This window comes from Podarcis erhardii (assembly GCF_964252035.2).
Source record: "Podarcis erhardii genome assembly, chromosome: 10".
Lineage (NCBI taxonomy): Eukaryota > Metazoa > Chordata > Lepidosauria > Squamata > Lacertidae > Podarcis > Podarcis erhardii.
In genome coordinates, this window is record NC_138500.1 from 59,026,931 (window position 1) to 59,093,564 (window position 66,634).

Consider the following 66,634-nt stretch of genomic DNA (forward strand, 5'->3'; position numbering starts at 1 on the left):
AGCCTCTGAATCTGATTCCCAGGCCATCACACAGGAGCTGGGACCGAGCAACAGGAGCTCACCCCGTCGTGGGGATTCGAACCGCTGACCTTCTGATCGGCAAGCCCTAGGAATACAAAAAAACTCCAGAAATACTTAAAAAGGTAAAGGGGCCCCTGACCATTAGGTCCAGTCGTGACCGACTCTGGGGTTGCATCACTCATCTTGCTTTATTGGCTGAGAGAGCTTCTGGGTCATGTGGCCAGCATGACTAAGCCGCTTCTGGCGAACCAGAGCAGCGCACGGAAACACGCGCTGTTTACCTTCCCACCAGAGCCATATCTATTTATCTGCTTGCACTTTGACATGCTTTCGAACTGCTAAGTTGGCAGGATGTGCTGGTCCTGGGGGCTAACCAAGAGGCGAGGTCCAAGTCCAGTCTGAGGTCAAGGTATGGAGGCTGTCCGTCACAGCTGTAGCTGGGTCCAAGGCAGAGAGTCGGCTGCGGTCAGGAACTCTGGCAGAAGAGCAGGACAGGGTGCAGGCAGGAACGGGTGAGCAACGACATTGCTCCCGCAACCTGGGACTGGGCTGGCTGGCTTTTATCTGCCCCAAGGCATAGGGCAGCCCCGATCCACAGGTTACTCACCTCTCCTGGCCTGGAGGCGAGCACTCCTCCTGCGAGAACTTAGTTCCCTCCGCCTCTCTGCCCTGAGCCTCTGCAGCTCAGGAGAGGCTGGAGGGTTATCGGACCCAGAGGTAACCTCACCTTCCCCTGATGGGGCTGAGAGTGGAGCACCTGCAGGCAATGGGTCCTCGATCACCTCCAGAGCCAGAGCAGATTCAGCTGGTGTCTGCTCCTGAGGATCCGGCACAGGTGAGGACCCTTCAGGTTCAAGCCCCTGCCCCAGCTCAGCCGGCCCTGGAGGCGGTGAATCCTGTGTAGGCTGGGATTCCTCAGATTCAGCCTCTGAATCTGATTCCCAGGCCATCACACAGGAGCTGGGACCGAGCAACAGGAGCTCACCCTGTCGTGGGGATTCAGACTGCTGACCTTCTGATCGGCAAGCCCTAGGAATACCAAAAAAATCCCAGGAATACTTACCCATGTCTAAAATACATTCAATTCATTTTTAATTTGTATGCCTGCCTCCCTGCAATAATCAAAACAAAATAAAAAAATTCATTCCAGTAGCACCTTAAAGACCAACTAAGTTAGTTCTAGGTATGAGCTTTCGTGTGCACGCACACTTCTTCAGATACACTGAAACAGAAGTCACCAGACCCTTCTATATAGTGAGAAGGTGGGGAGGGGTATTACTCAGAAGGGTGGTGGGAATGGGTGATTGGCAGATAGCTGTGATGAGCCTGTTGACGACTCTTAACGACTGCAATAGGTCTTACAATGTCTTGAACAAAGACATTGGATTCTTATCTCATTATACATGACAAAGCCATTTTTCACGTTCTCACCCCTTGCTTTTTCCTGTAAGACCTATTGCAGTCGTTAAGAGTCGTCAACAGGCTCATCACAGCTATCTGCCAATCTCCCATTCCCACCACCCTTCTGAGTAATACCCCTCCCCACCTTCTCACTATATAGAAGGGTCTGGTGACTTCTGTTTCAGTGTATCTGAAGAAGTGTGCATGCACACGAAAGCTCATACCTAGAACTAACTTAGTTGGTCTTTAAGGTGCTACTGGAAGGAATTTTTTTATTTTGTTTTGACTATGGCAGACCAACACGGCTACCTATCTGTCCCTGCAATAAGTCATGGTTAATTGTGATACCCAAACGCAGCCAGTATCTAATGATTCCTTGCTGTGATTCCTGCATTGCGGGGGTTGGTCTAGATGATCCTAGGGGTCCCTTTCAACTTTAGACTTTTATGATTCAAGCATTGTATGACTAGTAGCAAATGATGATAAAGCTGCAAAGCTGCCCACGGTTACCTGCACCCCCATAACAAATTAACTCTTCTTTCCAAGGCTACAGTGTGCCCTCCAGTCTTCACTAATGGAGCTCTTACCATTGAATCAAATTCCTATAAGCCTCCTAATGTCTCATCTAATTTCTAATTTGTAACTGCAACTATTACAGGCAAGGAAATAACCCCTGTAAATAGCTATTAATAAAGCATCAAATTAGGCTCTGGTACATCTCGCACAAGAACTCCCTGAGCCTAGCAAAGTTCCAGGCACCGCTGACGACAGAAATGGCCTATTTCAAAGACAAGTAGCCTAGGAGAGAAAGGAAGAAAAAATACTGCTTGGCCTTCGTATGTTTGTAATGTAGCCAGCACACACTGTTCTTGGCTGCAAAACTTAATTCCTGTTAACAGATTTGAAAACAGGAACGCTTCTCCTGTCTCTTGTGGGGAGTCCAAGCCTACGCCGGGGTTCACGAACAGTCATCCTCTCTTGGCTCAAATGCGTCCGTAGCCTCAGAAGGCTTGAACAGGCCTGGAGACGGCATTGCCTTTCTCTTGCTGCTTCTAATTGACATTTCCAGGTCATGAATGAGGCATACCAGTGGGGCACTGAGAGGAAAACTGTCGCTCCAGGGGTGCTCCTGCAAAGATAAAAGTGTGTCAGTAAGAGCCAAGGCCCGAAGAAGGGAATTAGAGCACCTAGCGTAAATGAATAGATAAATCCATAGCCTTAAGAGCCCGGAACACTTTCCTGTTTTCCCGGCACTTTAACAACTGCATACAAGTAGAAATTCCATTACATCTCCACACTGTGAAAAGCTGTACAGATTCATCTGCCTAGTGATCTATACTAAGGATATGAAACGTAGAGGATACATTATCCATGTTATCAGCTATTTGTTTCATAATGTTGAACGTTCCTTATAATATAGCAAGGTTTGTAATTTTTCAGTAATGAGGAAAAGCTAAATTAACTGAAAAGTATGTTTTAATCAATAATCATGTGTTCCTGAATCCTGACTTTCGATGAAATGAAGTGAAATGAAAGAGCTTAGCAGTTAATGTTTCATATTAGCAATATATGCTATTGAAAAATAGGCTGTAAGACATGAACACACAAGGAATGTTGTGACAAATCATTTATTTAATCATTTCAAATTACATAGAACAGTATTGTCATATATCTATATCATTTTGATGAAATTAACCCCCAAAGGAAGATATTTAATAAGCAAAGGAAGATGGTCCTCTTAATTGCCATTCCTCAGGAAAAAATGACTTATATTTATGCAACTACAGTAATACTAATGCGGCACTTAAGGATAGCTTTTGTAAGATTGTATCTCATAGTATCCATGCACCAGTGAAGTCGAGTAAAATATTTCTAGATATGAGAAAGCTCATTAATAGAAGATTGGCTTTAAGAAATATGGTAGTCAATGTATGTGTAAAATTACAGCTATTATACATACAGATTTAGGTATAGAAAATATCATTAACACTGAAATCCTGTGCATGTCTGTTAAATATATGCTTAATATGCATAAAATGTAATGTTTGCACTGAAGTGAAAAAAAAGCTTATGTAACAGTTTGCATTTGCGAAGCAGAGAATTTGCATTAAGTGAGAGCTTTCGCTCTAGCTAAATGCGGAAGGCTGGTGTTTTTCCATTTCAGTCTTCAGGTTCATTGATTATGCACACCAGAAACCCATGCTGCAAGTGTCTCACAACAGGAGAGGGAACCTGACCTCACAGCAATTTTTGTCAAGGGATGGCCAGTAGCAGCAGCGTGGTAGTAGCATGTAAGCTCCGCAATGTGAACTCGTTTAGGATCTCTCACTGAGACCAGAGAGGGAAAATTTACTGAACTGCATAATTTCTGGGTAACGGGAAGAAACACCATCATTTTTTGTTATTTTTTGTTTTTGGTCAATGGCTTAACATATTAAGGTTCCTAAACAAATCCTGTAAACATTTTCTAACTGATATACATTTAAAGCACATTCAAAACAAATTCCCTCCTCCTAGAATTCTGGGCACTACAATATAGTTTACCCTTACTGAGTTACAATTTCCAGCAACCCTTAATAAGCTACCATGCCCAGAATTCTATGAGGCGGGAAATTTGCTTTGAAGGTATGGTGTGTATAGCAGTCTGAATTTCTAAACAGTTGTTTCTAAAACTGGGAGGTTTTAAAAAGGGAGGAACACTGGCCCGCAAATTTATGTGTTATTTTGTTCAAGGTAACAATTGTAAAATCAGGTACTCTATACATATTATGTTCCCGTCAGAAATTGCCTTGCACCCTTGCTTCTTGAAAGTCACTTGGCGTGAATTCTGAAAGATGCTTTAATTTAATTCATATTCATTTTCCTTTTTTTTCAGCTGAGGCTGTGCATTCTTCAGAAGGCATAATTCAAGCACGATCAGACACATTGCAAAGCAGCTAGTGAAATAATGGCACACTAATCACGACATTGTTTTCTTCTGCGCAGAAGCCCACCAGCTTTACCGCAATGGGCAAATGCGGCACTGCACTATCAAATGATTATATGCTAACAAGAAGACTAATTTAAGGGTATGCAAACGTCAGAGAACAGCATTTAAAACAGGCTGGGAAGCAGCAAAACCCATCCTGCTGTTTTCATGCTCCTGCTGAACGACTGGCTGTGCCATGGGGTGTGGGCCTGAAGCATACATTTATCCGGTTTAGCTATTTTAAGGTCTCTCGAGTTAACGTTGTGCTCACGTTATTGTTTTAAATGGCTCGGTGCGAAAAGGTACGCTGAAGCTGATCGAGCAGTTATGTTAACATAACAAGGCCAGGGCCGTTTGATGGCACGGTCTCTGAATTCATGTTTGCTGTGACTGTGGGAAAGGCCAGCTTAAAAAATGATAATCTCTGCGAGGCAATTTGGTAGCCTAGGTGATCTCAAAGGCAGGCCTAAGACGGGCTGGAATTAAGCAGATAACATCAACTTTGGTTCGCATCTACACCTCCATTATAACCCATAATTCATTAAACAAGCTGCCAGTCAGCACTGGTACAAAACCATATATCAGGGACAAGTTATTTACTCAGTATAATGAGGCATCTGCTGAGGCGAATGAGACTCTCAGCCTGCCTTCACACTTCGCCACCTTTACCTTGTAGCAAAGCAGTATGAAATGACCCTAACGTAATGCAGACTTTCATGGCAGGTGCGCCCCTGCTATAGCTACGCCAATAAAATTCCCAATTATCTCACTGAGGGCTGAGCTTGAGCGTGGCCTGCAGAAGTGGTTCCTGGGGAAATTTATGTGCTGTGCCCTTAAAATATAGGTTTGTCAGCTCAGCCTACTCGCTTGATGCTTCATAACTCCATTGTGGCACTTTCCGAACTGCTCTTCATGCATGGGATGTTAATAACATGTTCCTAAATGTCTTGGGAGAGAGGGGGTGGGCAGGAGGGATTTTTTCACTCAGTCTACTCACCTACTCCCTTTCCTCTCCTTTCCCTGTGAAAATATAGGCCACTAAGAGAAATTTAAAAGCAAGCAAGTACAAAAAATCATGAAGGTACCGCCGAAATAGAACTCAAAATCAACAACACATGTTCTGCTGCTTATAGCCAAGCAACAAATGTCTTCCCCTTCCCACCCCATCACCCAATCAAGGTGCATATCACCATACAGTGGTACCTCAGGTTAAGTACTTAATTCATTCCAGAGGTCTGTTCTTAACCTGAAACTGTTCTTAACCTGAAGCACCACTTTAGCTAATGGGGCCTCCCGCTGCCACCGCACCGCGGGAGCACGATTTCTGTTCTCATCCTGAAGCAAAGTTCTTAACCTGAAGCACTATTTCTGGGTTAGCAGAGTCTGTAACCTGAAGCATATGTAACCTGAAGCATATGTAACCTGAGGTACCACTGTATCAGAAATAATATCAATTTCCCTCCCTGAATCAGCTGTCTAAGGCAGCCACCTCACTTTGCCTAATGCCATGGTCAGCCCTGTGAAAGTCATGGGGATTTTCCAATGACAGAGCTCCCTCATTGCATCTAGGTTGGCCTTGTTGTGCAGCCATCCAACTGCCTGCTGTGACAGCAACTGAGAATCATTGCTTGCCCATTGTTCTTCCCTAAGATTGTCTCCCTGTATGGGAATGACAGTGATAAAGGATTTTGATAGCACTTCAGAACGTCCAAGGTGCTTCATGTGATATATTATCTCAATAATCCTTATGACGACTCTATAAGGTGAAGAGCTGGTGTAGCATACTGACTCAGGCTGCCATCTTATACACAAGTACGTGAGAGTAAGTCCACTTGAAACACTTCTGTCCTGAGTAGACACACATAAAACTGTGGCTTAAGGACTGAGCTGTGAATCTAGAAATCCCCAGTTCACATCTTGCCTCTGACCTGCGCTCACTGAGTGCTGTTAGGCAAGCCACTTTCTCGCTTAGTTTCCATCATTTCCCATCTTCAAAGTTCAGGGTCAGGGCGGCCAGAGGAAAAGAGCCCCCAGGCTCCTGCAGTTTTAATAGTTGTATAGGAGAGAGGATTTCAGAAGGTCTAGCTCATTGTCCAAGTTACACCTCATGAAATATTCTCTTCCCTTACGGGGGGCAGTGGCGTGGCATGGGTTGCTAGTACCCAGGGCTTCATGGAGAGTGGTGGGTGGGTTGGAGGGAAATGGGTGGAGTAGGCATCCATGTCACCCAGTAAATCTCAGCCACAGAGATAAGAAAACATGAGTCATTCTGTTGTCTGGAGAGGTCACTTCCTGGTTCACATGGAGAAGCTGCTTTCAGTGGAGCCCATCAACAACAGAAGCACATGGCTGTATTGAGGCAGCAATGGGTGTTGAAATTTTGTGCCCCTAACAATTTTGTGCCTGAGGTAACCTCCCCTGGCTCCCCCCAATGCTACACCACTGAATGGGGGATAAGTATTGTATTGTATTGTATTGTATTGTATTGTATTGTATTGTATTGTATTGTATTGTATTGTATTGTATTGTTCTACCAACCTTCCATTCCATAATCTGAAGCATCCAAAAATATATTGTGTATAGTATACTTTAGAGCATAGTAAAGTAACGTATAAATAAATGTTTGCCATGTTGTTATCCTGCTCACTTGGACCTGTGAATCAGTTCTTCCACTTAAAATTGTACTTAATAAATTGTGAAATTGCTTAAAATTTGACTAATGTGAACTGGGGTAAATATATATACCGTATCTATATTTTCAAGTTATATAGATCAGATTCTCAAAAGGGCTCTTTGGTCTCTGGCAGTGACATAAACAGCTTGAGCGAGGTATGTGTGTTTAAACAAAAGAATGCTTTACCAATGTCTCATTGAAGTCTTTGCAAACTTAGGAAGGATTCAGACATAGGTTTAGTGCAGACATCACATAACACTGCCTGTCTCTGAAGAATAGTTTAAGGTATTGGACATGGGTTATGGGATCATGCATTCCTTATCCCCATCTGCAACTTACTGCAGATAAGGTTTCTGCCAATACTGTGATAACCCTTGTTTAATGCTTGCAAGGCAATTTGAAACAGAATAATAAAATACTCTGCAAGAACTATAGTCAAGTGGTTACCATTTGTGAGGGGAGACTGGAGGCATTTTTTTCCTGAAAGGCAAGGCTTTTGGAGAGGAGATGCATGATCCCATGGTTCGTTCGACCATGATTAAAAGATGGGCTGTGTTGTATCCTTAGTCAGTTCTCAAGTTTGTTTTTCCTCAGATGTTTTTCCCTGGAGGCCCTGGTAGAAAGAAGGAGCGAGGAAGAAAGAAGTCAGAAAGAAAGGAGCAGAGGGAAGAGAATGGTGAAAAGGCTATAAAAAAGTGTATGGGATTTCCCACCCCACCCCGCTTGCTTGTGGAGGCACAAAGCCTTTCCTACTCCCAGGAGGGAAGGGGTTGTGAGCGGGAGATGATTCCTGTGTCATGCAGGAGGTGCTCCGCCCCCTGCTTCAACTCCAGGGCTGGCGCCATGCCCCTCCCCAGTTGGGCACCCAATAGGGAAGCTCGACAGGGGCGTGGCTTGCTGCTCAAACGCAACCGCGCCAGCCATCCCCACCATTGCACACACATTTTCTTCGAGTCAGCTAGGAGTCATCGCAGGAAAGAGCTCAGCCACGAGGTTTGGAGTCGGGGGTGTTTGTGTGTGTGGAGGCTGTCTAGTTCCTGGCTTGCCTTTTTAAATTTAGGAGGCTTGCGTGCGCTCATTGCTTTACTGCTTTTAAAAACCTAGACACCCAGGTTTGCCTTGCTGTGTCCTCTTTTCTGTGTAAAAACCTACATTTAACCTTCTATTTCCCCCCAGTCCTGGTGCTGGATTTGTTTGGGCGGTCTAAGTGCGAATTACCTTTCTTAAGCTGCAGCTTGTTCCCTTGCCCAGCACGTGGTCTCTCCACCTCTCCACCCCCAGCGAGGTCTGAGTATGAGTGCCTTCTATCTCCCTTGTCTCCTCACTTTCCTTCCCCTGCCTCTGCCTTGGTGGCTGTGCGTTTTATTTTAATTTTGGCCAGGGTGCTTGTATGTTTTTCCCTCTATTGCCCTTGCCCGTCCGATTGCGTGGCTGGTCTGGGTGACTGAGTAGGTTAGCCTTACATTTTAATTTGTTGGCCAGGGTGCTTGTACGTTTTCCCCCTCCATTGTCCTGGCCTGTTCCTATCTAATTTTAAGTCGTGTGTGTGTGTGTGCTGGCAGCATGTGTTTGTGCCTGCCGTTTGTTGATTTATTACTCTTCTAGCGTGGGTTTAATTTTCCCTGCCATCCCTTCCATTGGTACCACTTAAATCGGGAGCCCCCTGTGAAATTTTAAAGGATGCCGGGGCTTAGAATAGACTGTGTGCTTAAACCTCACCCTCTTACTTTATCTAAGCCACACACACACACCTTCGCTTGGCGTTTGGGGGAAGAAATAAGGCAGGGCTTGGGGCGGACAATTCAGGGTTTCTTGCTTGTGGAGGCACAACGCTGTTTTATATTTTAGTCTCACTAAGGAGGTCATATTAGAAAAGACTTATGTCTTATTGTGCTTTTAATTCTGTTGGGAGCCACCCAGAGTGGCTGGGGAAACCCAGCCCGATGGGTGGGGTATAAATACTACTACTAGTATCATTATTGTTATATTATTATTATTATTGTTATTATTTTCTTCTTCTTCTTCTTCTTCCCAGGAATAAGACAAAGCCATGTTGTGTCCACATCAGCCCACAATATATTTTTCCCTGTACAGAATAGATGTGAAAAGGATTGATGGTGATCTCTACAGGTTTCCTTCCATGGAGAAATAATACATAATTTGGAACCAGTCTTCAGATTCACTCACAACTATGCTGCTTCTGGTCAGATCACTAGAAAGGTTGTAAATTACTGAGGTGACATCATTTCTACCATTTTTAATAAGGAGAAGACTGATCTTAGCAAGGGGAGTGGTTCTACTGGGGGATTCCAATTGTGAATGGTTCTCAGTAGTCTCTCTTAAAACGACTTGTAATTAGTTAAAGCATGGATGAAAAACTGGATGGACCAAGTTTATACTGGCCTTTATTTATCTAGACCTAATTTCTCCACCACAGCTAAGGAGAAGTGTAAATCTCAGATGCAAACCCACCATAGGCAAGAAATTAGAAATTTTGAGGACTGTTGCACACAGTCAAATTTTACACACAGCCCTCCAGAAACTTATCTACCACAGCAGGGGCGTAACTAGAAATTCATTCTCAACGTGGTAAGATTTGTTAGTTCACATCTAGGGGCTGCTCAAAGCCTCCCTATGTGATCTGACTGTCAAATTTCCTTAGAGTCGGAAAGCAAGCCCGGTAGATGCATGATTGCAGAAGAATCTGGCACCAGGGTGTCTCATATTATAATAATTACAATGTGTATTGTATCAGGAACCCCATACTACATTTTATATTGCTTCTGTTTTCCTTCAGCATCACTTCTATTTTCCTGCTCGTGTTCCTATTCTCTTTGACTTTCTCATCTCCCCTCAACAACATTTCTCTTTACAATCGTTCTTGCGAGTCTCCCCTCCCGCTCCACCAATCCCACTTGTGTTAATTCTTAAGTGGAAATCCTACACAGACAGAACAATCCTATCCTGATTCGGTGGAACAACTGCTTATACCTACAGCCCTGCTGACTCCAGAATCAGGGCAGGAAAGCGACTTGGAAGATAATGCAGATAATTTTTTTCTTCCCAATGACTTAAATGAGAGGGAAACAGTTATATCAGGTATGGGGCCAATTTTGTGGACATACTGAGGGAACAAGAGGACTTTGGATCCTGCAGGCCCACGGGTGAGCTTGACATACCTTCCCCCTCAGAACACTCTCTTTTTACCACGGCCACAACCAATGAACCCTCTAGGTAACTGGAGCTTTCCAACAGACCCTCCAAGTGTCCCTATTTTCCAGGAACAGTCCCGGATTTACAGAAGCCATCTCAGTTTCTGGTTTGATCCTGGAAAGTTCCGCTTTTCTTTGGGCATCCCTTTTTTAATTGGAGAAAGGTTGGAGGGCATGGAGTTATGCAACCCAACCCCAAAGTCAAAGAGACAAGTAAGTATATGACCTTTAGAGGACATCTGAAGGCAGCCCTTTATAGGGTAGTTTTTTAATGTTTAATGTTTTATTATGTTTTTATATGTGTTGGAAACCATCCAGAGTGGCTGGGGCAAACCAGGAAGATGGGTGGGATATAAATAATAAAATGATGATGGTGGTGATGATGATGATGATGATGATGGAATAGAACGTCCCTATTTTCATCAGAGAATTGTTGGAGGGTATGGCTTTCCATTGGTATACCAGAGTCTTCTGAGAAGGTAAGTGGCATTTTGACTGTATACTTCACTCTGCAGCCCAGTACAATTGCACTCAGATAACTGGGGCTGCTTCCAGACAACCGGTTTATTAAGCATTCGTCTTGATCTGTTTTCATGGAGGTCAAACAATTAATTCAAAGTATTTAGTGGCACATCTACACGGAGTATGTGTGTGTGTGTGTGTGTGTGTGTGTGTGTGTGTGTGTTGGCTAGTAATACATTTGTTGCAGTCAAAATAGTTTTCTCAGTGAATCCTATAGTCAGTTGTCCAGGTCAATAGATTCTGGTACAGAACATACTGCAAAGGTCTAGCCTTCCTGTAGGTTGGCTATAGCTTGGAAGCTTACAATAATCTCTACTTCTGGTAGACCTTCACCTTGGTATTGGATGTTAGCATCACATTCTCTCATACCCTACTGGAGAGGCGAGCCATTGCAGTAGCTGCCTTGTCAATATGCTTGTCCAGCATCGATGGAGAGGTTGCTGGTAATGGTTGAACCCAAGTAGACAATATCATCTACCACCTCAAGCATGTGGTCACCACTACTGATGCGTGGAGTGCTGGTAATGTCCTAACCCAGGATGCTGGTCTTTGTCAGGCTGATGGTAAGGCCAAACTCCTTGCAGGCTTGTGTAAAATGGTTGGTGAGTCTTTGTTGAACTTCCTCAGAGTGTGCTCTCAAGGCTGCATCATCTGCAAACAACATCTCTCAGATAAGACCTTCCTGTTCCCATTTTCCCTGGAATTCAATCCCTGCAAGTCACATGGCATGTATAGTAATACCTCCATGCTACTTTCTGTTCCCCAGTATCTGCTGCCTGAGGCAACCATATCACTCCATCTAATGCTAGGGCTGGCCTTGCCTCCATCTGAACACATCTCTTAAGAACGAGACTATGTTGCTGTTGCTTTCGCCTAGTTTCTCATGCATTTTCCATTTTTCTCCTTCAGATAGCCTCTGTCTTCCTCGCACTTAATTATTTTAGTCCCCATGGCTGAATAATAGTTTGAATCTAATACTTTCGCAGAGTGCAGGGCTTCAGAAAGCTATCTCGCCCTTCCTTCCCCCTCATTCTTTGTTATTGGGCAGAAAATGTCCACTGCCCTCATCAAGGAGTGTTTTCTGTTCCTCCCACCTAGCAGGTGGGAGATGGTAACTTTGAAAGCAATGGGAATAACTCCAAAAAATGACATTAAACAAAAGATTGTGTTCATAGAAAGGGGATGATTGGGATCAGAGAGAGTCTACTCTGGCGGATGGAAGTGTTGCCAGGGTAACAGAGCAGCTTTCATTCAGACCTTTCCTTCCTCCATCTCTCCAGCTTTAGAACTTTCTACTAGTTATGCTGCATGTTGTGTTGTACTTGTTGCTTCTCTCCTGAAGCACAAAAGTTTTTTTGATTTTTAAGTGGCAAAATATGTGGCTGAAATCAACGGAGACTGCAAAAAAACAACAACAAACAAACAAACTCCCAAAACCATACTGGCAGAGTTTTCTCTGTCTCCAGAATCTGAAACTGGCACAAGAGCCCCTTATAGATATTCTGAGCAATGACAAGGAATGTTTCAAGAGGGTGCACATCGCAGAAATGTGCTCTGCCCTCACCTTAAATGCATTTGAAGGGTTCCCAAACTCCGGTGGAGATCCCAATGTGCCTATTAGCAGTTAGGACCTCTTCCAACATTTAAATGATGCACATAAGTTGGGTGGAGCCTGTTGCCATCATTTCGATGCTCCCTTGTTCACATTTGCTGTATCTAGTTAGAAGAACGTACATAAGGGGCAGAGTTGAGCATAAGGGGAGTCTGTGTCATCATGTGATCTTGTGAAACTATGAACATGTGGTAAATTTCCTAACACTTTTATGACCCGGAAGCTGTACGCCGGCTCCCTCGGCCAATAAAGCGAGGTGAGCGCCGCAACCCCAGAGTCGTCCATGACTGGACCTAATGGTCAGGGGTCCCTTTACCTTTACCTTTAGGGGTGTCCAAGGATTATGCAGAAAATGGAAACAGGAGCAGAAATTTCCAGTGTTCGCTTATTCATCCCCAGAATGGAAAACAGTATTTGATGTTGCTGCTGTATTCAGTCTGCAAATAATACATATTTGACTCCATTACAGGGACCATGTGACGCACCACCATTTTAGGTGAAGCTGAACATAGGACGTGCAGAACCTCCGAGTGTCCCTATTTTCCACGGACAGTCCTGGATTTACAGAAGCAGTCTCGGTTTCCGATTTGATCCCAGGATGTCCTGCTTTTATTTAGGACATCCCTTTTTTCAATGGAGAAATGTTGGAGGGTATGAAGCCACTATACAACCTTTTGAAGACTTCTGAAGGCAGCCCTGTATATGGAAGTTGTTGGTCCCCCCCCCCCCCAAGTTTAATGCTTTGTTATGTTTTTATGTATTTGGAAGCTGCCCAGAGTGGCTGGGGCAACCCAGTCAGATGGGCAGGGTATAAGTAATAAAATTGTTGTTGTTGTTGTTGCTGCTGCTGTTTTCATCGGAGAAATGTTGGAGGGTATGGAAGTGGCACCTGATCTCTTAGAATCAAAATATGGCCTCGGTCCAGTATACGTGAAGGAGCATCCACACCCCCATCATTCTGCCCAGACACTGAGATCCAGCACCAAGGGCCTTCTGGTGGTTCCCTCACTGCGAGAAGCAAAGCTACAGGGAACCAAGCAGAGGGCCTTCTCGGTAGTGGTGCCCGCCCTGTGGAACGCCCTCCCACCAGATGTCAAAGAGAAAAACAACTACCAGACCTTTAGAAGACATCTGAAGTCAGTCCTGTTTAGGGAAGCTTTTAATGTTTAATAGGTTATTGTATTTTAATATTCTGTTGGAAGCCGCCCAGAGTGGCTGGGGAAACCCAGCCAGATGGGCGGGGTATAAATAAATTATTATTATTATTATTATTATTATTATTATTATTATTATTATTAAAATGGATTCTGGGATAGGGGTCCAAAGGTTGCTACTCTTCTGGAAAATGCTGAGGAACGATATTGCTCTGTGGAACTTCCTGCAGCAAGAATTAGTTTTCATTAGAAAACTAAGGGCTTTAAGGTGATGCTGAACATAGGAGATGGCACCTGAGTTGGGACTGTGTTACATTACAATCTGTTCTATTTACAGTGGTACCTCGGGTTACATACGCTTCAGGTTACAGACTCCGCTAACCCAGAAATAGTGCTTCAGGTTAAGAACTTTGCTTCAGGATGAGAACAGAAATCGTGCTCCGGCAGCGTGGCGGCAGCAGGAGGACCCATTAGCTAAAGGGGTGCTTCAGGTTAAGAACAGTTTCAGGTTAAGAATGGACTCCGGAACAAATTAAGTATGTAACCAGAGGTACCACTGTATACTCATTTCAAATGGGCATCTAGCCCATTCACTCTACTTCTAGTAAGAACAGTGAGTGAAGAATTCCACGCTTTAATTGCAACCATTTCTGTCTGTTCTAATGTGACTTTCTCCTTCCAAGGGCAAGAAAGATTGCTGATACGGCTGTCTCATATTTAATGAAACACACAGAGAGATTGTATTTACCTTTTTTTTTTGTCTTCCTTATCCTCATACATTTTTAAAATCGTACAACACCTGAATTTGAATTCTGTGATAATTCTCAATGTGAAAGTGTAGCTTGAAGCGATGGATACATTGACAGGGTCTCCTCCAAACCTCACTACGTGTGAGCAAGCTGACTTTGTAATCTGTTTTATTAAGTTTTCCGGACAGAGGAATCTGTTCCTGGGATGTGGTGATTTGCCAAGGAGGCAGGCTGCTCCTTAAGAACAAATCTGCAACTTTTGTGACGATGGCATGCTATGGACTCTGCGCCACCTATTCTGCACTGTAACCTAATTTGCTTTAATCGAAAACATGGGCAAAAAAAACCCCCCAACACTTTGTATTTCTAAGTACCTTGCAAGATAGGAGCGGTCCAGGCATTCAACCTGCACTTTTCAGGTAATTGATGTTTAAATGAGAATCAAGAGAGGGTAACTGTATGGAAGAAGGGTGCTTCTCTTTATAAATTAGGCAAAACAGGGAAACAATGAACAGTGGCTCTTTTATCTCCTATATTCAAATAGGCAAATTCATTCTCCAGTGTAGATTTGTATGCAGGGAAAGCAACATCACTGGTGAACTAAAGCAGGAGTGGAGAACCTTAGCCTTCCAGTGCTTGCTATGCAGCCCTTGGTCTCGCTCCAGGCCACACTGGTTCTGCTCTACTTCTCCAAGGCAAGTGCTTTTGCCTGGCTGGACTTTGTCCTCAAATATATTGGAAACCATCAGTAGGAGATTTGAGGTGAGATGTCATCCGTGTAGGATGTTACCCAGATATCTCTCTGAATAACATCTGAATGGGACGAGGCTCTACAAGCCCTGGGCTGGTGCCTATCTTCAGTGGTGGGCTGGATGAGAGCCAATCAGCTTACTCTGAATTCTTGCAAAATGGAAGTGCTGTGGGTGGGTGGTTCTTGAATCTGGATAATTGGTCAATTGCCTGCTTTGGATGGGGTCATACTCCCCCTGAAGGGGCGGGTACACGGTATGGGGGTTGCTCCTGGTCCCATCTCCATTCCTAGAGGCCCAGGTGACCTCAGTGGGTTGTTTTTGTTGTTTAGTCGTTTAGTCGTGTCCGACTCTTCATGACCCCATGGACCAGAGCACACCAGGCACTCCTGTCTTCCACTGCCTCCCGCAGTTTGGTCAAACACATGTTAGTAGCTTTGAGAACACTGTCCAACCATCTTGTCCTCTGTCGTCCCCTTCTCCTTGTGCCCTCAATCTTTCCCAACATCAGGGTCTTTTCCAGGGAGTCTTCTCTTCTCATGAGGTGGCCAAAGTAGTACAAGTAGTGGGTACAACTACCTTTTACCAGCTTCAAGCAAACATTACAAACTTCCCAGAACAGGTCTGCTTCCAGATGCCTTCTAAATGTCAGATAGTTGTTTATTTCCTTGACATCTAATGGGAGGGCGTTCCACAGGGCAGGTGCCACTACTGAGAAGAACCTCTGCCTGGTTCCCTGTAACCTCACTTATCGTGGTGAGGGAACCGCCAGAAGGCCCTCAGAGCTGGACCTCAGTATCCGGGCTGAATGATAGGGGTGGAGACGCTCCTTCAGGTATACTGGGCCGAGGCTGTTTAGGGCTTTAAAAGTTAGCACCAACACTTTGAGTTGTGCTCCGGAAATGTCATGACCATCACCTCTATGCAGCCAGCAGAATCTTGCCTCTGAGGGAATGTGGCCCTTGTACAGCCCCTGTATCAAAAAAACACCCCCAAGCTTTCAACAGCCTTGGGGGAATTACAAGGATTGCAGAAGGACCAAACAAACAAAGTCCCTTTAGGAAAGAGCTGTTCTCAAAGCAGCCCAATGACAAGTGGGCATACTGTCAGGAGCTCGTCCTACACACGAGTAGGACCCTGGCAGAGACACATGCCCGACTGGCATGTTCTCTCCCTCCTGGTCGTTCATTCAGGAGCTTCAAAAGCTTTCTTCTGCCCGAACATCATAGCAACTGATGCCAACAGACACCAGCACACTTAGGGATCCACAGAGTGTTTGCAGTTTGCGTAACAGACCTCAGTAACTCAGCATTTCAGCTAATCTACTATATTTACATATAAACACACATGGAGCACTGCAACATGGCTCCCTCTCTCTCTAGCATCAGACAGGAAAGAGAAAGAACAAGGGACAATAGTCCCACTTCATGGAACACAGTAACACAAACATCCTGTCTCTGTCACTTCCCACTCTGTGGAGTCAAAACATACACCGTCATAGACAAAAATCCCATGACTGCAATCATGGAGCAGGAATTCTAACACATACCAGGGCCGTACTGTTGGTATATGTTGCCACAGCTACTTTTAATGCATTGGCCTTCATCTAATTCAATTAGCTTTTAATTCATTCTGCTGAGTTCTGTGGCTGTAAAGTTATGTTTAATTGTACTGATTGATATTTTATTGTTCAATGTAAACCACCCTGGAATATGTGTATGTGTTAAAAGGGCAGAACAGAAGTGGCGAGGAAATAAATGCCTTGGCCTGCTAAACTCCCTCTGAAATCAGGGGGCTCTATCCTACCACCAGCTAGCAACCTCCTGAAGGACAAAATCTGCAATGACATTCTTGAGCTAACTCCTGCTTGTCTTTCCCCCTCTTTGTGTGAAAATGTTATCTTTCCCCGGTTTTCCCACCCTCTTGCTGCCTTTAACAGAGGAAGTCGAGTGAACTCAGCCATTCATACAAAGTGTCACTTTTTCCATGCAAAATGTGCAGATGGAGGGAAAGGAGCATAATGTACCAAGCAGAAAAGAAAAGCCTGCTGTTATCTACCCAGGTTCACAGCTCCCAGGGGCCCTGACCTCGTACAGATCAGAGGAGTAAGCTGGTCATGAAAGTTAGGGCTACCTAAATTGCTTTCATTAATAGTACAAATCACTCTTCTCCTTGTGAAACTTGTAACAAGCTTCAAAGTACATTCAAAGGTATGCTGAGCCCTTGCAAATTCTTGGGTCCCATACTGCTGACAAAAAAAGGTGGAACTCAATGCCTTAGTGACTGTGATTGAGAGGGAACAGGTGGACATCTAGAATTGCCTAGTTGTATCGGCAAGCCCAAGAGACTCAGTGGTCTAGACCACAGCGCCACCCAGTTCCCTATTTTTACCTTATGTAAACATAACTGTATGGTGGCACACCATGCTTATGTCAGAAGGTTGGCGGTTCAAATCCCTGCGATGGGGTGAGCTCCTGTTGCTCTGTCCCAGCTCCTGCCAACCTAGCAGTTCGAAAGCATAGCAGTGCAAGTAGATAAATATGTACTGCTGCAGCGGGAAGGTAAACAGCGTTTCCATGCACTCTGGTTTCCGTAATGGTCTTCCATTGTGCCAGAAGTGGTTTAATCATGCTGGCCACATGACCCAGAAAGCTGTCTGTGGACAAAAGCCAACTTCCTCGGCCTGAAAGCAGGATGAGTGCCACAACCGCATAGTTGCCTTTGACTGGACTTAACCATCGAGTTAACCAACCAACCAACCAACCTTCCAGGAGTCCTTTACCTTTTACCATGTTTAAATATCCACTACATGGTTACAACCAAAGGTGTTGTTGTGGATAGTATGTTGGATGTGAAACAGGGAGGGTTGAGTTGAAATCCTTGCTCCATCAGGAACCTCACTTAGCGAATTTGGACAAGGCCCCAAGTCTCAACATAATGCACAGACTTCCTTTAAGGATACCATCCTTAAAGCCAATGTAGTACCCTCCACATGTCGGCTTCCAACATCTGTTGAGACAATTGAGCATGGCCAATAGTGAGGGATGATGGGTGTTGTCATCTAGCGACATCTAGGCTGCACCACATTGTCTACCTCTGAGCTGACACCATGTTTGCCAACTGAACACCTTAGAGACTGCTTGAGATATAATAGTATTGTGGTAAATATCTGTACCAAGTAAAATTAGTTGTGTGTCATGCCAGGTACACAACCAGTAAAATGTTGTATAGAAAAGTGACTGAGGCAAAACAGTTCAGATGCTTCATCTATAGCCCTCTTCACAGCTTGAGCTGGACTGAGAAGCAAATCTGTGAAAAAGGTTGCATTCAGTCCAACTTTATTGTTTTGACGGATTCATTTGCAATATCACTTTCAAAATCCTTGAGCTTTCTCAACCCTGTCCCCAGAGCCTTCTGCCATTGATTCATATTGAACTTCTTAATATATGTTATTCCTTATTCTTAGAATTAAACAGAGGTTTGAATTGCTCTCCTAACCAATTTCCTGAACAGGTCCATGCAATATTGGATAGTCCCAGATCATTTGCTCGGCCCAGGTGAAAAGCAAACATGATTGAGGTGAACATTTTCTCAGAGAAAAACTGTGATAGCACGCTACATCGAGAAGCAGCCAGTTAGCACAATGCTGGAAAGTGTTTGTTTGTTAATGCGTTCAAGGAACTTGCACCTTGTCATCTTACTAAAGGGAGCTGCTTTCACCAAAGCTCCCATTTGTGACAACCGCTAATTGTGTGAATGGCATCTTGTCTAGTCTGGTCCCGTCTTGGTTCTTGGGCCTGTGAATTTCAGCATGGTAGTTTCAGTCTCAGTCCCTTCAAATTATTTCCTGGCACACTTTAGTGTTCCATCAACTCAACGTCATCGTATTTCACCGTGTTTTAGTCAGCAGTTTATCCAATCTGTTCCATAAAATGCTTGTAAGAAATGCACGAAAATATGAGTTTGCATCGGAATTTGGGTGAAGATGCAAATGAGATCAATCCAACAGATTCACTCTGCTGCAAATCTTCCATGAAGCCGTAAGATGAATAAGGGAAAACGTTCAATCTTTCTGAAACTGCGTCGTGAAGAACTGAAAGAACCCTGCATGAAAGCAGTGGCTTATATTAAATTAGGAGTACCCCTCTCAATCTATTCCTCCTTAACTCCTATTCATTTCTTTTGCCATCTGTCTGACTGGAATCTTGGAGAGCATCCCAGATACTTCTGGACATTCGACACCAGCCAGCTGCCCATGATCACAGCCCAATAGTTAGAACCCACACGTACCACTGAATGTAAAATGGAGGCAAAGAAATATGAGGAAAGTCAAAACGATACAACTGTTCTTTATATTTCTGCTTTTTTAAAAAAAAAATGTAGAGATGAGGAACAATCCATCAGTCCCTACATATTTCTAAGATTTTACAGTCTGCATAACACATTTGCTTCAGGACTAAAAGTCTCCAGTTTTGATGTGATTCCAGTGAAAAGATTTATGAAAATAATGCCTGTAATATGAATGAAATATGATTTATTATCAATAATAACCCCCTCTGAAGTCAGTATTATGACAGTGTTGCAGTCAGTATTATTTGTACAATTGTAGCTGTGTAAAAATATGATACTGAACCTGCTACTACCAAAATGAAGATGATAGCAGCTGAATCTCTCAGTCCTGCAAGTAATATTTATTTTCACCTTGCATTTATCTATTTTAATTCAGCAGTATTATTATTATTATTATTATTATTATTATTATTATTATTATTATTATTTTATTTATATCCCACCCTCCCCAGCTGAAGCCTGGCTCAGGGTGGCTAACAACAATAAAATAATACAACATTCTAAAATCATTTCATTATAAAATTAATTCAAATCAAATTGATGGCAACCATTGGGCTAGAGTTCTGTGAAGATATAATCCTACACATGTCTGCTGTAGAGAAGAGCTATAGGAGAAATAAGATTTTGTTTGCATTTTCACTTTAAAATATTTTAAAAATTTATTTTACTGCTTAATTTGCACATTAAGAATGGGTAGGTGAATAGGCTTATTAGAAAAACATCACACAAAAATGCCAACAAATTTTCGTGGGGATTTTTCCTCCTGCTGCAGAAATGTGAAGAACTGGAGAACTGAATTTAAGATAGGGAAAATGAAAAACTTAGAAACCAAAATGGACAGATTTGTCCAATGCTACTCAGGACTAAGTGAATTTCCATTGAATTTAGTCATTCTTATGCTTAGGAAAGTGGATATTGGCTTGCAGCCTTAATGTGCAACACACACACAAACCACTAAGTAAAACTTTTTCTTTTAGTGATCAAACATTACATTGAAAGTTCAAACAAATGACAAATCTATACCAAGACAACCATAATAAACATGACGATGGGGAAATAAATTAACCAAACAAACTGAGCTCTTTAGACACCAAATTTACATGTTTCAAGAACAGCTTGAAAGGAAAGCCTCTAACCTCATGTTCAAAAAGAGAGACTAAATAATAATTAAAGTAAAGCAGACTCATGTATTAGTAAAATCATTAGCATTTTATTTCAGATTTGATATTCAAGACCATCATCTTTTTAGCTTCTAAATTGATGTATACCATTTGGATTAATGCTCGGGGGTCAAAGAAATCTAAAAGATATTTGCATTAAACGCTTTTACTTTTCTCATTAGGATCATTAAGAGCTCTCTCTTTTTTAACCCCATATAGTATTTTTATCCCTGTCGATAATTCCCAGGCTGTAGTTTTATACCTGCCCACATTAACGTTCCTCTACATTTTTATGCACCTTTACAACAGACACACTTTAAGGTACAGATTGAGATGCTCTTAAACAATTCAGCATGCCTGAGAGGCTTATTAACAAAATCAGGGCTGCCGTATTCTCCACTTCTTCTCCACTTAGGACCTAGCAGCATGGGCAATCAGAGGTAGGAGGTGATTCAAGATGTTTGATAAACGTGGATTGGATTCCTGGTTCCTGTTTGAGCAGAATTGTGCTCACGGAACTGAGCTCATTCACTGCCACCTTCCCACTGCAGAACGCTGTGTCTCCTGTAACTTCACTTCAAAAGGTTCTGGTGAACCTCAGGACAGTGCCGGATTTATGTATAAGCTAAACAAGCTATAGCTTAGGGCCCCACTCTCTTGGGGCCCCAAAAAATATTTAAAGGGGGGGAAACTGTATCTACATTTCCAAAATATAAGATAAAAAACAAATAAAATAAAACCTACATACAGCAACAGTGCTTTGTGTTGTGTAGGCTCCTGTGATGTAAGTAATGGGCCCCGTCTGCTAGCCTGCTACCACTGGTTTGCTCATTTCTATATATAGGGTGCCTACATTCTGCTATTTATAATTATTAGTAGTTTGCATCATATATTTATTATTTATATTTATTTCATGTTATAGTAAGTTTTTAGAGACTACGAGTCTTTGTAAATTGTGTCTCTAAAGGAACTTTTGTTATTGCCAATGTGTTCGCATTATTAATTTAGTTATGAATAAAAAAAACATTTTAAGTTACAGCTTAATAATTATTTCACTATTAATATAGTTCTTAATCGTATTGCAGTTCAACAATTACTTTGACAAAATACATATTTAGTTATGTGCAAATGGCTTTAGATAGCTGTTAGGTGCATAAATTACCATATAGCATATATTCAACACAAAAACAGTGACAAATTGTTGTTGACAAAGGTCAGCTGGACATATAAAGGGCATTGTTACCTTCAGTAGCTTAAATCCGGCCCTGCCTCAGGAACATGGGCGCAGCCAAGGGGGGCAACTAAGGGCCCCCAACATCTGCCCCCCCCTCCAGATCCACAAAAATTATTGAACAGCACAGGAAGTACTCAGTTAATTATTGAACAGCACAGGAAGTACTCAGTTAATTGTGGTTCTGCCCCCTCAGTAGATTCCTTCCCTTTCCCCTACTAAAGCTTGCCTGTGATTTTACCTGTGATTTCCTAAAAAAAATAAAAATCTCAACAACATTGGCTGCCTCCCCCCATTAACAGAAATCCTGGCTACACCCATGAACAGGAACAGTGTGAGATGTTGAAGAGGGACCTCCAGCACAAAGGAGGAATCAGCAAAAATTTCACCAGCTGAACTGCCTCTTTGTACCCCAGTCCTGAGATTCCTCATCCCTCATATAGGGGACATATATACAAATATAGGGGACAATTACAAATACTTGCGCAACCGCTGGAATGGGGTGGGGATATTGGGGAAATGATAAAATGGGGAAAGGGGGGAGTTTCCCTCTTCCTTGTAGCTGCTTAAAACAAAACAAAGCAAAACAAAACAAAAAGATCCTAATCAATGATTCCCAAGTTATCTTTTCCTTGGCCTGCAGTCTTTTTACTCAGATAAGCTCTTAAGCGGCCTCTTCTAAGCAAGGGAGATGGATTGATTACATTGGAAATTGTTGCTGTTGTTTAGTCGTGTCCGACTCTTCGTGACCCCATGGACCAGAGCATGCCAAGCACTTCTGTCTTCCACTGCCTCCTGCAGTTCGATCAAACTCATGTTAGTACCTTCGAGAACACTGTCCAACCATCTCGTCCTCTGTTGTCCCCTTCTCCTTGTGCCCTCCATCTTTCCCAACATCAGGGTCTTTTCCAGGGAGTCTTGTCTTCTCATGAGGTGGCCAAAGAACTGGAACCTCAGCTTCAGGATCTGTCCTTCCAGTGAGCGGTCAGGGCTGATTTCCTTCAGAATGGATAGGTTTGATCTTCTTGCAGTCAGTCCATGGGACTCTCAAGAGTCTCCTCTAGCACTATAATTCAAAAACATCAATTCTTCAGTGAACAGCCTTCTTTATGGTCCAGCTCTCACTTCCATACATCACTACTGGGAAAACCATAGCTTTAACTATACGGACCTTTGTCGGCAAGGTGATGCTGCCTAGGCTTTTTAAGATGCTGCCTAGGTTTGTCATTGCTTTTCTCACGTTTAGTCAAAACTCTCCACTATGACCTGTCCATCTTGGGTGGCCCTGCATGGCATAGCTCATAGCTTCTCTGAGTTATTTAAGCCCCTTTGCCACAACAAGGCAGTGATTCATGAAGGAGATATTGGAAATTATCTATCTGCAATTGCATAGTGTTTCACTGCTGGAAGCAATGTCAAAATCCCCATCATGTATTTATTTTTTGGCTTCCAATTTATTCTGCAATGGACATCTAGAGAAATGTTGGTTAACAAACTTTGATCCTTTTATACACTAGAGACCATCTGTTTGGTCTGTCTCCTTTTTACAAATGAAGGGAGCAGGAGGGGGAAGAACTTTATTGGAACATCTGGGAAGGAAAGCTAGGTGTTATGACTTCATCCCCTTTTTGAACTCCCAACATCTCCTATGAACTTTTCAGAAAGTTATAAAGAAAATATGATCTCACTGCTAATCAAATTTGCACATTCAGGTGCACCATTCCCTTTAGGGCAGATGTCTGCTCAGTTTCAGTTGATTGGTTGCTATAATGTATTTCCCAATTTTTAGCACCATAACTAGGGGGACAATTCCTCCATATCCTTCTTTAATGAAAGAGGAAGCACCACGTTGCGATTCATTCAAGTATAAATGAAGCTCAGAATCTGACAGTGCAATCAAGTCTCCGAACTGGAACCTGGTCTTAAGAGATATGCCTAAATAATTAGACAATCTGAGCCTAAAACAGATACAAGATGTTCTCTTGCATATCAATGGCTCATGCTAAATTACCTTTTTCTACTCACTCAAATTGTGGAAGATTGAGGCTCATCTCACACACGTATCATGCTGCTGTGCAGTCCTCCTGAAAAATTGTTGGTCGGAAGTAGCTAAAAAATAAAATTAAAATGTTACCATTCTTGTTCGTTAAAATTCACAAATTCAATGATTGACTATCTCCAAAGAGTGTTTGAGCATTGACTGAATCTTGGTGTGCTTAGTTGTATCATGCATATTGTCAACTATCTGGTACTACAAGCTCGAAAAGCCAAAGATTACACACACACACACATTATCCTGGAAATTGAAATCTGGTTTGTTGAAACATTAACTTTGGCCTCTGAAGTAACTTTGGCTTGTAAAAGAAGGCAAAGTTTAGGTGGGAAATCTGGATACTGGGTAGAGTCTTAGACTATGCACCTATCACATCATTTTTGAAAGAATTGCACTGGCTGCCTAGTAGCTACTGAGTCATTTTACAATTTCATTTCTACTGCTTAGCTGTCCATTTTTAATATCATATTTTTGCTCTTGGTTACCAGCTTTCGGAGGCAGAGTTGTGTGTTTTTCTCTAATGCTGACAAATGTCAGGCAATCTGTAGAAAGAACATAACTGCTCAAAGAGCACAGATTTTTAAAGATGATCTCATCTGGCACCTGGAAAGCTGAAGGCAATTTTAAAAAGTGCGTTATCTGTAGAAATAGGTTTACAATCCGAGTAGAATGCTTTTTGGGGGGGGGGATCCATTGTGTCTAGATCATGGCAATTAAAATAAATGTGGATCTAAGCTCTTATCTATGCCTTCTTGAACAAGGACTCTTGTTAGTGTACATCAGGGATAACCAACATGTTGCCCTCCATATATTGTTGGGCTAAACTCACAGCAGCTCCATCCTGCATGGCCAATGGTCAGGGCTGATGGGAGTTGTAATTCAACAACATCTGGAGAACCATATTGGCATATATCCATTCCTTATCTTCAGCGCTGTCAGGTTTCTCCCACTTCAGTTCCTTGATGCCTTTGTCCTTTACCTCAAGCTCAGTCCACAGTTGAGGCTGGTTTATGTTAGGGTGGATGAAGAGTGGTAGCCCAAGAGCCCACCAGGGAGGGCTCCAAAGATGACACCTTAGAGCTCAGAGCCTAGTGGTGGGACATTGAGGTGCAGTTAGCAGAAGGGATGAGCTGGAAGCTGATCAAAGCAGGAGACTTGAGCGATCAAGGGGAGTCAGAAGGAAGGCCTTCCAGGGTAGGATTAGAAGCTGAGAGTCACAGCATGTGTGCTGACAATCCCAATCCTACTGACTCTCCTCTCCCTCTGAGCAACACTTCAGACAAGTCCAGAGGAGGAGCTCACCCACACCTCCCCAATGCTGTCGGCATGCGGAGGGTCGCAAGGCCAGCTGGCTAGCCCCAGCTGGGTTGTCTCCTTCCAGCCATCCCGCTGTGAAGACCAATCGGCCTCTGCTCCAAAGTAAATCAGTGACCCGGGCTTCAAAGCCAGGGCACACTATTTCAGCAGATCGAACTGCACACACAGAATAGGCATGAGGCTTGTGGAAGCATACTACAACTACGGATTTATTAATCATAAATCAGGACAAAGAAACATGTCGTCTCTCTCTTTGTCTTCTCAGAGAGACAGAGAAAAACAAAAGTTATATACATCAGACTGTGCTGGAATGTAAACAGACATGTGACAGGCAACAGTTCCCTGTCTGCTCCTTAAGGTGGAATGGAAATTCTCAACAGATGCAGCCTTCATCGGCTTAGGAGGGATCTGGAGTGAGAGGCTAGAGGGGAGAGGGATACCTAGAGCTGTATTTCAGCAACACCTTTGCTGAGTTAAGACAACCCATGGACTTTGCTGTGCTGTTGCTTTTCTGCAAATAAAAAGCTAATTGCCTTCCATGCCTTCCGTGTGCGTTCCTGTGGATGACCTGGCTCCTTGACAGTCCGTTAGGATTGCCCCACCACCCTCAGCCTGACCTCAGCTTGTACCCACCTGCCTGCCTTGTCACATCCAGACCAGGTGATGGTAGGATTGGCTATCAACTTCCTTCTCCTTAGTCTTGGTGTTGCCATGGCACAACTCAATATGGAAGAGGATGGGCACAAAACTAGAATCAGCTGGCTCTCCACCTACTGTCATTCTCTCTGCCTTCTGCCCCACCAGTTTGAGTGAAGTCACGTTGCCCCTGGGGGGCTCTCTAAGATCTCTTCCCAGTCCTTGGCCCCTCCCACAAACCCTGCCTTCCTCCATGGTCTACCTGAGGCCCAGCACCTTTCCATCCTGCATGGAAGCTGAAGGAAGTTGAAGAGTTCCTGAAGGTTCTATTTTGTAATACCCGATCAGCCAAAACATGGGCTTCACAACCTCCATGCAATATAGATAAAGACATACGTCTCCTAAAATGCTTACAAGATAGTGAGAACTGCAGGCAGACAGCCCTTCATGAAACAGATATTTCAGAAGCTTTATAATGAAAGAATGCCTTAATAGAAATGGCAAGACCATATTTTCGCTTAACAGTGAGCAACAGATGCATGCTAATATTATCAGTCTGGATAAGTAAACACAGATTTCTTTCCTATTATTGCTGTTTTATTGCAAAGGCTGAAGCCCCTACGGCCCCTAGCAGTTGGCTCCTGTGTGTGACAAAATGCAGATACCTTGCAAAATTCACAGTTTTGTAATACAGTTCTCCAACCACAATATGTATACCCAAAAAACCATGCATTAGGGGAAACACACACACAATATGTGTGTTGCAATGCACACAAAATGTGCATTGTATTGAAAATGAAATAGAAAATGCATTGCATTAGGGGAAACATTGAATATACAAAATTATGTACCACAAAATGTACACAAAAATGCATGAATATTCATGCAGACTTTTCTTTTTTAAAAAAACCACGAACACATTTGGAAATGCAGCAGACTGAACTTAATCCTGGAGAAAGAAGAAACCAAGAACAACTGAAATCGAAATATTCACACATCCCTGGTGAGAGGCAGATGCAGTGACTTTATCCTTACAGCAATGCAGCAGAGAATTGCTATTTAAAACAATTTTAAAGGAAATGGTCAGGGAACAGGTATATATTCAAAAGTAAGGTGGGATTGAAACCTAAGAGGAGTACGGATTGTGAACACCTAGTGGCAAATGTAGGACATTTACTCATCAATTACTCCAGCTCTCTCCATTCCAGTAAGACAGTGAAGATAACAGGATTTCCAAACACGCTACAGACATAGGAGAGCAAGAAAGGCACAATGTGGAACTCTGGATTCTGTTCTTTTTGGCCATATGAGAAGTACATGAATAATTCCGTAAGTGTGAAATCAAAACAGAGCTTTGTAGCCTTTGGATATGACCGGCATTCATGTTTAAGGACCTCCACATATCCAGACATAACAGTAAGCAAGGAGAGGCCTAGCATGGCACATCACAGAGGCACAGCAAGATATTACAAATTCACAAATTCAAAGAGAACAGTTTGGATAGATAGTTAGGCATGTGTCACTGGATTCTTCTAGACTTCAGTTCCTTTTGCGTGTTCAGACCTTTAAACCTCCCCCTTAAATAAATTCAGACAAAACTCACATTTTGGTTTGGTTTTTGGCAGAATTTAGGCCACAACTTTTTTGATCACAGCAAGTGAGTGGTTGCATAGGCTCTGGTTCGACTAGCTCCCTGCACTGTTGCAGGTAGTGCTGATTCAGGGCACCAGCATAGGTCAGCCAAGGGTGAATACCCAGATAGGTGGAAAGCCAGGAACAGGCTATGTCCACCACCCAGATGTCCCCCTGGACTCAGGCACTGGCACAACCCCCTCACAGGGTTGACCAGACCATTGAGTCCCTGGATTCCTTTAGCGGAATACCCTTCACATAGTGATGACGAGAGCGTTCTCCCATCCCTATCACCTGAACCAGAGTCTATCCACAACCTTACAAGTTGTGATGATTTGCTACATGGCAGGCAAAACCCAAATGGCACCAGCCAATTAGCCAAGTGGGGAAAATTCCTGCCATGCCTTTGTCCCAAAGACAGACAACACACGACGGCATAGCAAGGTCAAGCGCAAAGCCCTAAATATACGGAGAGGTGGGCAGATGTTCCAATTCATGCACCGAAAGAGGAAGCTCTGGGTCATGTGCATTGGTATATATAGGTCCCTTGATCCGTTTTAGCCTGTGTCCCATTGACCTGATTAAACCCTGCATCAAGGGACCTACCAATTGGGTGTTGTAGCTATCCAATCTTACCCACCCACTACACAGGGTTTGGTTGCCAGGTTTCACCGCAGACACATGCCCTCTTTAAGGGAGGACCCGATTTCCCATAATTTACATAAAACCCCAAACAGATACATAATCTGGTTGAGCTGGGATGTATTTGTGTTTCGTGAGATTTAGGCTGCCCAATCCTCTATTAGGAAACTGCTCTCCCTTATGCTCCAAGATTGCTTCAGCTGAATTTTGTGTTAGGAGCTGATGAGTTATTCCTTTGTAGCCTTCTGCAGCCTGAAGGAGAGAGAATGAATGAATACTATAAGTGTAATTGATCATTATTCATACCGTATCCCACCTGAGTGCTTGAAATAAGGCAGAAAACTCAAGTGGATGCATAGTGAATAATAGAAATAATTTACACCTCAGTTTAAGACTACATAACCATTTCATACGCGGTGACACAGGGCCAACAGCTGCTGTTATGGCCTGGTTCAGAGCTGTCAGTTAAGTCCACATATTGATTTGTTACTATAATGGTTCTGCCCTAGTGTCACTCACCTCTATTCCCGAATGTATTTATACAAGCCTAATTGAGAATGAGAGTTTGTTTGGGTTGGAGGGGGAGAAAGAGAGAAAGAGAGAAAGAGAGAAAGAGAGAGAGAGAGAGAGAGAGAGAGAGAGAGAGAGAGAGAGAGAAAGAAAGAAAGAAAGAAAGAAAGAAAGAAAGAAAGAAAGAAAGAGAGGAGAGAGAGGCATCTGACCTCATAAGGCCAAGGAATTGCCATTTCCTTCCTTCCTTCCTTCCTTCCTTCCTTCCTTCCTTCCTTCCTTCCTTCCTTCCTGTATCTGTGATCCCTGTGTTGTTGTTTTTTTAAAGCAAAAATTGGCACTCAGTGTGGTTTAGAGTGAAAATGCACACAAAAATACCATTATAAAATTAGCTACCATACTAAGCTCAAGGTCTTGGTAGCAGCATAGAAAGCTCTGTACAGCTTGAGAGCAAAATAGCTAAAAGACCCTGTTGCCCCTTATATAGCCAACTGATTGCTGAGCTCTGTGGGATAGGGCCTCCTGCAGATACCATCTCACCAGGACCTCCATTCCATACAATGCAGGAAAGAAGCCTTGAGTGCTGAGCATCTGCCCTTTAGAATTCCCTACCATATAAGATAGATGCTGCATCTATTATCTTCCACCTTCATTTCCCAACAAGTCTCTTAAGCAGAGAATTTTATTCCGGTCTTATTTAAAATTGTTTTTATATATATTATTTTGCTGGTTCTTCTTTCTTGTTCAATTGCTCCCGGATGTTTAGTGGGAAGAAATTCATGAGTGAAATAAATCATAGAATTGTAGAGCTGGAAGGGAATCCCAAGGATCATCTGGTTCAACCCCCTGCAATGCAGGAATCTCATCTAAAGCATCCATGACAGATGGCCATCCAACCTCTGCCTAAAAACCTCCAAGGAAAGAGAGTCCACTATGTTCCGAGGGAGACTGTTCCTATGTTGAACAGCTCTTACTGAACAATTCAAAGTCATGCATGGGAGTTAAGGATAGGAAATGTCTCCTGCCAATTGATGATACCTGAAGGAGCGTCTCCACCCCCATCATGGACACTGAGGTCCAGCTCCGAGGGCCTTCTGGCAGTTCCCTCACTGCGAGAAGCAAAGTTACAGGGAACCAGACAGAGGGCCTTCTAGGTAGTGGCGCCCACCCTGTGGAATACCTTCCCATCAGATGTCAAGGAAATAAACAACTATCTGACTTTTAGAAGACATCTGAAGGCAGCCCTGTTTAGGGACGTTTTTAATGTCTGATCTTTTATTGTCTTTTTAATGCTCTGTTGGGAGCTGCCCAGAGTGGCTGGGGAAACCCAGCCAGATGCATGGGGTATAAATAATATGTTGTTGTTGTTGTTACTCTTACTATAATGGTTCAGGTTCTCCAGAGGGACAGGGCAGAACAGCTCAGACTGATGGGAAAGCAGCCCTCAGTTGAGCTGCCACTTATTACCCAAATTGGTTACATTTTGAGGGTCCTGGTTGCGCTCGGGACCCTTAAGCCACCCCAATGGGGTGTGTTGTTGCTAGGCATGGCCCAAGCCTTGTCTGTTGGGCCCCGGGATCGCTCTTGGCTGTTTGGGCCAATTGGGGCGAGTGGCGTGATCCCGGAGAACTATAAATGCGGCAGCACGATGGGGGTGGGGCACTTGCTTCACGCTGCCAAACTGAGCTGAGGCCGTCATCTGGTGCATTGTTCAAGGCCATAGCTATACCCACCATTGCCCTCATTTTTTTCTCTCTTCGTTAGAAAACCCTGTGCTTCCTTCCTTCTGACTCTATCCTTAGGTTCTCAATCTCTTCTTCAGCTCCCAAAATCAATCCCCCCCCTACCCGGACCTTCCGCAAGCCTTCCTCATTGTGTGAGCCTTCCCCAGTGTGGTGTAGTGGTTAAGAGTGGTAGACTTGTAATCTGGTGAACCGGGTTCGCATCTCCGCTCCTCCACATGCAGCTGCTGGGTGACCTTGGGATAGTCACACTTCTCTGAAGTCTCTCAGCCCTACTCACCCCACAGAGTGTTTGTTGTGGGGGAGGAAGGGAAAGGAGAATGTTAGCCACTTTGAGACTCCTTCAGGTAGTGATAAAGCAGGATATCAAATCCAAACTCTTCTTCTTCTGTGCTAGGTTCATGGAATCATAGATTTGTAGAGTTTGAAGGTACCCCGAGGATCATCTAGTCCAACTCCCTCAAATGCAGGAATTTCAGCAAGTGGTCCCCCATCCAATTTGAAACCATACCGGACCCTGCTTAGCTTCCTAGTCCCTTGTGGCTTCCTAGTCCTAGGTTACCTTATTCCTTCTCATTTTCTCTGCAGGTGTCCCTTGCCTCCATTTAGAACTGTATTTGATATTCTCCTCGCCCTCCGTTGCCTTTCTGCTTTGGATATACAGTATAGTCCCATTCCCTGCCTCTTGATTGTTTCCTTTCATTCTGGGTGCTGCCCCACCACTAATTTGCTGGCTGCGATCCAGTTTATGAAGTTATTTACTGGGAAAGGGCTTGAGGGCCTTGGGGCGCAAACCCAAAGCTTGAACTCATCCTGATTACCAGCACTGGGTTAATGGGCCATCATATGCTACTTGCAGCTTTGGTATTTAGGTCTGGCTGCCTTTGAGAAGAAGCTTGCAACATGCAGCCAGTAGCAGTGGTTACATAACTTTATGACCACTACTCCATAGCAATTGTTATACAATTCCATTCACCATATAGATGGGGTATGTACTTTTGGTTTTATTTCATATTTAATTGACATTATAGCTCATGCTTACAGCTTATAATAATTTGAGTTATTGTAAGTTACCATGCATATGCAGGTCATCGTTTCAATAATTCATTTGCAGTTTATGAAGCATTTCTGTATCCTTCTGCTGTGCTGAAGAATTCCACGAAACAGTAGATATATCCAGAATCGCTGTTCACTACGTCTGTTTGCGGACTACTTCGGCCGCATTGGACGTCATAAAACAAAGCTTTACGGCTTGTTTTCACCAGATAAGAATCTGACCCATTGCTTCTTTCAGAGACTTGCATAGTCTACAAAGACTTTCAGAGACTTATAAGACTTTCATTTGGTTCTATGTTTTCAAGAGAATCCATCAAGAGTGCATATTTTATGACTTTCAGAGATTTATAAGATTTCTGTTTATTTGGTTTTGCAGACAGTGCATTTCATATATTTCATACTGTTCAATGTTCTGTATAGATTATATAGAGTTTATATTGACATCACATTGTTGTACTTGGTCATTGTGTTGCCTTGGGTATTACTGATAATTGTTTTTAACACAGGGGTTTAATTGTTTGGTTGCCTTTGAGAAGTGGCACTTTAATATTATTTGAGCTGCCTTCTCCTTCTTTGCATCCTGAGCATCTCCCACAGGACTGGACTACAAAACAACAAAAAGCATGCTTTTGGTTGTTTTGTTCTGCTGGTCAGATAATCTGAATGTGTGAACTGCGGAGGGAAATGAAGACAAAAACGAAAGGTGCTGTGACATTGTGCCGCAGCAACGAAACAGTGAAATTGCCTGCGGCACAGGACAGCAGGAGGAATGACAGAGTTGGCTGGTTTCATGTCAGGATGTACAGTATTTGTGTGCCTTAAATTATTCTACACTAACAAGCATCTCGATATAGCAATTCAAGCAAAAAATTTTCTATGGGAAAACGAGATGGGTGGCTTTTCAGAAATGGGGTGAGGGGGTTGGGGTAGACAACTCAAAATCAAAATAATCTACTGACAACCCAGCAGGTTGAATCAGCTGGAAGAGAACCAGGCTTTCATCGCTGCTCATTGCAGGATCAAAAATTTAATCATCAATAACTTCCAAGACAGTGTCTCGTATATCTCACTGAGTTCACATTTGTAGATTGAGGGGGTCGAAGAGGCAAGCAGGGAAATCAGCTGTGGCAAATGAATGTGAAGTAAGGAGCCCAGTAGTTTAGCTCAAGAAAGATGTGGATTTGTGGCAAGGCAATGGTGGGCTGTGCGATAGCCTCAGAAATATCATTTAAAATTAATGTGATTGACAGTTTGATGGCTGTAGCAGCCGGTGCCATATTAAATAAATGAGGGGCACTATGCTGAATACTTAGGCTACCTCATGAGAAGAGAAGACTCCCTGGAAAAGACCCTGATGCTGGGAAAGATTGAGGGCACAAGGAGAAGGGGACGACAGAGGACGAGATGGTTGGACTGTGTTCTCAAAGCTACCAGTATGAGTTTGATAAAAACTGCTGGAGGCAGTGGAAGACAGAAGTGTCTGGCGTGCTCTGGTCCATGGGGTCACAAAGAGTCGGATACGACTAAATGACTAAACAACAATGCTGAACTACCTTCCACCAGCAGGACTATTTAGGCAGAGAAGATGAGAACAGAGGCCAAGTGGAAGAAGAATGAGCAACAGAATGCAGAGGAGCAAAGGAAGATACAGAAACGCATTGGGAGATGTAGCCAGAAGTGAGGAAGAGAATGTCAGAGAAAGGGGCAGGGAAAAGAAATGAGAAATGAGTTGGTGAGAGGTTATATAAGCAGACCAGCACATTTTGTTATGGGTTCTACAAGCAATCACTCTGGCTGAATCCTGATTAAAATCTGGCCAATTCAGGTTGACCCAGGATTCAGTTGGAGTGGGTTGAGGCCTGGATCCGGGCTGGGCCTGGAATTGGATTGGGGAGGCCCATGCGAAGCCCTACTATCAACCACATTTGTTCTCATTAGTAGATATCAAGCAGGATTCCTTTCCAAGACAACAAAAGAGCAGATAACATTGACTTGTGTGACTGTTGGATTTTTTTGTGGGTTGTTTTTTTTGGGGGGGGGTGTAAGTGTATTCTGCCAGATGTCATTGACATAATAATGGTGGATTTATCCTGGACCGTTTACATCATTCCACTTTATTAGTTGTTCTGTGATGCTTCCTTGTTATCGCAATCTGCAAGACATCCTTGCACCACGAAATCACCACCAACTCCGCTCTTCAACATTTGTGGTATGAAAAGCTGCAGGATTTCGGCAGGAAGCTAGAGGACATAAGGTAACTGGATTCAAAGCAGTAGGACCATCCTGAAAACTTTGCAGAGGCAAAAGAAAACAGATCGCATATAACCACCCTGATTCAATCATGAGCACAAATCATCATAAATGCACAAATGATGTCTGGAAGGACTCTAGATAAAGGTTTGCAGCTAATACACTACTGGATATTACATACCAACTTAAAGTCTTATTGTCTAGATTATCTGCAAAATAAACTTTGATGGCATAATTACAGATGCGATCTGAAGGCACTTAGGAGGCCATTATTAGAAGCAGAAAATAACCACCCTGAGCTAACAAGAGGCTTACCGGTAATATATGAACAATGAAAAGTAGTGATGTATGATAGCTACTCAAAATTGTAAAATACTGTACAGATGCAGTACACTATCCTTTTTTTAAGAAAAAACAGGCTGGAGAAAATAGAATGATTGGCTACAAGATTCCAGATTAGAAATAGCTATTACTAGATAGTCCTTTTAAGGTACGCAGGTGGTCCTGTGGGTTAAACCACAGAGCCTAGGACTTGCCGATCAGAAGGTTGGCCGTTCGAATCCCCGTGACGGAGTGAGCTCCCATTGCTCGATCCCTGCCCCTGCCAACCTAGCAGTTTGAAAGCACATCAAAGTGCAAGTAGATAAATAGGTATCGCTCTGGTGGGAAGGTAAACGGCGTTTCTGTGCGCTACTCTGGTTCACCAGAAGCGGCTTAGTCATGCTGGCCACATGACCCGGAAGCTGTACGCCGGCTCCCTCGGCCAATAAAGCGAGATGAGTGCTGCAACCCCAGAGTCGGCCACGACTGGACCTAATGGTCAGGGGTCCCTTTACCTTTACTTTAAGTTGGGGTTCTCCAGATGTTGCCAGACTACAGCTCTATCATCCCTGTTCAATGGTCATGCTGGTCATATATCATGGAAATCCAATATCTGGAAGGCCAAAGGTTTACTACCACTGTTTTAAGATGATAAGGAATCAAACACTTATGAGATGGCATTTATTGATTACTAAAATTCTTGGGATGGCAAGATGTGCCTATGGTCGAGTAGTGTAAAAGGTGCATCAGAAATCACAAGGTGCTGCTGAGAGGAATGCCCAGGTTAGTGTCTTAAAAAAATATTTATCTTATTTTATTTATTAAATTTCTATACCACCCTTTATCCGACGATCACAGGGTGGTTTACAACAGAAAAATGCAAAAATACATAACATGGGAACAAAAGAAAACAATAACTCTTTCCCCTACCCCAGTTTAAAAGGCCATAGATTGGCTGATTAGCCAATGGACTGGGAGAAGAAGAATATGTTTTTGTCTGGTGCCTAAAGATATGTAACCAAATCACCAGGGGAGCCTACCTAGGAAGAGCATTCCACAAGCAGGGAGCCACCACAGAAAAGGCCCATTCTTGTGTTGCCACACTCTGGACCTCTTGTAGAGGAGGCACATGAAGAAGGGCCTCAGATGATGATTGCAGGGTGAGAGGACCCTCTGAGTAAACCCATATAACATACCCACTCCTAGCTACGTGAACATGAACAGAATCACATCCAATTTTCCAAGGTTCATTTCCTAAGCTCAGCATGCACTTCAGATGAGCACGATTCCATAGGCCTCCGTAGGCTGGATACATTTTAATGTGTTTTTCAGACATGTAGAACGCGAATGTATGTTTTAATCTGTTTTTATATTGCTGTTTTTATGTTTTGATTGTGTCAGGGAACTGCCATCGGAGCTCAGGGTGGTGGAGAGGCTCTCGGATGCTGGGGAGGGAACCAGCAGGGAAAGAGGGAGAGCTTCCGCTGAGGAAGAAGGGAAGGAGGAGGAGTCAGAGGGAAGGCATAGGGACGCTTCCAGCGAGACCAGTGGAGAGAGCTCAGGACCTTCCCTGGGGACGCCCACTCTGCGCAGAAAGGTGTCGCGCAGGGAATCCAGGCGGAGACTTTCTGTCAAGGAGCTCTTATGTTGGAGGAAGTTCAGGAAACGCCCACTGACGGATTCTGCCAGTGATTAAGGCAGCCACGAAGTAAAGGCTGTCCGGTCAGGGAAAGTTGTAGCCAACTACTGAGCTTGGAGCAGTTTGGCGCTTACGCACAAGCAACCCCTAATCCCTTTACAGATTGATTTACAGAGTTGTTTATGGTTCTTCACTGATAATTTTATTGTTTTCTTCTCTTTGTAAACCGTTTTGAGGTTTTTTTTTAAAAAAAAACAATCAAGCAGTTAATTTTTTTTAATGAAATAAATAAAATAAATAAACAAATAACACCGCTGCCCATCTTTTTTCTTTGGCCATTTTACAAAGCTTAAGAGTCATCTTTAATAGCTGTGATCAAAGGGATTAAATGTGGTTTCTGTCTGACTGAGTCTGCTGACTTCAAGCTTTGTAGTACAGTATGGATAGGATCCAGAAATATGACACAACTTGGGGGTCACTTTGCCCAGTGAAAAACAGCAGTGTAACCACTCTGGGTTAGTTTTAACGGAAAGTAGATTTCCTAAACAAATTAAGTGGCCACAGGATTAAAATGAACTGATGATATTGATAAAAACCCGCATATTTTACATAGAAAGTTTTCCCGGGGAGGAAAAAGCTCCCCCTTCTCCCTGCAAAAATTCAATTCTCAAGGCTCTGTGCTGTTCATAATGTTGCCTTGAGCCTGGAAAAGCGGAACAATAGGACTGAAAGAGTCATGAATTACACTCATTCATCTATAAATGTCAGTGGTATCAGAATTAAATGCTAGCATTGTTAACTACTTTGTTGCCAGTAATCACCAAGGAAGCAATTATTTGTAATTATTTATATGTTTGTTTCAAAGACTTTTTTCTTCTTCTTCTTCCAAGGATCAACCAAAGTGTTATTTGTTTATTGTATTTCCACCCCAACCTTCTCCTGAATGCCTTGCTCTCCCCCCTCATGGGTTTTTTGTTTGTTTTGTATTCTTTGCTGATACAGTGGAACCTCAGTCTTCGAGCATCTCGGAAGCTGAACAATTCAGAACCTGAACGCCAAAAACCCAGAATTGCTTCCATTTTCGAACACACCTAGTAAGTCGAATGCCTTCTGCTGCATATTTTTCCATTTTTTTCAATGGATTTTGCCGACCACCCATTGTCAAACGGTCTTCTGGAACAGAATACTTTCAAAAACCGAGGTTCCACTGTGAAATTAAGAAATACCTAGGCCATTTTACAGTGGAACTTCGATTTTTGAAAGTATTCCATTCCGGCACAGCAGCAGCGGGAGGCTCCATTAGCTAAAGTGGTACCTCAGGTTAAGAACAGTTTCAGGTTAAGAATGGATCTCCAGAACAAATTAAGTTCTTAACCCGAGGTACCTACCACTGTATACCAAAATCCTAAATCAGCTCTCTTCCCACATTCAAAAGTTTAAAGCTGCCCTGGGTTGTTGTTGCTTTTTGCCAATCTGAGGCTGCACAAAGCAGTCTTGAGTCCTCAATTATCTAGGACAATAGTAGCCAATATCATTCCAGATGTTGTTGGATTGCAAGTCTCCTCAGCTCCAGTCAGCATGGCCAATTGTCAGGGATGATGGGAGTTATGATCCAACATCTAGAGAGCCCCACTTTGACTGCTCTGAGTAAGGCTGAAGAGACATCACCTTGCCAACAAAGGTCCGTATAGTCAAAGCTATGGTTTTCCCAGTAGTGATGTATGGAAGTGAGAGCTAGACCATAAAGAAGGCTGATCACCGAAGAATTGATGCTTTTGAATTATGGTGCTGGAGGGGAGACTCTTGAGAGTCCCATGGACTGCAAGAAGATCAAACCTATCCATTCTGAAGGAAATCAGCCCTGAGTGCTCACTGGAAGGACAGATCCTGAAGCTGAGGCTCCAATACTTTGGCCACCTCATGAGAAGAGAAGACTCCCTGGAAAAGACCCTGATGGTGGGAAAGATGGAGGGCACAAGGAGAAGGGGATGACAGAGGACGAGATGGTTGGACAGTGTTCTTGAAGGTACTAACATGAGTCCGACCAAACTGCGGGAGGCAGTGGAAGATAGGAGTAGCTGGCGTGCTCTGCTCCATGGGGTCACAAAGAGTCGGACATGACTAAACAACTAAACAACAACAACAACAACACATTCCAAGCAACTTGTGATATCCATCTGCAGCATCTGCCATTAATTTCCCCTCCTGGATGGACAGCCCTTGCTGAATTAAGGGACAGCTTGGTTCAGCAATATTCAACTGTTTTAAACTTTCCCTGTTTACTAAGGTGGAAACAATTTGGCTACTGATGTACTTGTAACTAAATTGGGTAATGAGCAGAATTTCTTAGCTTTGCGCACTTTCTAATTAATGGAGTGTGCAAAAGTGGGAAGGTTTCTTGTTTCATTTTTTTTTAAAGCATCATGCGTTAAGGGGGGGGGGGGTAATAAAAAATCTTTTCACCCAGAACAAATCAAAGGTGCTCAAGGAGGCAAGAAAAACAAGCCGTGCATAGACTCCCGACACAAATATTTTTAGCTGAGGAAACATTAGTATTAACAGTTCACAGCAGTTTGGTAATTTACTTTCTCACTTGTTGAAACTGTTGTCTCATTATCAAGCTTAAAAAGTACTGTATTTTTCGCTCCATAAGGCACACCGGACCATAAGGCACACCTAGGGTTTTTTTTTGGGGGGGGGGGAATCAAGAAAAAAATCCATCCTGCTGGCTGTCTTGGTTTCCTCTTTAGCCACATGCAACCTCTCCAGCTGGGAGAGGCTGCGCGCGGCTTTGGCAGAAGCCAAGACAGCGAGCAGGATGGATCCCGCTCGCTGTCTTGGCTTCGTTTTTAGCCACAGGGCTGGGGCTGGGGAAGCCCAAGCTTCCCCCGACCCCAGCCCTCAGAACAGGTCCGGGAGTGGCGACAAGGTTGCAAAGCCTTTGGAGTGCAGCGTGAGTTCCCGCTGCACTCCAAAGGCTTCAGGCAGCTATCCCTGAAACCTGGAGAGCGAGAGGGGTCGGTGCGAAAGCAATGGGTAGCTTCAGCGAAAGCAATGGGTAGCCTCCGCAGCACGGAGGGAGCGCTCCTTCTGCGCTTTGGAGGCTTCTCGTTGCTATTGCTGAAGCCAAGGAGCCTGCATTCGCTCCATAGGATGCACACACATTTCCTCTTAATTTTTGGAGGGGGAAAAGTGTGTCCTATAGAGCGAAAAATACGGTAACCCATTTTAATTTGGGGTAAAATAATTTTATGGACTAAACCAGGTAATCACACATATTAAGTGCTAACACAGCTTAGAAACAACCAATTCTCAGAGGTTGTAGTGGGGACAATATATCCCACCCATATTAAAATAATAATAATAATAATTCTAACAACATCAGCAGACAATAGCAGGATTATGATTAGGAAAAGGTGACAGGTTCTCCTTCTCCTTCTTAAAGAATTCTTTCCAAAATGTGATTCACTGGGGGGCCTAAACAATCCCAAGACATATAGGACTTAAAGTAAAAGCATCACTGAACTTCATAAAGGACAACAGGAAATAAGAAATGGTGTGTAAAATATATTTTTCATCTAAGAGGGCACATGTATACCTACTGGTTCTAAGCAACTCAGTTTCCAGATAAGTACAGACCTGTCCTAAAGATGTGTCTCTTGCGTACAGCTAAAGTCTTTATAGCTATATGTACTACTGTATGATGGCTTCTACGTATCATAGCCCCCAATGCTAGGGGCCTCTAATACCCATAGAGATTCGCAGGTTGAAGTACAGGCTGTTCAACTGAGGGGAGAACCTTTTGTACTTTCTCCCATCTCCTATCTGCCAGAGGATATGGTTCTAACCTTGGACTCATAATATGGGTCCCAAAGAGCACCTCCAACCCAACAACCTCAGAGAAGCCAATGGATACAGGCAAATACAGTGGTACCTCAGGTTACAGACGCTTCAGGTTACAGACTCCGCTAACCCAGAAATAGTACCTCAGGTTAAGAACTTTGCTTCAGAATGAGAACAGAAATTGTACTCTGGTGGTTTGGTGGCAGCGGGAGGCCCCATTAGCTAAAGTGGTGCTTCAGGTTAAGAACAGTTTCAGGTTAAGAACTGATCTCCAGAACGAATTAAGTTCTTAACCTGAGGTACCACTGTACCCTTTAGATCTTCATTGGCTCCCAGTACATTTCTGAGCACATTTCAAAGTGTTGGTGCTGACCTTTAAAGCCCTAAATGGCCTTGGTCCAGTATACCTGAAGGAGTGTCTCTACCCTCATTGTTCAGCCCAGACACTGAGATCCAGCGCCGAGGGCCTTCTGGTGGTTCCCTCGCTGCGAGAAGTGAGGTTACAGGGAACCAGGCAGAGGGCCTTCTCGGTAGTGGTGCCTGCCCTGTGGAATGCCCTCCCAGCAGATGTCAAGGCAATAAACAACTATTTTACTTTTAAAAGACAACTGAAGGCGGCCCTGTTTAGGGAAATTTTTAATGTCTGATGCTGTATTGTTTTTAATATTCAGCTGGAAGCCGCCCAGAGTGGCTGGGGAAACCCAGCCAGATGGGCGGGGTATAAATAAATTATAATTATTATTATTATTATTATTATTATTTAGTAAATAGAGCCAGCACCTCCCTCAGAAAGGTGGGGCCAGTTACAGAACAGGCTTCCAAAAGCCTACAAAAGATTTCAGATAGCTTCAGATGTCTGCAGAGGCAATGTTCCAATAGTTGCAATAGGACCCAGAGCTCCAGCTGGCAGGACCCACCAAGAGCTGTCCCTGGTGCTGAAAGCCCTCTGCTAAAGAGACATGACATGGGAACATAGGATGCTGCTTTATATGGAGTCAATGTTGTATAGAATGACAAGCAGTGGCTCTCAAGTTTCAGACAGGGAGCATTCCAGTCCTACCTGGAGATGCCAGGGATTGAACCCGGTACCTTCTGCATGCAAAGCAGGAGCTCTACCATTTAGCTATGGCCTGACTTGGCTTGCCCAGAAGAAAGTCGGACTGACCGTATTCACCACCTCCCCAAGCCCCAAGCCCCAGGCTTCATGAAACATGATACTATACTTCAAGTACCTCTTGCTGACTGTGCAACCTCACCCATTTTTATCCTGTTCCACTACAATAAGTGGCCTTTATTTTTTTGCTCTTAATGATGAAGCAACACAAAAAAGCCTTTTCCGGCATGGATTTAAGGTGTAAAAGTTACACCAGTTTAATTGCTGGGTGCCTGGTTGTCCTTTAAGAGCAAGATCAGAAGCTGCAGTAAATTTTAAAAAACTGGCAATCTTTTGTAAAACTTTGTCCTAGCTTTGCCTAATTTTGACTCGCATTATTCTGACTTCCTTGCTGCTGTTAAGTCATGTCCTTTTAGTTATTTTTTAGCACATCTGGAAGTGATTGAATAACAAATCTATGAATGAAGTGCATCAGGAACATAAATAGTTCAAAAAAACCTTGCATTTTTAATCTTAAGGACCAAGGACAATGACACCCCTCCCTATTCCTTGCCGGGTGAACATTACAGTGGTACCTCAGGTTAAGTACTTAATTCGTTCTGGAGGTCCGTTCTTAACCTGAAACTATTCTTAACCTGAAGCACCACTTTAGCTAATAGGGCCTCCTGCTGCCGCCACGCCGACAGAGCACAAGTTCTCATCCTAAAAGTTCTTAACCTGAAGCACTATTTCTGGGTTAGCGGAGTCTGTAACCTGAAGTGTATTTAACCTGAAGCGTATGTAACCTGAGGTACCACTGTAAATGCATCTCATGGAAACGATCGGTGTATTATTCACAAATTCAGTTAAGTTCTCTCTCTCTCTCTCTCTCTCTCTCTCTCTCTATTTCAAGATGGCCCAAATATAAAAGGTGGAATTCAGCTAACAAGCCCCAGCTGTGTAATGGGTCTCGCCTCCCCGCCTGCCCCCCAAATTGGATTGGAAGGGCTGGAAGAACTTTCAGAATAGCACACAGGAAGAGTGGAGAGGGGATCTTTCTGTCTCCCACACTATTCTTGCACAGGTGGAATGCTTGTATTCCACTCAAGTGGTATCCAGTTACTGAATGAAATAACTCTGACTTTTTCCACTTCTCTTTATTGTAGTAGTAAATAGATGGTGCAGGCTTAGTAGGGATTTTGCATAAGACATGAGACAGCCAGCAAAACAGTCTATCAAATTTTCTGAAATTTGACTCAATTTATGTTTTTAATGAAAATCAGGAGTGAAGGGCGGAAATTATGCACCACACATTGCAAGCCTTCAAATTTATTGTCACTAATTCTGTAGCAAATTCTTACATCTCACCCCCTACAACAGCACCATCACTTACAGCAGGAATTATACACACAGACTGAGGACATACCCTTAGTGTAAAAAACAAAACAAAAAACACTGTAAAAAGAAAATAATGGAATTACAGGCAATACACCTTGTGAGTGGAAATTCCATGGATTGAACAGAACATAATAACTTAGTCTACATCTATGTGTTAGAAAGGAAATACCCATTGTAGAAATATCAAATCTTCTGACTGTACATTGTACATTGAAAAATTATGAGATTTGTTTTAATAACACAGGTTATTTCCTTTAGATATACAAGATTGGGAAGCCACTGTGCAGATATCTCTTGACTTCCAATTCAGTGCAATAATGTGCAACTAGAGGTATCCAAAGAAGGGCAGGCACCAGGAAGCCAGCCATACATTTGTAAATATAGTCTGCACTAGTGCTGTTTAAAAATAAAAATAAACAATTGCTACTCATATAGGAAGAGAGAATCAGCCTTCTGCTATCAAGACAAGTTATCGCCAAGAGTGCTATGCAATTATGACTCATTCAGTTTTGCAGTTAATGCAAAGAAACAAATGACGGCTTTCCTCATTGTGGAAATAATTTGGTAGAGCCGTTAAAAAGCTGCTCAGCAAAGTAGGAAACTCAAGTATTTTATACTATTTTTAAAAGAACCAATTAATGTCCCATAAAAGGGGCTTCAAACTATTCTTAAATACTTCAAACCATGTATTTCCATAAAACTTTTTTTTTGGGGGGGAGGGGATAGGGAAAACAATGTGCCTGGTTCAGCCTACATTAAACAATTTCAAATCCTGAAGGAGATTTAAGGATATGCTTCATTTTCTCCCACTGAAATCAATGGGATTATTAGTATTTGTCGACCACTAATTGCTACAGGGGAACCGATAGCACAACTGCAGAATCATATGCACATTTACTCACAAGCAACTTCACTGTGTTCAGTGAAGGTTCTTAGGTTAACTGTAATTAGGATTCAAGCATTATTTCTTCCTCTCCTTCATTTATTTCCCATCTTTTTTCCAATATGGAACTGAAGGCAACGTAAGTATGGCTCCCACTTGGTCACCCATCCAGGAACTGACTTAGAATCAGACCTCCATAGCTTCACCAAGCTGGTGGCTCCCTAGGACATCAAAAACGCTAACCATAAGCTGGATCATTCTCATTGTAGTTTTTTGTTTTAGCAGCCAAAATAATATCTAGCAGAAAAATTAAATGATACATAGGAGTGGTTTCCGCCTTCCCTTCAGACACAGAGCGCTAGCACCATATATGAAATGGTTTATAACTCCACAATGGCAGTACCTCTTTGTTTTTAGTGACTAAAACTTATTTCTCAAAGCAAGTATGTTAATATGCAAACCAGTTTACAGTAGGCCTCACAGGACTTCCATTTGCTTCTCGTTTCTCAACATAAACTATGTTGAAATCAAATCAAATTGCAAAACTCCCACTGAAGTTGACAGAACAACCCCAACAGATTTTTGCAAGTTGGACCTGCGTGTTGACCAAAAGGGTGAGCTAACAGTGAGTCCCAACAGAGGCAAATGTGGACATCTCACGACGTATAGTACTGAAAGGGGAGAGTTCAAGCTCTGTAGTATATTCATTGTCATTATCATCACTTGTCACGGTGGAGGATTTCTGGATGCACTCGTCACAGCAGCAACAGCAACACTCCATAAAGGCTCGGCTGAATGGTTTGCAAAGACAGAAAAGGAGAACCGGAGTCACACAGGATTTGAAGAACAACAGAAACTGGCTAATAAGGTGCAGGAGGTCCATAGTCTGCTGAGACACCCCCGTGGACATGTAGGCAGTGACAATATTGCAGATGTTTTCAGGAATGATGCAGAAACCATATAAAATGGTCAGAGCCACGACTGTGCAGTTCATCTGGCTTTCCAGCTGAATTTGTCGCTTGTTTCCCCTCGTACAGGCCTTCTCCACCTTTCGGATTTTCCTTGCCGTCACCAAAGAGCAAGTAATGGTGAAGAGTGTAGGCAAACAGAAGTAGCAGCCAAAATACCACCAGAGCCTCGCGCCGTCGTACGTGAGGGCTAAAACGTAGATGGTGTCAGGCAAGTGGGGAGAGATCTTCACCACGCACCTTTCCACAGGGGGGCTCCCACTGGCTTCCGAGTTTTCCTTAGTCAATTGGCGCAGAACCACCTCAGGGAGCGCCAGCAACAGAGCCCCGACCCATATAACAGCCAGCTTGGCGGTTGTTGACGTACAGTTTTCTATCATCTCGTAATACATCTGCACATTCGTAGCAGCACGGAAACGGTCTATGCAGAGGGCACATAACGTGAAGGTAGTTACTCCAAGGGAAGCCACCTGGATAGGGAGAAATACAAAAGTGAGTTTAAATATGAACAAGGACTTGAAATATGCACCTTAATAGAGAGCAGAGACAGCCACTATGATGCACTCCAGACTTCAACTCCCATCAGTCTCAACTCGCAGGGCCTTCTCGGTAGTGGCGCCCGCCCTGTGGAACGCCCTCCTATCAATTGTCGAGGAAATAAGCAACTATCTGGCTTTTAGAAGACATCTGAAGGCAGCCCTGTTTAGGGGAGTTTTTCATGTCTGATGTTTTATTGTGATTTTAATTCTGTTGGGAGCTGCCCAGAGTGGCCAGATGGGTGGGGTACACATAATAAGATCATCATCATCATCATCATCATCATCATCATCATCATCATCATAGCATGGCCAAGAGAGTATGGTATAATGGGAGTAGTAGTCCACTAACATCGGGAGGGCTCCACTTTGGCTACCCCTCACTTAAAGGCATACAATATTCAGCACTAGATTTCAAGATGACTGCTAGCCTGACCCGCAAGCCAGTTATTTCTCTACTGTAGAAATATCTACCCTATCCATCAACAGGCACAATTAACACACATTAACATACAAACTACGACAGACTAACGCCAGAATCATCTAAGAGATCCTGGCAGAGTGCGTCAGCTGGGGTACCGCATGGCAGGGCACTGTGGAACCTCTGGCCTCCCTGAAACAGCCAGCCATGGCTTGTCAGCATGCAAGCGGCTCTCTCAGCATTGAAGCGGCAGCTACCGAGAGCCACTGTTCTGTTCCTGAGTGCGCCACTTCCTGCCCTTTGCTCTGGAGATTTATTGGGCTAGTGCGCTTTGTATTTGTCCCAGGCAGGTAAATGGAAACACGGTGCCCGAACCTCACTGCTAGCCTATGGTTACCAGATTTTTTTTCAATGAATCCAGGGACACTTTTTTTTTTTTTAAAGCTGAGTAGCAGCAAGGAGTCAGTAGTGGGGATGGTGAGGCAAAAGACCCTGGACCCAAGCATACATGTATAATCTATAAAGGTGCAAAGCCCTTCTTTCGCACCCTGTGAAACATACATGCACAGAGTTTTTAAAAAACTGGGCAATGGCTGGCCGGCCGCCACTCCCGAGCCTCCCCTAATCAGTCAAAACAAAAGGGGAAGGAAACAGGAGATCATGCAAGACACATCATATGCGCACAAGACACATCACAGGGGGACTTCCCGTGAGGAAAAATGGTGGGCGCCACGGCAGTGAGCAGCTCCTGAAGCCAGCCAGAGCCAACTGTGCTACTGGGCTGGCTCCAAGCTGCTGAGGCTGCCGCTGCCACGTTTCCTGGGAACAGATTTGCAAATCTGGGGACATTCCAGAGACGGAATTTGTCCAGGGACAGATCTGCAAATCCAGGGACTGTCCCCAGGAACCAGGGACGTCTGGTAACCCTATGCTAGCCTGAAGTTTTAGGCTCAGGAGACGCAAACTGCCTTTGCAGGCTGGCAGGTGGTCACTGCGACATGCTGGGGATTCTCGATACATTGCGTGACCGGAAATTCTAAAACCACTCTCGCAATTTGGTTTCAAGCGATATATTGATACACCACCCAGGCCTAGACCTTTTGCATGTGCTCTTATTGTTTCCAGTTTACTCTATGCAAATTTCCCATAGGTTTTAATACTGAAAGGTGGCTCTTCCGAAGGTTGTTTTTTAAAAAAATAAATCTCTGTCAAAATGCACTGGAGCTTTGAAGGAAGACAAACAGGAACTGCTAAAGATTTTTCTACTCCCCCTCCCCCAGAGGCTTGCCTTTATTATAAATTAGCCCAGTATCCACATAGCAGATCAGTTTTTTTTAAAAAAGAACACCCTTAAAATACTGGGCAGCTGACTGTAATTTTTTTCTTATTTAATGTTTGCTGAGATAATTAAGATTCTATAGCAGGCACATTTCAAAAAGAAGGCAGATTCCCATCATAATTTTGAAATATTCTTGTTTATGTACATCTCATAAAAAGTTCCGCAAGGACAGAGTGTGTAATTATATGCAATTATAGAAATGTATCCCACACATTGGCCTTCAGCATTTAATGGGCATATCTGATTGCTAAAAGTCAATATCCCTGCGAAATATGAGGCACTTAGGATAAAACCTGGTAAACTCTAGCTCAACTGAGCAATTCTGATATTTCTTCTCAAGAATCATGGAGCCCTGCAATGAGAGACATGCTTAATTATGCCACAGCTGAAGAACGGTAAATATTATTTTTTTTTGGTAGGCAAATCTATTAATTTGGTGAGTTAAACTGTCAAGGATACAGTCGAAGGAAAAAGCTTAGCAAACACAAACCAAATGTGTAGTTTAATTGAGAAGGGGAAAACATATGCCCTCATTCTGAGGTAGTAAAACTTGGGTCAAAAGAATGGGCCAGGGCTAAAATAGCTAACAAATAAGTTGGTTGTGGTTTGGTTTTTTTACAACATCACAGAGCTACTAAAACAGAAAAAAATAAGTCTTGTAACCTTGGCTTCAAAACCCGTACATTCTTAATAGCATATTCCCATACATTTAACTATTAGCTCAACCAACATCAAGGCCAAGTTTCAATCATCTCTCAGTTTCAGTCTCTGGGCTCTGAAACAGAAATTGCACAATTGCTTAAACCCTCACCGAGTAGTTCTTATGATAGAATGAGATTAATTTTTTTTAACCCACTTCAAAAGACACGTTGCGAGTGATATACCAGTGAGCTGATGTAAATGCTGAAGTACGTACCAACTATTGCTGTGCCCCTTATTAAAGTTTTGTGTGACAGTACAGAAAGTCTTATCAACTGCAGGTTTTTTTAAAAAAACTGTATTAATAATTGTCATCATTTCATTATATTGCATTTCTTTTTACAGTGGTACCTTGGGTTACATACGCTTCAGGTTACATACGCTTCAGGTTACAGACTCCGCTAACCCAGAAATAGTACTTCGGGTTAAGAACTTTGCTTCAGGACGAGAACAGAAATCGTGCTCCAGCAGTGCGGCAGCAGCAGGAGGCCCCATTAGCTAAAGTGGTGCTTCAGGTTAAGAACAGTTTCAGGCTAAGAACGGACCTCCGGAAAGAATTAAGTACTTAACCCGAGGTACCACTGTATTGCTAAAGCAACAGAATCCGGCACCTTTGAATGTGCAGTGACTCCACCCACCTGCCTCAAACACAGCCTTGTAAATAAGTCCACAGTAGTTATTAGCCTGCTGGCAGAAGAGGCAAGTTAGACGCTGCTCTCTTCTGCAGTAGCCTGCTAAATTTCTAGGCTGGGAATAGCGAAGGCTCTCCCTCTTTTCTCTGCCAGCCCAACGTCCTGTATGGAATTCTTTCTTGCCTGTAACTCCTAAGATCACCCTTGAAGACAAAGCTGCCCTAATATAGTCAGGATTCTGAAATGTCTAGCACTGGATGAGAGCAAGGGAAATGTTTCTTTAGAACACCCCTGACTCCCTTTGTTAGAGGGACAGAGGAATGGGGCAGAAAAGGTCTAGGACAGGGGTAGGCAACCTAAGGCCCAGGGGCAGGATGCGGCCCAATCGCCTTCTCAATCCGGACCGCAGACGGTCCGGGAATCAGCGTGTTTTTACATGAGTAGAATGTGTCCTTTTAAATGCATCTCTGGGTTATTTGTGGGGCCTGCCTGGTGTTTTTACATGAGTAGAATGTGTGCTTTTATTTAAAATGCATCTCTGGGTTATTTGTGGGGCATAGGAATTCGTTCATTTCCCCCCCAAAAATATAGTCCGGCCCACCACATGGTATGAGGGACGGTAGACCGGCCCACGGCTGGAAAAGGTTGCTGACCCCTGGTCTAGGAATCCCCAAAGTTCCATATTTTTTTACAAAAACAAGGAAGACTGGTTTGCATCCAGTTGTTAACTATGGAGCTGTTACCTTGGTGGAATATAGTACAAGATTAGCACTCATTCCCATATTATTTGCAAATATTCTTTTGTGGAAGCAAAAAATGAGCACTAAACTTGCCCTATCTTCCATCAGAGTCCGTACAGTTAGGGAAACACCATGAAAACGGAATAAACTGCCGTGTGAATGCAGCCTGGGTTCTTCAAGAAAGTTCACATAACTGTAAAATATCAACAAAATAAAACTGTGAATACACACACACACACGAGAATGCGATAGATCGGTCCACTCTTAAATTAGCATTTGTTCCAATGGTTTCTTTGGGAACTGACTATAGGACAAGGGAAAATAGGAGACAGTTAGTTTATGAAAAGACAAAGTGGTTCATAATTTACACAAACAAAATAAATTGATTTAAACCTGGTTATTTTCAACCTTTTCAGACCTAAGACAAACAAGTGTTTGGGGGCCCATTTCTTAATTTTTTACCACATATTTACATGGTAACAAGCCAATGCCAACACCAGAACCCCCCCCCCCCCGAATGCTGAGTGAAGGTGTCTGGGAGGCAGAAAAATTCAGGGAGGAAGGACAGAAAGGAAGGTCTTCCTCCTCTGAGGGAAAAGGGTCAGTGGAGGTGTTGAAGGAAACTGGCAAGTGAGATGAAATGGCCATTTGTTATTTTTATTATTATACTACTAGCAACAACAAGAACGATAAATACATTGGGAATTGAAAGGAAGGAGATAAGGGAAGAAGGGTGCTAGGGGAGGAAGAAGTGAACGTGAAAAGAACAGGGAGGAGGAATGAAAGAATCTGGCAGTTTGAGGGTCAGGATAAGGTGCAAGCTGAGTGGGAAAGGAGAACAGGAGACGAAATTACAGGAGATTGGTAAGAAGCATGTGAGGAAGGGAAAATATAAAAGAAAAAGCTTGCTCTGCTTACAGTTTCTGGATCAGCAGCTTCTGACTAAAATGGAGTGTCTGAGTCACATTAGCTCCAGGGCAAATGTCTGCAGTTAAGCCTGAGGAAAGCTGCACTATGGAACACCTTGCCTGTAAGGAAAAACGCTGTGGCAAATTTTAAAGTAAATTTCCAAAGGTGAATTAGATATCAGTAGAAAGTGAAGTCAGTAACTGCCAGCTGCTTATGCCAAAATCTACCTCCGTGCCAGTATTCTGTGACTGTGACCATTTTGTGAGCTGTGGGTCTTTTCAGCCCTCTCAACTCGGCCCTAGAGATAGAAGGGTTGAGGAGCCCTCGTCTGCACTATGAATTGCCCCTTCCCAGTTCATTCGATATCGCATTTGTGTTAGACGTGGCCTCAAGAGCCAGTGTGGTGGTGGTTAAGAGCGGTGGACTCGTAATCTGGAAAACCGGGTTCGCTTCCCCGCTCCTCCACATGCAGCTGCTGGTTGACCTTGGGCTAGTCACACTTCTTTGAAGTCTCTCAGCCTCACTCACCTCATAGAGTGTTTGTTGTGGGGGAGGAAGGGAAAGGAGATTGGTAGCCGCTTTGAGACTCCCTAGGGTAGTGATAAAGCGGGATATCAAATCCAAACTCTTCTTCTTCAAGAGCATTGGAGCTGCTTTCCCATTAACAGAGACGCGCTGCAACTTGCAGCTGTGTCTGTATGATACAACTATGTGGGGTGGGCCATCTTTTCCACAGAATTGGCACGTAGCTTACACACAGCTGGAATGACATCTAAAGGGCACCTAAGACCAGGGATTCTGTTGGTGGACTGGCTGCACGTAGATGCTTTGACCAGCCTGCCAAGTTGGCATCAGAAGTGGTACTGAGGTCTTACAAGCTGTTGGCATACAAGCTCCTTCAAACTAGCATCATGATGCTGTTGGTACTGTTGCCTTGCTGTTTCTGTGCTACAGGAAAGGCAGGGGTACAGGATCTGCTCTGCGTGTCAGAATGTGCCAGGTTCAATTCCCAGAATCCCCAGGTTAAGGCTGGGAAAAGACCACTGTCTGAAACCCTAGAGAGATAACACTGAGCTAGATGGATAGCTGGTTGGACTCCTATGTACAGCTTCCAATGTTCCTTCTCAAATTTAAAGAGCAATCCTGCCATCCCCTACTGTGTAAACTCAGAAGGGAGCTTAATGCCAAGGCCAGCACAGGCAGAACTAATTCTGTAGCACAGAGATAACAAATGTAGCTTTTTTACTCCCCAAATATTGCTGACCTCTGTTTTCTGCCAAGTCTAAGACAAATCCCTTTCTGTTTTGAAATCTCAACATTCAGAGTTTAAGCCCAATACAAGTATTTGTGGATCACAAAGAGCCAGCTCCACTGTTACTTTTTCCGCACTCGCATCTTTTAAGATGCGGGGAGGGAACTGGGAAATGAACAGTGAGAGACACAAGCCTTTCTAATATCTGAATGATCAAAAACAAATCTTACCAGCTGGTCAAAAGCTTGGCTGGCAGAACACTGGAATGCTTGCCAGGAAGCAAGGATTTAAATGGAACTTCAGGCTTTTAAAGAAAAGAAAATGTGGGACGTGGAATTAGCCAACTACATTAGCCGTATACCTATCGATCTTATGACACACACGACTTGCCGACCTGTGCCGGAAACCCAATCCAATTTTCTCTGCCAAATTCGCTTTGAACCACTTCGACAAATACTTTAGTATCGTGGAGCACTGAGTAACTATGCTCCAGTCCTCCCCACACTGCAAAGGTGCCGTGAGTAGGAGACACAAAGCAATTAAAGTTAGAACATGGACTAAGGTAGTGCACTGCTTCTGTTTGTATAACTGGTTGCAAGGAATTGTCTGGAGGTGGTTGGAGGATGGATGGCGGCTAACAGATTGAGGTTGAATCCTGACAAAACAGAAGTACTGTTTTTGGGAGACAGGAGGTGGGCGGCTGTGGAGGACTCCCTGGTCCTGAATGGGGTAACTGTGCCCCTGAAGGACCAGGTGCACAGCCTGGGAGTCATTCTGGACTCACAGCTGTCCATGGAGGCACAGGTCAATTCTGTGTCCAGGGCAGCTGTTTATCAGCTCCATCCGGTACGCAGGCTGAGACCCTACCTGCCTGCAGACTGTCTCGCCAGAGTGGTGCATGCTCTGGTTATCTCCCGCTTGGACTACTGCAATGCACTCTACGTGGGGCTACCTTTGAAGGTGACCCAGAAACTACAACTAATCCAGAATGCGGCAGCTAGACTGGTGACTGGGGGCGGCTGCCGAGACCATGTAACACCAGTCTTGAAAGACCTACACTGGCTCGCAGTACGTTTCTGAGCACAATTCAAAGTGTTGGTGCTGACCTTTAAAGCCCTAAACGGCCTCGGTCCAGTATACCTGAAGGAGCGTCTCCACCCCCCATTGTTCTGCCTGGACACTGAGGTCCAGCTACGAGGGCCTATCGTTATTTACCAGTAAAACAAATGGCCATTTTGTGACAGCCCAGGTGTGTGGAGGGAAGGCCTGTTTGTTGCAGAATTTTCTCCTCAAAACCCACTTGGACAAATCCATTTGGCCCTATCCAAGCAGTTCCAGCCCTTATCTTATAATGAGGCAATGGGATGTACAAGCTGATCTTGCCCCTCTCTGGAGAGTAGTAGGCTCCACCTCTCTGGAAGAGCTGGTTATTGAACCGAAGGCGCCTTACCTTTGCTTTAATTTCTGTGCAGCTAGGGAGACAGGCATGGAAGGGGACTCACCACTGAGCTAGAGGAAGGTGGCAGGCCTGTGTTGTTTGACCAGCAGGGCTCTCAATAAGATACTGGTGTGTCTCCCCGTGAAAAGAAGCATCCTGACCCTTAGCCTTCTCAGAGTCTTCCGCCATCCACTGCAAGTCCCCCAGGTCATGGTTCTCAATATCTCCACATATCACAGAGGGAATGACCACACCCTCCAGACTTAAAAAGCATGTGAATAATCCCTCAAAATGTGTCGTACACCATGTGCATTTGTTCATGTGGCATAGGGACTTTGAGGAGCCTTGAAAAGATAATAAGGAATGTACAGTGGTAAGGTAAAGGTAAAGGGACCCCTGACCATTAGGTCCAGTCGTGACCGACTCTGGGGTTGTGGAGCTCATCTCGCTTTACTAGCCGAGGGAGCCGGTGTACAGCTTTCGGGTCATGTGGCCAGCATGACTAAGCCTCTTCTGGCGAACCAGAGCAGCACACGGAAACACCGTTTACCTTCCCGCTGGAGTGGTACCTATTTATCTACTTGCACTCTGATGTGCTTTCGAACTGCTAGGTGGGCAGGAGCAGGGACCGAGCAACGGGAGCCTACCCCATTGCGGGGCTTCGAACCACCGACCTTCTGATCGGCAAGTCCTAGGCTCTGTGGTTTAACCCACAGCACCACCCACATCCCATGACAGTGGTACCTCGGGTTAAAAACTTAATTCGTTCTGGAGGTCCGTTCTTAACCTGTAACTGTTCTTAACCTGGAGCACCACTTTAGCTAATGGGGCCTCCCACTGCCACCGTGCGATTTCTGTTCTCATCCTGAAGCAAAGTTCTTAACCCGAGGTACTGTTTCTAGGTTAGCGGAGTCTGTAACCTGAAGCCTCTGTAACCTGAGGTACCACTGTATTACAAAATCAAAGGGAAGGTGATGGTGGGGAAAGAGTTTAATATAGATAGGACATTTTTGAGTACTTCTACTATCAATTAAAATTTCCATGTGGCCAAGCTGAGAGTGTACTTTGCACAGAGGTAAAGCATTTAACTCAAAAAGGCAGCCTATACTTTAAATTAAAAAATGCAGATTCAGAAAACAATACAGGCAGCGACCCTTTTAGGCGCTTCCGATATGTGCGTCCCACCAAACCTGGAAGTGACCCCAAAATGTCATAAAAGGGGTGGAAGCCAGTGGGGGCAGGGGGGGCAGAATGGGGTGTCCGCAGGCTTTTTCAGTGGCATTTGAAATATACACAATTTCCCATAAACATGTGGTCCCTTGCAATGTAAATCCGTGTAAATTTGGAGTTGCCTGTAATTGCAAAGAACATTTTAACAATATATAGCACAGAAAGATATATAAAATTTTATACTTTTTTTTTTTTTTTGCATGTTCTCATTACTAATTTTCTGCATAATTAGCGCCTACTCAGCTGTACTGATGGGTAATTAAAACACAAATAGCTGCAATGGGGAAAACACAGTATTGTTAATTTGGATTAGTGAAGACCCCCCCTAAGTAAAATACACCTGGTTTATGGTGCAATTGGTTGGTTAACTTGCAGGCTCATAATCCAATCCACCTACTAGGAGATGTGTCTCTTAACAAGTACTGTTATGTATTCAGCATCAATAAAACTCTCACCAAAGGAGTCATTTATAGATCACTTAAGTTTGCGTGAGTGTGAGCCAAGGGGCCTTTATCAGTGGAAGTGGCCTGTAAATAACTACCTTACCAAACACTATCAAAATAGCGTAATACCTTTGGAGTGAGAACATGTCACAACCATTTGTACCTGTTTGCAATCTATAATATGAATTCTTCCATGGATCTAAAAGGTAAAGATAAAGGGACCCCTGACCATTAGGTCCAGTCGTGACCGACTCTTGGGTTGCGGCGCTCATCTCGCTTTATTGGCCAAGGGAGCCGGCGTACAGCTTCCAGGTCACGTGGCCGGCATGACTAAGCCACTTCTGGCGAACCAGAGCAGTGCACGGAAACGCCGTTTACCTTCCCGCCGGAGCGGTACCTATTTATCTACTTGCACTTTGATGTGCTTTCGAACTGCTAGGTTAGCAGGAGCAGGGACCAAGCAATGGGAGCTCACCCCATCGCGGGGATTCGAACCGCTGACCGCTGATCAGCAAGTCCTAGGCTCTGTGGTTTAACCCACAGCGCCACCCGCATCCATGGATCTACTCTACAGCAATTGATTGTAGCTTAAATGTTACATGTTGTTATTATTTTTTGGTTCTATTTAAGGCTGCAAGTTTCATTCCATAGGAATACTCCCAATGAAATCAAGGGCACACCTCCATAAAAAATGCATCAAGGCTGCAGCTATGAAAAGCAATTTCTTGCAGTCTCTTACTAATTTACAATATATGCAAACTGTCTGAAGAACACAAACAATACGTTTTCCAAACAGCATGGTCATTTTCCTTGGTATGTACAATTTAAACTGTAGACAATTTTCAGTTGTTTTGTTTTTAAGCAGACTTCCCATTACACCACTAACAAAAGAGATATCAAATGAAAAATGCAAATACAGCATATGAATAATACTGTTTCCATAGTAAATTAAAGTTTGGGAATAAATTCAGGAGAAAACACTAGAAATTAAATAGCTGCTTTCCATTGTGTGTGGTTTTTTTATTAGCTAAAGGCAAATTAACATAAAATTGGATTTTAAGTCTTTAAAGAGAATTCCTCTCACAGCAAAATGCTTTTGTTTATGGTCCAGAAAGACTTTACAAAACTAATGCAAAAGAATAGACCACACCCAAATATTCCTAACAACTTGTCCCCAGTGGAGCTTAGAGATTCATACTGGAAACATGCCAGAAGCCCAAGGCCTTAATAAATCTTCATGATTTTGTGGCATGAAATGAACATGAAATCCATAATTCATTTGGCATGAATACTGCAGAGGTTGGGGCAAGCTTGGTTAAACTCTTCATAAATCTTTGTTTAGACCTTTGAAAACATTGCATGGCTGCATTTTAGTAGTCTACTCCTTAATAAGAAATGATTCGGGCTGACTGATATAAAGATTTGAGTGTGGTTCTCACCACAAAGCTTCTCCCCTTCAGCCAGCACCCATGACATACTGGTAATGAATGGATCTTTTGAGCATATAGATAATAAGATGAGAGTTCAGGTGATCGTGCCTACCAGCCTTCTGTTTCCTTCAAGGCCACCGGTGATGCTTGGGTGGGAAGCATTCAGGTGACTGAGCCCACCTACATGATAAAAATATCCATATATTACTGATGACATGGGAACTAGCCGGAAGGGAGAAATGGCAATCATACCTCAAAGATGAAATACGGGTTGGACTTCAGAGAACAACTCTGAAGGATGAGAAGTACTTGGCTCAACAGTTAAATTGCCAGTGATAACCCAATTGCTTCACCTGCACAGGAGCATGCAGCAACATGAGCATGGGTTGAGCAACAGTGCGCTAGGTTACTGCCTTTGTACACTCTGGAGGCTATAGAACATAGGTCATTCATGGGAGTTTTCTCTGAATGAACACTGATCTCTCCCACAAAGCAGGATGGGAACCTCGCTTACTTAAGAGGGTCAAAGCTGGCAATTTGTCCAGACTCTATTCACTTACAACATCAGACAGTCTCTTAAATCAGGTGGCTCAGAAACACTGCTCCAAGTATACCAGATTCATGGGGAAACTCCAATACAGGCTTCCTCAACCTCGCCCCTCCAGCTGTTTTGGGATTACAACTCCCATGATCCCTAGCTATCAGGACCAGTGGTCAGGGATGATGGGAATTGTAGTCTCAAAACATCTGGAGGGCCGAGGTTGAGGAAGCCTGTTCTAATACCTAAATGGGGCGCAGTAAGCCCAGTTCTGCTTTAGCATGGGGTTTTCCCCCCAAACCAGCTTTAGCAAAACAGAGGGCAAAGAGGGATATGTTGTAATTAAGAATGATACAGAGGAAGTGAATGGGAAAAGATAGTTTACTCTCTTCTGTAATGTCGGTCATCCAATAAATATTTATTGGCAGTAGGGTCAGGACAGGTAAATAAGGTACTTGTCATCCAACATACACAGTTGGCTTCATATCCATTGGTTTCCTGGAAATAATTGGTTGGACATGGTTGGAAACAGGATGATATGATATGAGTCCTCAGCATGATCCATTGGGACTTTTCTTAGAGATGGAAAACTTGCAACTCTCCAGACACTGCTCAGCTACAACTTCCATCATCCTTCACCACTGGTCTTGTTGGCTGGGTTGATGGGAGCTGCAATTCAATAACATCTGAAGGGCCACAGGTTCCCCCATCCATATCTCACAATCTTAATAACCTAAATGCACCTTTAAAATAAAAAAGCAAAACACTGACCTTGTAAGGAACAGGGGATAGTTCGCCCACATCGTTGCAGGTTTACAAATTCATGCCACTCATTTAAACAATCTCTATGCTGCTTTTCAGGATCACAGATCCTCCCAGAATTGGGAGGATGTAACCACAACAAAACCAAACGTAGCAACTACACAGTTAAAATCCAGATATGGATTTCATTGACGATTGCCTGACAATGACTAGACCTACAGTAAAGGAACACTGGCAGTTGTTATTGGGACATCTAACTTTATAAACAGCTCTGGTTCCACAGTGAAAAGGGATACATTTATTCAATACAGCTGTGTTGTATGAGGAGTGATGCAGTTTAGGGCTATACCCTAAAGGAGAGCATTTATACATCACAAATCAAAGCTGTGACAGTTACAAGTTGTTGGGCAATGCATTTTCATGCTGGTGCGCCTCCCAGTACAACAGGATTGGGAAGAAAGAGAGAAAGTTCACACCCACTCTTCCATCCTCATGCCAGTCAGATTTAAATACAATTCAATGAATAGTTTCATGCTTAACAAACAGGACCTCCTTCTTATAATATAATGAGAAGTGTGTGTTTTTTATCTTTACTTACCCCACTGCTGTTAGTTAAATGGATATTGTCTTTCTCTCACACACAGAGTAGTATAGCCTGCCAGAATTACTCTACAGTACTATCAGCCAGCTTTAGTGTGTGTGTGTGTGGTGTGTGTGTGTGTGTGTGCGCACGCGCACCCCAGTAAATAAATAAAACAGACAACCTGAATGGTGGCAGGATTCTGGCCAGCTGGCTGAAGGCCTGGCAGAGTATCTGTGCTCTTGCCAAGAAGCAAGGATTTAAGTGGAACCTGAGGCATTTAAAGAAAAGAAGACAGAAGCGTGGGATTTGGAACTAACCAGTTACATTAATAATGCATCCATCAGTTTGATGGTTTTCTGACTATCAAGCCACATCCTTCAATCCATTACTTTCCAACTCGAGAATGAAAATATTTTTCATCTTCTGCAGTAAATCTGGCAAGAGCAAGAGTTATAGGCAACTTCTCTCCCCACACCACACTATGCGTGGTTTCTTGAGCATCAAGTACTTTCATATATAGTTGATGCACACATGTGAATACATGCATGTATTTGAATTAGATGTACCCTGATTCTATGTTCCTTTTTATTGTGAGTGCAGGATTGGCATCCTTCAACCGTGTGGTTTGTTTTGGTAGCCCAGTCCATCAATTAAGGTGGAATATTTGGATTTAAGCCTATTAAACACCGATCTAAATGTATTTATGTGGGGAGTCAGTTCAACTTAAAGCCGTAAAACATATATTTCCAAGTAAGGTTTATTTGAACCACTTCGAATCTGCTTTTGAAATCAAATTGCAGGGGGTGCACAGTCCAAAAATTGTTATCCCATCTTCCAAACACAGCTTGGCTTACTAAATGTGCTAAGCAAGCACAGGTAGCAATCCTTACATGCGGCAGAGAAGGAAGCCCCCATGCATGAGGATCAGAGCCAACTTCAATCGACTTACAATCACATCATGAGCTTACAATCAAGGTGCTGATCTCACTGAAGTCAACAGGACTACAGCAACTCAAAACATAAATACTCTTGCTGAACTAGTCAAAGGTGGGCGGAAGAATTATGAAGCCGCTAAGCACCACCTGAGTCAAATAAATAAGCAAGCGGAAATATTTCACGTCTCCAAATGAACATGACAACCTGCAACCATTAGGTTATGAAGAACAACTGATGGGAGTGAACAGAACGTTCTTGGAAGAAGTCCCACCCCAGGAGAGGGATAATTCTTAACTAACTGTCAGCAAAAATGGGAGATCAAATAGCAACAGGACAAGTGATTCCAGTCCGCGAAAGCCATTGTGAGATTACAGGTTATTGCATTCATTGTGCTTACCTCGATGTACGGTACAATTTTGCAAGAGAAATCATCCAGCAGCCACTTTTTGGTGAGCTCTTGAAAGATTACCAAAGGCAAGCAGAAAAAAATGATGAGAAAATCCCAGAAGGCTAGGTTGGCCAGCAAGGAGTTGGAGATGCTTCTCATGTAGTAGTTGTGGCACACGATGCACATCACTGCCATGTTGCCCATTATCCCAATGCCAAAGATCACTATCGACAGGCACATGACTGCGTAGGCACCATATGATTCCTCAGTCAGCGGGTAGAAAGGGTTCTTGACCCGGGCTGGTCGGAATGTACCATTCCTGAAAGAGCCAGCTGTGGATCCATTCAAAGGCAACGCCTGGGGGAAATCATTTTCTGGCCCAGGAGAAGGAGTCATCTGGCTGTCCAATGAGTCACTGAAGTTCCTTACAAGACTATCCGTGAGAGCCTTGACTTCTCCTGCTCTCCCTCCGTCCTGGGGCTGCCCAGCTCCCCTCTTGCTTCTTACATGCCTTTTGGAACGAATGCTTCCTGGGTCTCTACTACTTTCTTTCTTCTGTACCTGTGCCCCAGGAAGATCAGAGTATCTCCCAACCTCCAAGACTACAGAAAGGTCTTTATTCAGCTGGCTCTCGCCACCTCCTTCCAAAGGGCCATCAGAATGATGTGTGGCTTTCAGCGGGTGAGTTCTTTGTTGGCCAGCTTGTGCTGCCGTCCAGCCCCTGGCACGATCATAATTCTCCAAGGGACCCCAGTCCCCCGAATCTCTAGTTGTAGCCTTGGATCTGGCGAAATGCCCTTTCTGAAGGGAAGCCCGAGCAACGCTCCCCAAAGGGATGCCACCCATAGTCCTGGGTGCCACCACTCGCCAGGGCAGTAGAGTGGCCGCCTGGCACCATGATCCACACTCCCTGTCCTTTCTGCCAACATCACGGCCATCTCCTTTCACTGGCACCTGGGGCGATGCTCCATGGGCAAAGGCAGACAGGGCGCCCAGGAGCCAAGCCAAGCCAAGGGGTGTCGTCTTGACAAGCTGCATGGTTTAGGGTAGGAGCTGGGTGCCCTCCAGTGCTCCTTTAGCTGCCCAAGCTGGTGGAGCTGCCAGTCACACCCATTTCACCCATAACCTGGACCCAGGACTCCTTTCCAGTCCCACCAACGCTCAGATGGGCACCACTGCCATGGTAAGAGAACAAAGGTCTAGAAAAACAGCACTGAGCTGACCTGAAAAAAAAATGATCCGGAGAATGATGGATAACAAACCATACGGTTCCTTCGTTTGCACAGGCTTCAAGTTCGACTCATGTCCTCAGCAAACGTATCCACGATTTGGAGACAGAGAAGAGCCCAACCTCACCCAGAAAAATAGAAGAAAGAAATCTCCTTGCCCAGGAGAGAGGGGTGTGTGTGTTTTTTTCCACCCCGCTCCTGCAGCCTCTCGGGACAGGTCTTCAAAAGTTGCATCAACCCCGATCGCGAATGGAGACTGCAAGCGCAGACGGTCCTGCTGGACCCGCGCACGGAAAGCCACCCGGCGCTCCGCCTTTCCCAGCGACGGTTGCCTGGGGGCGTTTTGCTCGCGCCCTCCCGAGATCGCCCTCAGCCGCTGGCCCGCCGTCGGGGCGCGATCCCCGGGGGGAAGCAGCGAGCCAAGCGCTCCATCGTCGCCGCTCCCGGCGGATGGCACACACGAGTGGGTCGCCTGCGCGCGCGATCAAGGCGCTCCGTGCGCCTGGGAAGGCGGAGAAGCGCAACGGCTGCGCCGGCGAAGGAGCTGAGGCGGAGCTGCGGCGGCCACCGAACGAAGCATTTCAGAAGAAGAAGAACAATGAAACGAGAGCGGCTTCCCGCCCCACCGGCGCCCGCAAAGTTGCCTCGGGTAGCGGCGCCAAGTTGGCTGGCAGCGGCGCCCACAGCAACGTGTTGCTGCTGCCTCCAGTCTAAGCGGCTGGGCGGATGGAGAGGAAGGGACCCGCCGCCGCTGCTGCTGTCCGTGCGCGGCTCTGGGAAGCCTCTGAGGGAGACGCTGCTCGGCTCGGCTTTCTTAGCTTGGGCTCTTCCCTCTCTCTCTCTCTCTCTCTCCCCGCCTCCGGGCTACCAGGCGCGAGCGCACGGCTTCCCCTGGCGGCTTACGCTCTCCTCCGCCGAGCGCTCCCTTCCTTACGCGCTTTGTGGCGGCTTCTGTAGCGAGAAGAGAGAAGGGGGGGGGGAGAGAGGCGGGCAGCAGTGCGCACGCGCCTCTCCCCCAGGGGTCCGGGGCGAGCGGCGTTTGTCCCTCTCGCCCCAGATCCGGAGAGAAGCGAGCCAGAGGCGCCTCGCGGGCGTTTCTCTTCATGGCGCCTATTTCTCTCCCTCTCTCTCTCTCTTGGGCGGATGCACTCCTGGGAACAGGGATGAAGATGACATGTAGACATAGGACATTCGACCCCCTCCCCCATAAAATATTTGAGGAGGCTGCCCATGGGCTTAGCCAGGAGGCGGGTGCCCCCCAAATCAAGTAGATAAATAGAAATACTTAGCTAACTGACCAATTGCGTCACAGAAAACTCAGTTCTACACCCCCCAACATAAGAACTGCTATCCAAAATAGGTCATCACCCAGTGCTATTTTTCTTTAAAAAAATGTTTAGGGGTACTCTCATTTTCCTACTAAACCACAGAGCCTAGGACTTGCTGATCAGAAGGTCGCGGTTCGAATCCCCGGGACGGGGTGAGCTCCCGTTGCTCGGTTCCAGCTCCTGCCAACCTAGCAGTTTGAAAGCACGTCAAAGTGCAAGTAGATAAATAGGTACTGTTCCGGTGGGAAGGTAAACGGCATTTCCGTGCGCTGCTCTGGTTCACCAGAAGCGGCTTAGTCATGCTGGCCACATGACCTGGAAGCTGTACGCCGGCTCCCTTGGCCAATAAAGTGAGATGAGCGCCGCAACCCCAGAGTTGGTCACGACTGGACCTAATGGTCAGGGGTCCCTTTACCTTTTACATTTTTCTACTCATATTGAAATACTGCCCCGCAATGAGGCCAAACTTAGATTCACAAAATGTTTAGGGGTATGCGTACCCCTGCAATGCTCCTTTTACCTTACTAAGTCCTGTTCTTTTATTGTTATTAGAAAATTCTCCCTATGTTCTATCAGTTCCTCACAATCTTTGCACCAATTCTTACAGAATGCACTGCTTTCCAACATAAGGTTACCAGATTTTTTCCAATCAATCCGGGGACACTTTTCAACTTCAATGGATTTTGTATGGGGACTGATTTGTAAATCCGGGAACTGTCCCCGGGGAAACGGGGACGTCTGGTAACCTTATTCCAACTGCAATCCTAACTTCCACCTGTATTTATTCATAAGTCGGCTTCCTGAGTTGCATAGCGTTTACGCGTCAGTAGTTGCAATCCTGTAGTCACTTCAATGGAAGTAGGGACTTGCTGCTGTGTAAATCACGGGTTGCAAACTAATGCCGGATCAGACCCAATTGCCTTCTAAATCCAGCCCACGGATGGTCCAGGAATTGCTGTGTGGATCACCAGCATGCATGTTCTTTCCCTCTCGCACGGTGGCAACGCAGGCAGCGCCTCCTCCCTCCCTCCTCCTGGCTTCTCCCCACCCTGCCTAGAGGAGAAAAGGGGCTGGGCTTTCATGCACCACTCATCGTCCTTCTGCTGCCACCAGCCCCTGCTGCTTGCAAGACACAGGAGCCATGGTTGGCTGAGTGCCCCTCTCAAGCGGCCGCCATTTAAAGCAGCCCCTCTCCGGAGCCTTTTCGCTCATCACCCCTCGTTCATTTTCCCCCCTTCAAAATATAGTCTGGCCCCCCACAAGGTCTGAGGGACAGTGGACCAGCCCACTGCTGATAAAGTTTGAGTACCCCTGTTGTAAACACTCTAAAGATTGGGCAGATACAGTAAGATTTCCATTTCAAGGACATTTCAAACCCAACCATTACAAATCTTTCCTTTTTGAGAATACATTTCCTCCATAAATCATCGCCTCGCCTTCCTTTTTACCAGGGCTGTATTATGTTGCTCCTCTCCAGCCCCACGACTAGACATTAAATACCCCCAAAATGTATCCATCACTCCAGTTTCCTCAGCAAGGCAGTGCCAAATGCTGTACACAGGATGACTCATAGACCAGAGCATCACCTCTGGTGCCACATGACCCAGAAGTGCCATATCCAGTTCCTCTCATCACGACCATGTTTTGTCTGTACAACGGGCTCATGGCTGAGATACAGCAGAGAACACAGCTATACGTAAGATAAATATAGAACAGCTTTGATCACTTTTCTGTCAGAAGGGGATCAGTGACGAAAACATAACATTTTGTCCAGACTTCTAGAGTTACACCAGTGTTCTAATATTCTGCAGTACCATGATTTCTTGGAGACAGCAAAATCTATGGGATTGACTATGGGAAATATATGGAACAGGGGATACAGGGAACCAGGCAGAGGGCCTTCTTGGTAGTGGCACCCGCCCTGTGGAATGCCCTCCCACCAGATGTCAAAGAGAACAACAACTACCAGGCTTTTAGAAGACATCTGAAGGCAGCCCTGTTTAGGGAAGCTTTTAATGTTTGATGGATTACTCTATTTTAATAGTCTGTTGGGAGCCGCCCAGAGTGGGTGGGGAAGCCAGTCAGATGGGCGGGGTATAAATAATAAATTGTTGTTGTTGTTGTTGTTGTTGTTGTTGTTGTTGTTATGTATCTGAGAAAGGATTTTGCCCTTAAGAACCCATTCCTCAATAAGGATCCAGTCTTATGCATGTTCACCTGGTAACACAGGCATTGTGTTCAATGGGGCTTACTTCTGAGTAATGTGTTTTTCAAATTAAAGTTTTTTGATCACCTATCAAATATACAACATAAAAACAAGATTCCAAAGAATCTCCTGGACTCCCCTCCTCCCCTTTGTGGGTCCTATTGTTAATCATTTCCCCCTGCATCTTTTATAATTATCCAAACCTTTTACATCTCCATTGCATCCAAAATTCACCATTAAATTACAAGTGTTATTCCATCTGAGTAATGTGTTTAGGCTTGCGCTATAAATGGGTTAGTCTGTGGGTGCCGTGTGACTCCTTTCTGTGCGTACAATGCACACTTTAACCCTCTGTTCGCATAAAAAAACCCCACAACCCAGCAAAAAGTAGGCAGCAGACAGAAATATACACAGTGTGATGTGTGTTGCCTCTGATTTCTCTGTGCTCAGCTGGCATGAAAAGAGGTAATGATCATAATGAGCTTATGATGCTGCCTTTCCTCCAGGCTCCCAAAGGGGCTTTGCAAATACATATGATAAATGTGTGACTCTTTCCGAGAGGGTGCTGCCCTGATCAGCAAGACAGATCTCAGACATATACAGCCTCCCCCCTGTACTGCTAATGTGAATGTACATCTATATGTGCACCCCAGCTTTCAATGTGTTGTTCACCCAAGCCCCATGGAGGCTGGGTGATCCTTTAGATGTGAGTGGCTATGCAACTCTGGCACCTGCCATTGCTATGCACAAATAGTTTCCTATGAGTATAGCAGAATCATTGATATTAAGGCTTCTGGTTAATAGTTGCAGGGTACAGTTTTATAAGGTGCAGTTTTGAAGGGAGGCATGGGTTCATCCATTCCCTTTCGGTAAATATTATTTCACACTTTCCTATGCACCTGTTCTTGAAACACCTGACGCAGAACTAATGTGAGCTATGCGATCAGCATAGGAGGGAATCACATGACAATTGGGTTTTCCTGCCCTAGTGAATTATTGCACAAACACCAAGAAAACAATGGAAGCTGCTTTCTCAAAGCACCATTGAAAGAAGCAGCAGGTACTAGTCTCTGGCTCTTATGCTTGTTTTAAGTAATCTAAAATCCCTACAGTTTTGATTCAGAGAAAGTCCATCTGCTAGGGTCAGAGCCAGTTTTCATTCTATCTGGGAGAGAGAAGAAACATAAGCATAAATTTTAAACTTCATTTCAAAGGAGCTGCTATCGCATCCCTTGCAGGAGAGCTGGTTAACAAATTTCAAATTTAGGGAGCAAAATCTTGGTCAAGAGGGTTGTTTAGACAGGTAGAAAATATTGTGGTTGATCAGAATAGTACCCTTCCTTCATCCCCACCATTCCCAGCTAGGAGTGTCAAATAATTCCAACAGAAATAGGTGTGGCGATTGTCAATGTTTACTTTTTCATCTCAAGTCCAGAATGGAAATCAATCCCTTGACTACAACCTGTTGTTGTTGTTGTTGTTGTTGTTGTTGTTGTTTTCACTCTGCTAATGATATGCAGTTGATGACATTTCTCCCTCCTGTTTGCATTGTTTTCTTTGCATTGAAATGAATGGTGTAGAATAATGTAATCATTACATAATGCATTATGCAATTCATTATGAAAAATTATGCCACAGGGGACAGTGAGATGATTAATGCAGCTTTTCCTGGAAGTCAAACTGCAGTGAAAAAGAAACAGCACTGCATGCAATCAGCATGAGTCAGAACAGAAATCAGCGTTAAGTATCCCTTTTACCAGCTCAGGCTGTTTGTCTTGAAGGCCAACTTGCAGGTTTATTCTAGCTGCTTGCTTAGGTTTCTTTCTCTGTGTGTTTTAGAAGGAATAACATGCTACTTATTGCCGATCACAGGAGTCATTTTATATGATGATCAAAGTCAGAATATGTTTCCATTATTCTCTGGGAGTTCCACTCATTGTGACAGACTCTCAGCCACATTTCCGGTAGTTTGGCAGGGTACTGTGTTAAAATTGTGACATGAAACTGTTTTTTACAGGCAGCTATTGAGAAAGAAAGAAAGAAAGAAAGAAAGAAAGAAAGAAAGAAAGAAATTATTATTATTTATTAAATTTCTATACCGCCTTTCATCTGAGGATCACAAGGCGAATTATAATGCAAAAACACAAAAATACACACCATAGTAACAAACAAAAGCAATAGTTTAAAAAGCCATAGATTGTTTAATTAGCCAAAGGTCCAGAAGAAGAGGAATGTTTTTTCCTGGCACCTGAAGATATGTAACAAAGGCGTGAGGTGATCCTCCCTGGGGAGAGCATTCCACAAGCAGGGAGCCACCACAGAAAAGGCCCCTTCTCATGTTGCCACCCTCTGGACCTCTTGTGGAGGAAGCACACAAAGAAGGACCTCAGATGATGATCCCAGGGTCTGAGTCAGTTCAAATGGGGAGAGGCAGTCCTGTTTTGTTTCTATTTAAGAAGATAAAGGAAGATAAGTAAAATTTATCGATCAAAATCATTCCTTCTGACCTTGTTAGCATTGTTTACTGGATCCCTTCTTGCTAACATTTGTGTCACCCTTTCCTGTGTTGTATAAATCACATTATATCAGAAATCACCCTGTTCTCTTTCCAGAACTGATATTTAAAACCTACCATCCTGCAATGTAATTTCACTGATTTCCATAGGGCAGAATCAAACTAAGTTGATTGGCGCTTGCTCTTTATGGTGTCAGTGGGTTGATCATATCATTTATCTTGAGTAAACTGACTAGTTTAGCCTTAACACAGATCTGTGGATAAAATCTCCACAAACAATGTCTTCTTAGGATCTAACTGTAGATCTCAAGTTGTATTTTTTCATAGGAAAACTCTTAATATATTTCAAACTTGAGTGCTTGAGATCTGTGTGAGAAAAATAATCTCCCAAATACATACCCAAATAGGTTAATAATAAATCATACCTGAAACTAAAATTCATTTCTCTTTCTGCATGAAGTATGCTGTAATTCAGACTACATAGACTGATTCGGAAAAAGAGCATAGATTTCATAGATTTATTGAGCGGATGGTCCTGCTTATTGAGGCTTCAAATTCAGATTACCTTAGAAAAATCCACTGGTAGTTTTGTTCATATAAAACTGGCAGTTGGTCTTTGAGACAATCAAGATTTTACTGGTTCCAACTGGAGTGAAAGTCAAATCCACATTGTTTATATTTCCAGTTCTTACTGACCCTCCACCCAACAATTCCATCAATGATAGGGTTTTCTCAAAAACTGTTTTGAAAACAATTGCCAAATGATCAGGGTTCCACATTCATAGTATGCACTTCTGTGATTCAGGTACAGATCGGGTTGCCATTTTCCAACTCCCAAATCCATTTAATCCATGCAAATTAAGGGCATTGGTAATTTCTCCCAATTGCTTTATATTTTATAGGAGCACAAGAGAAGAGCATTCTTTAGAACTACTGCATTTCCTCATTTTCAAAACTAAGCAGCTAATTAAAGTAATACAAATAATTAATATTTATTTAATCAATGGACTTCTCTGGGAATTGCTATGGTGTGGTGTTGCTTGTGAGATCTACTGTACTTGGTCCGAGTGGAAGAACTAATGGAATCTGGATGAGCAATTAATGTTCTCCAGAGTGTTTTATTTCAGTGTACAGTGGTACCTCGGGTTAAGTACTTAATTCATTCTGGAGGTCCATTCTTAACCTGAAACTGTTCTTAACCTGATGCACCACTTTAGTTAATGGGGCCTCCCGCTGCCACTGCGCCGCCAGAGCACGATTTCTGTTCTCATCCTGAAGCAAAGTTCTTAACCCG

General features: G+C 43.9%; 1 protein-coding gene across 1 annotated transcript; it reads right to left on the reverse strand.

Annotated features, from left to right (window-relative positions):
• Positions 1–41,850: 41,850 nt before the first annotated feature.
• Positions 41,851–60,209, reverse strand: GPR37 (G protein-coupled receptor 37). The gene is made up of 2 exons (XM_081877960.1): positions 58,072–60,209; positions 41,851–44,256 (listed from the first exon to the last, which is right to left on the reverse strand). Exons 1-2 carry the CDS (start codon positions 59,098–59,100, stop codon positions 43,438–43,440), a joined length of 1,848 nt encoding a protein of 615 aa, XP_081734086.1. The 5' UTR covers positions 59,101–60,209; the 3' UTR covers positions 41,851–43,437.
• Between the last annotated feature and the right edge of the window lie 6,425 nt (positions 60,210–66,634).

Bases quoted from the DNA above. Each gene is read 5' to 3' on its own strand.
- GPR37 (XM_081877960.1), bottom strand. From the start codon at position 59,100: ATGCAGCTTGTCAAGACGACACCCCTTGGCTTGGCTTGGCTCCTGGGC. The intron at 44,257-58,071 runs GTAAGCACAATG...CTCCCTATCCAG, and splicing joins AAATTGTACCGTACATCGAG to GTGGCTTCCCTTGGAGTAAC.